Genomic DNA, 72,089 nt, shown 5'->3' with positions numbered 1-72,089 from the left:
ATGTTTTTCTGTGTAATTTTATTATTGATAAAAACCTTAATCCTAAAATCCTAAAGTCCTCGTTGTCCTTGGTTATAATATATAATGAATAATAATTAGCGCGTTGTGCTTGGTTGCACCTCTGCTCACTATAGCAGCCACAGCAGTCACTGTTACCAACTTCATTTTGATTTTGCTGCACTGTTGCTCCATATAACCTACTAAGTATTTTGCGTTGCCATGTTGCAAATCTGGAGTGCAGAAAAATTTTTACCGCACTAGAGCGGAAAAGTGATTCTTTGCGTTCTGTAATCAGTGCAGCAATGGCCACTTTTCAACGTAACTGTAGGAAAAAATAATTTCTTGCTTGATGGTATATACTTGGGTATTAAATAAACGAGAATGAACAGTTAATATTACATCAATAAACCTATATTAGCTACCCTCTATGAAATAATAGAAGTCATTGACAAGACAAAGGATCGGCGATGTTGTTCTCATATCTTTCTCCACTGTCATTATAGCTTGGACCTCATTATAGTGTTGTGTATCAAGTTCAGATGATACTTTATCATATTGTGGTGATACTGTATCATATTCTGATGATACTGTATCACATTGTGGTGATACTGTATCAATATGGTGATAACAAAGAATAATATTTTAATGGCTTTTATCACTGACGTAAATTCCGCATTGCCTGAATTATATCATTTAAATAAGTAAGTAAGTATTGACGCCGTTAATGAGCCTTACAACTGTCATACTTCAGCCGGGATCGACAGTTAAATAAGCCCATCCCATCCAAACACTAATGGTGATGAGCGGGTTTGAACCCGGGATCTCTAGGTTGCTACGCAAGCACTGTATATACTAGACTACAGATCACTCCACTCCAGCTTATAGTGCCGGTTAAATTTTAACCGTGATTAATTTCACGATAACAAATCAGGAAAGCAGTTCATCAAGAAGACCTTCTATGATTGGTTCTTGTGAAATTCTTATGAAGATCTTGAATCTTGGATTAAAATTGGTTAAAATTTAACCGGCTTTTGTACAACTGGCACACAGTGTGTCTAATATGGGTTTTCATTCATACTCTTCGAATGAATAATTCGACCCAATTACATAATATTGGGAAACAAAATCAATACTTTATAGCTTTTATTTTGTAAATATAACATAAAAATAACCCACTGAACACTATCATTAGTAATTAAAATAAGAAAGCTTCTATTTTCCTGTTCAAGTTTTATAACCTCAAAATTGGTAATTGCACAAAATTGAAATCAAATACTCTTATCCTGTTAGGCTAGGTCTGATTCATGAGTTTACTCTACTACGTTTATTCTAATACAAATAGTAATGAATCATTTCTATGTGTAATTAATTTGAAAACAAAATATAAAAGTGTAGTTTTATAACTTTATTATCATGTTCATATTTTTATAAACGTTTCAACCGTCAAATTTTCATAGCTTTTTGAAATGGGTGTATCCCAAGACTGGTTTCAAGTTTATTTAGAGAGGAATTCATGTTCTTGAGATGCTTAAAATATTTTAAATAAGGAAATGTATTATTTAATGGATAATAAAATAGCAAATTTAGATAATTTTAACAAACTAACCGTAAAGGGAATCCCTTCTACTGATCCGACTGCAAAACATCTATCCCCTGCATTACAAGCTCCACTTAGGATTTGGTGACAATTCATCGCTGAAAATTCACTTTTAACTCTTCCAAATCACTAAGTACATTTTCTAGTTACAATAGATGTGTTAAATACATTTTGAACGCCGATAATAACTGTACACTTTCGATGTAATCTTCCATGAAACATTTTTACAGCCCTAAATGGGATGCCATTTTGCTTCAATATTTTTCGTCTGCTGACTTCAAATCTTCTGACAAGAGTGAACGTCTATCGAGAGAAAATTTAGATCATGCTCAGAACGCATCCTTGTTCAGTATGCACTTTGGGGCGCTATGGTGAGGTCCACGTTACAATGGCAGTGGAGAAAGATAGGAGAGAAACGTTGCCGATCCTCTGCCTTGTCAATGCCTTCTATGGACGGCAGCTGATTCAGGTTTATCAATGTGATATCAACTGTTTATTCTCGTTTGAAATAATTAATTATATTTTATTAAGCAAGAAATTATACTTTTTAATAAATAAAATCTGAATTTTCAGACTCCTACAGTCCCAACTGATTCTCATGGAGTTACAGTTCATGTGCTAAAGTGTGTTGGGGATTGGATTGCTCTTCCCCTGTCTCACGAGTCAAATGTCTGTATGCGTCTTGGCTGTTTTCCTGATGTTCTGAAATTATCCCACACGATTTCTGTTTTCATAAAGGGTGACCCTGAGTCTATGAACCACTTCAGACATATATCAATCATTCCTTTATCAATCATTGCCAGACAGACTTTGTCAAAATATGAAACATTTAATAACTCTGATCCAATTAATAACACAAATAACTAGAGATGGCTGTGATAGGTCGTTTCATGTGGCTCTGTAGATGGACTGCAATACTAACTTCCCATACTCCAGCACACAAACAAATCGGCAGTCTGTTAAAAAAGCATGTAGGATCAATATCGCATCAATGAAGGATCAACTTGTGTTCCACTTCAAGAAAAATCACATTTTCTCTGATGCACAACATGGCTTAAGAAGTGGAAGGTCTACGTTTACAGCTGTCTCAGAGATGATTGATTATATTGTTAAAGCCTTTGAGGAGAGAGATTTTGTACACCTGGTCATTGCTGATCTGAGCAAGGCATTTGATTGCGTGCCTCATGGAAGGTGTCCTCCTTGAGATGCTTGCTGGGTATGGACTTGTTGGTGAGGGGTGCCACAAGGATCAGTGATTGGACCCCTCCTTTTTCTGATCAATGACCTTGGTTTGCTGGGAGAGAACACCAGTGTTGGCGCAGAGGGTGGCTGCAGATATTTTTGGACTAGCAAAACAGTGGTTCAACAATAATAAGCTTAGTCTAAATGAAGACAAGACACAAGAGACTACCTGTAGCCTCAGTACAAACCATCTCATCAATCGCACTGAGGTCAAGCTACTAGGATTTACACTGGATTCAAGACTCACCTGGGGTAGCCACACCAACAAGCTTTGTCTGAAGCTATCTAGGGTAATATTTCTACTCAGACGTCTAAAGCCTCTTATTTCAAGGAAGCATCTTGTTCAAGTCTACTTTGCCTTGTTCCACAGCCATATTATCTACAGACTGCAGATGTGGGGACATGCACCCGGATGTAATGATGTGCTTCTTCAACAGAAAAAGGCATTAAAAATGTTGGACTCAGCCGGATACCTTGATCACTGTCAGCCGATCTTCATCAGACTGGGTATCTATACGGTGTTCAACCAGTATATTCTGCTCTCCTTGCTACACATAAGAAGTCATTATCACTCAATGACAAGAAGAGCCAATAAGCATTCGTGTAATACCAGAGGGAAAGCAAAAATTGATATACCCTTCTGCAGATTGAACAAGAAAAGATACTGTTTCCCTGTACTGGCACAGAAGATCTTCAACGCGCTGCCAGACATGGTGAGGGATCTGGATGACAGAAGTTTTGGTAGAAGGATTAGAGCCTGGCTGCGTGGGATGCCATTTTACTCTGTGGCTGAATACTTTGAGGCCGACAAGTCTTTAATTTGATTCAAGTGAATCCAACCAACCATCTCGATCTATTTTTAAGCTTTAAACACGTTAATGTTTGACAAGTTTTGTAAAAATTTTTACAATCAATGACGACCAAATTAGGTCTGAATATAAAATGACACTGTCCATCCAGGAAGCTGGTCAATGACGAAGGACAGAAGTATGAAGTATGAGGTGCTTGTGACCCTCAGGTCCTACTTGATTGAAAGGAAGCTGAATGTATCCATTGTAAGTGCTCTCTTACAGCCTATGCAAGTTGATCCTGTGAAGGATGCTGGAAAAAATACTTTCAAACAGACTGTGAAGGAGCGAATGGTAAAGTGGCCCATTTATTTGCTGATGGAACTGGAGGATGAGCCTTTATTCCTTAACAATGTCAATGGCCTCACCAGAATCTTAGGGAACGTGCTCCTCGTGTTCCTTGACACAGTCTGTCTGGTCATCCCAGCTAACGACAAAGGATTCAAGTATCAAGCAAGTAAGTATCATGGTGTTCCACAGGGATTGATGATGGGCTCACCACTCTTCCTGGTCATGATCAATGATCTTGGACCAGTGCTGATATTTGTGGATGACACCACAATATACTCTAGAGGGCGGACAGTTGAACAAGCTGGCTTGCAGACTCAGCAACTTTTGATGATGCCATGCAGTGGTTTGAGAGAAATAGACTCGGCTTGAATGAGGGGATAACCCAGCAATCAGTCTATGGACTTTGTAGCTTTGCTAACTCTGCAGTGGTAAAACTCCTGAGATTTGTCATTAACTACAAATAATTGTCTTGGGGCAGCTGTTTTTATTTTACTTTCCTTTGCGTGTCCAAGTGGGCTTTACTTTAGTGATCCCTTTTATGGACCTAATCAAATTAATACTAAAATTTCATGGGCAGGCAACATTGATGGAGTTTGCACCAGGCTGGCATGGGTAATCCACTTTTGCTGCATTGACTCAGAGCCCTCTCCAGCAGAAAAGTCTGATGATGGTATACTTTGCCCTTTTCCATTCGCATCTGCTGTATGGACTCTTGCTGTGGGGACATGCAGCAAGTTGCAAGAGTGTGCTGATGCTTCAGAAGAAAGCTTTTCGAGTGATCACCTCAGCAGAGAATTGTAAGCACTGTGGGCCTATCTTTATTGAACTGGGCATCCTCATGGTCTTCAAACAGTACATACTTTCTATTCTGCTGCATGTATAAGGACACCGAGGGAAGTCATGTTCTGAGGGTTTTCGATAAAAATAGATAACTTGTGATCTGAAGATAATAATATTGCTTCATGAATAATTTATTTGTGGATAAATATTCAGATCATATGCATATGATTGGGAAAAAACAATTTGCACACACAATTGACATTAAAAATATAATTCCAACGAGTTCTAATTGAACTATTATCATACAGCCAGCTCAAAGCTGTATGATAATAATAATAGTAATGAGTTTCTGTTCATGGCGTGGTCATAGGTATGGCCACAAGTGAACAAGTCAAGAACATAAAAAACTGTCATAAGACAGGTCAAGAACAAAAATACATGTCAAAACACAAAAAGCAGCAGCAGAAGAAGCAGCATGACTAATGCAAGAAGTATCTACTTACAGTCTGAGGATCACAATCATAGAACTCCCTCAGAGAATAAAAGGGGTTCTCCTGAAGAAAAGCCCTCAGTCTCCTCTTCAAGACCGTCTCTGACAGAGTCCTGGCTGAAACTGGCAGATTGTTCAAAATTCTAGCTAGCTGGTAGATGAGGTTGCTCTGGGTCCTCTCCAATCTACAATATGGCAGGTCCAGCCTCAGCCTGCCTCTGGTGCCATGATCATGCACATCACCCCTGGTAGGCAAAGTACAGACACTGTGGAATGCCTTTATAGCTGACCTGTAAATGTAAAGATTGAATACAGTGAGAATCTTTTCACTCCCAAAAAGAGGCTTACAATGTGCTAAAAATTCTGCCCCACAAAGAATCCGGATGGCCTTCTTCTGCACCAGCAGTATATCTTTTACCTCAGAGGCACCACCCCACAAGGTGATGCCATACGCCATCACACTTTGAAAGAAGGCGAAGTAACACATGCGGAGATGGGCCTCTGGTACACATCTTCTCAGGTTCCTGAGCAAAAATAGCACCCTGCTCAACCTGCCACAAACTACCTGAATGTGCCCGCCCCAGGAAAGCTTACGGTCCAGAGTGAAGCCACTCTGCATAAGCCCATTAGAACTCATAGCAATTATATTTTCCCTGTCATGTGCAAATTCAGCATTATCAGGAGTTTCAACATCTTTTTTGAAAAAGACAACTGGAACGTTTGTTAACTATAGTGAGGTCCACGTTATAAAGACAGTGAATAAAGATAGAAGAATAGCATATGCATTAATTAATCATATTTCTACACCGTCAAAAACATAATTGTCACCGTTGTGGACCTAGAAAAGGATAGTACCACCGGCTTTGTCGAATGATAGACAAGGATAGCAGAACCAAAGTTGATCAAATACTGTCATTATAACGTGGACCTCACTATATGCATGCACATTACGATTGGAATTCCTTCGTAGAGACGGTGAAGCTTACAGCTTTACCCGCTAGAGTGAAGCATTAGACGAACCTGCTGATCAGGTGACGACTTTTTCGAATTATTTGAATAACTCATCGATAATATGAATAATAATTATATTATTATTAGTGAACTTATCAATTTATTCAGTTTTAATCCCATATTCTATTGCACTTTGTCTTTGTTTCGCTTGAGCAGCACAATCTTCTAGGTGCACTCTACTGTTCTACTCTCAACAGCACAATCATCCAAGCACTCTATTGTTTTACTCGCTCACTAAGTAAAAGTTCCACGCTGGAAGATGTTTGTTCCCATTTCAGCTCCGTATTTAATACACTTTAGATAATATATTTATAATAAGAGATGTATGTCTATCAATACCAAAATCAAAAAACATTATAACGCAGTAATCAAGCCAACAATGTTGTATGCCAGCGAGACCCTAACACTTAGCAGAAAAACAGATACTGAAAATTTAAAAAAAGAAGAAAGGAAGATAATTAGAAAAATACTTGACCAAGAAAGACCGAAGATGGTTATAGACTACAGAAAAAACAGCCAAAGTGAAGAATACTTAACATAGAAGAGACATCAGAAAAGGCGCCTTAAATTTATGTCACATAATGAGGCTTCAGATCACAGAATTACAAAACGAATAGAACATAGTAGCAACCCTAGTAATGGGGTGCATGGATGAAAAAACGCAAGGGGACTTATACTTGCTAACATTAACAATGATGAAATATACAAAAGGAACAGTTTCAGAGAAAAGGTTCAAAAATGGGAAGTTAAACCAGAGATGACTGTGCAAGAGTGGGAACAAAATGGAGTGAAGCAAGGAAAGCGGAGTTCTAATGAAAATGAAAAACTGGTGGATTGATAAACAGAACAGAAAAAACAAAAAATGAAACAAATTTTGCTCAGCGTCTTCAACTGGGAGCTTCACAGTAAGAAAATGTAAAAATAATAATAATATCAAATTAAAGACAAGGTTGTAATATAAAAAAAACCCTAATTGATGAGTACACAAAAATACTTAAATCATCAACACCACTGAGATGGTGTTTAATTATAGACAAAGTCGTAGAACTCATCAATGAGTACAACAAATAAAAAATAAATTAATAAAGGTAAAAAATAAAAGTATTATAGTTCTAAACATCATTAAATCTTCAAATGACAAACTCAAAAGCCATTTCTTTACTTTCACTTTGAATTGTGTCAAAGAATTGATTCTCCTTATGTCAGTAGGGAGCAAGTTGTAATATTTGCATCCTAAAAATACAAAACTCTTTTTATACCTGGTACAATAAGGCCTTGGTGTTGCTAGCAACTCTTGTTCTTTGCCGTGTTACCACTTCACCCATTGGATGAGTTTCAGGCGCAATCCCCATATTTCGGTTCCCACTCATTTTAAAGAACAACGACAGCACCTTGAACACATACATGCTTCTCAAGGGCAGAACTTGCAAGATTTTGAAATAAGGGAACGAGTGAATCCTTCTTTTAACACCACAAATGATGCGTATTAGCTTTCTGTAGAATTACAACTGGATTATAGTGACAAGCATATGTTGACATCCAGCAAGATAATCCATAATCTAGTTTTGAGTGAAAAAATGCAAAATACAATTGACGGAGAATATATCTAGGTAAGAATTGTTGAAGATTATAAAATTCCTAATTAAAAAAAGAAGTCTACATTTCAAATTTGTTATGTGATTTGTCCAAATTAATCTGTCATCCAAAGTCATACCAAGATACTTCAAGGAATTTGCTTGATAAATACTATTACATTTACATGACTCTGCTTGACAATCTATCTCGTGATACTTTAAAGGGACTGAGAATTCAAAAACCGTTGATAGGAGAAAAATTAATGAAGTTAGTTTTAGAAGCATTTAACACTATTTTGTTCCCATCAAACCAGAGTCTCAAATTGCTCAAGTCTGACTGTAACATCATTTGTAATTCATTTATACTATTAGCTGAATAGGCCAGTGCAGTATCGTCAGCAAATGATGTTACAGATCCATGAAAATTCAATGAGAATAAGTCATTTATATATACTAAAAATAAGAGAGGCCCCAGGACTGAACCCTGAGGACTCCACAATTGCTGTTTACAACCAATTCACTATTAATACCATTTATACTAACACATTGGCTCCTATTCTCTAAATAAGATTTAAACCACTTTAAGGGGATTCCACGAACCCCAGACATGAACAACTTATTTATCAATATATCATGATCAACAGTGTCAAAAGCTTTTTTAATATCAAGGAAGAGCCCTGAAACTTTCATCTTACCACGAGTATTCAAACTATTATAAATATTTGTCATAAAGTGATTCAGCGCAATTCAGTACTCAAACCCTGTTGAAAGCCGAATTGGCCACTGTAGAAGAATTTGTTAACATTGAAAAAATCTACAATTCTCTTCTTTACTAGTTTCTCTAGTATTTTAGAAAAAACTGAAAGCAAAGATACTGGCCTGTAATTGGCAATATCAGTTTTTGAACCTTTTTTATAGATAGGCACAACTTTGGCTATTTTCAAGGCATCAGGGAATACTCCACAAGAAATACTACTATTGAAAATGTCACAAAGAACGGGAATAATTGATGTAGACACTATTTTTAATAACCTACCACTAAATCCATCCATGCCTGGAGACTTGCCATTCTTTAAACTCTGAATTAACTTATCAATTTCATCAAAATGAAAAGGCTCAAGGAATATTGAATTGTAATAATTTTTTATTTTAAATTTATTCCTTAACAGTTGCTTATTTTCATCAGATAAAGGTTTCACCGAAGAAGTTACTTCAACCGCTGCTTTAGCAAAATAATTATTGAACTCCTTAGCTACAGTCTGATCTTCTCTAACAATTGTACCTCCTATCTGTAAACTAATTGTTTGTTTTCTTGACGCTTGACCACACAATTTATTGATTTCTTTCCATTGTTGCTGGATAGGTAAGACATTGAGATGAGAAAAATACCTATGTTTTTGTTCATTTATCCACACAACTAACTTTTTCTTAAATTTCAAATAATCTGATTTTAATTTATTGTCATTTGGATTTCTGGACATTTTTTTGTAAAGCTTATCACGATTTTTTATAGCAGCACACAACCCTTCAGTCATCCAAGGTTTCAATTTCTTATCATGGCTGGTTAAATTTACAAGAATAGTGTACTTTGACTGTTTTAAGTAATTATTCAAAACACCAATAAATGTATTGAATTTAAAGTTAACATCATTAGAAAAATAAACCGAACTCCAGTCATGATGCATTAATAAGCTGTTTAATTTATCATAATCTATTATTGATTTCTCCGTTGAAGACAATCTGAAATTTTCACAACTACTTTTAGATAAGGAAACGGCTACAGCTCTGTGATCAGTAATCTGAGATTCAATTACTGCACTTGATACAGCTCTTTTATTTAAGGCTGATCTAAAAAATATATGATCCAAACAAGATGAACTATCATTCAATAAGCGAGTATCCATGTCTATAAGACACTCATACCCATTGCTAAACAACATTTCTAAGTATTTTAAAGTTTTAATATCACCAATTCTGCTTATATCAATATTAATGTCACCTATTATAAAACAATTTGCAGCTTGGTAGCCCTCCAACAATTCATTAAGACTATCAAGAAAATTCTCTATTTGTACACCATGCCATCTGTAAATACCAAGAATACTAAAACAATAGTTAAACATGCGACATTCAAGTAATACAGAATCAGCACCGATGATATTTGCTGTAATTTCAGAGCACGTTATACCCGCTTCAGTTGCAACAAATATTATAATACCAGAAGCTCTTGTGAAATCAGCACCAGCATGATATCTATCATACCCTTCAATGTTATACATAGCTGCATCATTTTCAGATTGAGTCCATGTTTCAGATAAAACTATAATATCCGGTCTTTTATTCCAACAATTCAAGTATGTGATAAAGGAGTCAAAATTACGGTTCATACTACGAATATTTTGGTGTATTATAGTAAGATTATTATTACCAGTAAGAAAACAATTGTTAACATCATCTACACTCTCAAAAAACTTCACATTAGCCCCCATGAAAGAATGATAAGATTGACATACAATTTAGTAAGTTGTGACAGAAAAACAATAATTTTTTTATTCCCACATGCAACATTCACACTACATTCATACCTCATAATAAATGATATTTTAGACGAAATGCAGAAACAGATTGGGTACATCTACAATAGGTACTGAATCTGAATAATAATGCACAAAGCAGGAGACTCCTCAAAGAAACTTTTAAAAAAAATCACATATAATGTGAAACACCAATATTGCCTTTATCACATGATTCACCGTTCATAAATTAATGTTAACGTTTTCAATTTAATCAATTAAACAAAATCAATAATAATAGAATTGAAATGAATTAATTCATCAACGTATTGTAAAAACGTCTTAGTTTATGATAAAATAGAATGAAATATATTGAAAATTAACTGCAATCAACTTAATTATTCTTGTTCCACTCACATAGCATTCAAAACGTGTATCAGTTAATAAGCAAATTGGCATAATAATCAAATATCAAGCAAGCAAAATTATTGAAATCATAATAAGAATAGAAAAAAAATAAAATAGAATAAATAATATAAAAAACATTAGACGGCAATTTGCACTCTCTACATGCCCACATAGCCTAGTATGACAAAAATAGATCAATCAATCAAAATTTATCTTTTAGTAACTAACTTATTGAAGTCCTCAATTCTTGAAATGTGTACACTTTTGGAAAGATCATCAGCTTTGACGAATACATTGCCATTTTTGAACCACACATATTTCAAATGACCTTGTTTCTGAAGATAATGATATTGCTTCATGAATAATTTATTTGTGGGTAAATATTCAGATCATATGCATATGATTGGGAAAAAACAATTTGCACACACAATTGACATTAGAAATATAATTCCAACGAGTTCTAATTGAACTATTATCATACAGCCAGCTCAAAGCTGTATGATAATAATAATACTAATGAGTTTCTGTTCATGGCGTGGTCATAGGTATGGCCACAAGTGAACAAGTCAAGAACATAAAAAACTGTCATAAGACAGGTCAAGAACAAAAATACATGTCAAAACACAAAAAGCAGCAGCAGAAGCAGCAAGACTAATGCAAGAAGTATCTACTTACAGTCTGAGGATCACAATCATAGAACTCCCTCAGAGAATAAAAGGGGTTCTCCTGAAGAAAAGCCCCCAGTCTCCTCTTCAAGACCGTCTCTGACAGAGTCCTGACTGAAACTAGCAGCTTGTTCAAAATTCTAGCTAGCTGGTAGATGAGGTTGCTCTGGGTCCTCTCCAATCTACAATATGGCAGGTCCAGCCTCAGCCTGCCTCTGGTGCCATGATCATGCACATCACCCCTGGTAGGCAAAGTACAGACACTGTGGAATGCCTTTATAGCTGACCTGTAAATGTAAAGATTGAATACAGTGAGAATCTTTTCACTCCCAAAAAGAGGCTTACAATGTGCTAAAAATTCTGCCCCACAAAGAATCCGGATGGCCTTCTTCTGCACCAGCAGTATATCTTTTACCTCAGAGGCACCACCCAACAAGGTGATGCCATACGCCATCACACTTTGAAAGAAGGCGAAGTAACACATGCGGAGATGGGCCTCTGGTACACATCTTCTCAGGTTCCTGAGCAAAAATAGCACCCTGCTCAACCTGCCACAGACTACCTGAATGTGCCCGCCCCAGGAAAGCTTACGGTCCAGAGTGAAGCCACTCTGCATAAGCCCATTAGAACTCATAGCAATTATATTTTCCCTGTCATGTGCAAATTCAGCATTATCAGGAGTTTCAACATCTTTTTTGAAAAAGACAACTGGAACGTTTGTTAACTATAGTGAGGTCCACGTTATAATGACAGTGAATAAAGATAGAAGAATAGCATATGCATTAATTAATCATATTTCTACACCGTCAAAAACATAATTGGCACCGTTGTGGACCTAGAAAAGGATAGTACTACCGGCTTTGTCAAATGATAGACAAGGATAGCAGAACCAAAGTTGATCAAATACTGTCATTATAACGTGGACCTCACTATATGCATGCACATTACGATTGGAATTCCTTCGTAGAGACGGTGAAGCTTACAGCTTTACCCGCTAGAGTGAAGCATAAGACGAACCTGCTGATCAGGTGACGACTTTTTCGAATTATTTGAATAACTCATCGATAATATGAATAATAATTATATTATTATTAGTGAACTTATCAATTTATTCAGTTCCAATCCCATATTCTATTACACTTTGTCTTTGTTTCGCTTGAGCAGCACAATCTTCTAGGTGCACTCTACTGTTCTACTCTCAACAGCACAATCATCCAAGCACTCTATTGTTTTACTCGCTCACTAAGTAAAAGTTCCACGCTGGAAGATGTTTGCTCCCATTTCAGCTCCGTATTTAATACACTTTAGATAATGTATTTTGTGCAAAAATGTATCAAATTTGTGTTTATCGGCTAATTCAAAGTCTATTCCAAGTGCTCAGACTATACAAAAAGTGTTCGGTAACATAATTGGCACGTAAACACAGTTTGTTTACCACACCTCCCTCAACACCATTAGTGCATTATTTTTGAAGTATATATTTCTCCATATATTATAGAGGTCATTGATTTGTTTTGATCGGCTTATTGAGAACATCAATTACAGTGTAACACGGTTCAAAACTTCACAGTGTTTGTGTTTACAAAACTTTTTGTCTAATTTGAATGCTTTGAAAGCATATGGTAAACTGAAATATGTCAGTAGACCTGAGCTTCATGGATTTACTTTTTGATAAGGAGGATCCTGTCATAGGATTTGATAAGGACATAAAAAATGAAGATTTGAAACCTTTCTACATGGATGACAAAGCTTTAAATGTGAGTAACCCTTATTTTCTTGTAAACCTCTGTTTTATCTTATGTTCACGTGGGTGCATATATCCATAAGCACCTAGTAATCAACCGTTATGTTCCGGCAATTACCTAATACTGCACCTATATGCCATGACTCATGTTTAACGGTAGTTAAGGTGAATACTCTCATTGTATTTAAACTAAATTGGGTGCTTCCCAGCTTTAAACTTGCTTTAATTATTGTAAACACTTCTGATGACGTAAGTCTAGTCATTCCATATTGCCGGTTGATAACCTCTTTTATTTTACATCTTAAAATGTATTATCAAATGATCTCAAACTAGAATTTAATGTATTTTATTTATTTTGAAAGTGTTTCTTGTAGTAATTAAAGCATTAAACGTTAATGACCTACTTAAATATGGATGATACAGTAACTCAATATGTTGCCATACAGTCACATGGCACTTTCACCTTTCACTGGGTGAAAGGTTTTACTATAGTGATGTCCACGTTACTAGTAGTTCTGTGAACAGTAGACCTCACGCAGTATTCTCATCCACAAGTACCTGATTGAAACTATAGAACTTATGGAAATACAGCAATAGACTGGCTTCTTCACACATCTGTGTAATTTATTGTCAGCTGATTTATGATAAATAATAATTCTATAGTATGATTTTTACTCTAATATTGGCGTATGAAGGAGGCTCCTTTTTCCTTTTATACTATCCTTGAAATGCAAAATTTCCAAAAACCTTGTATATACGTCGACGCGCAATTAAAAAAGGAACATACCTGTCAAATTTCATGAAAATCTATTACAGCGTTTTGCCGTAAATGCGCAACATATACACATTTAAACTTTAAGAGAAATGCCAAACCGTCGACTTGAATCTTGAACCTCACTTCGCTCGGTCAATAATGCCGGGATGACTTGCCGTAGAATCTATCCTTTCTTTTCTTCTTCCTCTTTTCCTATTGTATTCTTCTTGTTAACCTCCTCCTTCTTCTTCTTCTTCTTCTTCTTCACCACCTCCTCCTTTTTCTCTTCTTCTTACTCCTCCTTCTTCTTCTTCACCTCCTTCTTCCTCCTCCTCGTTTCAGAAATCCTATTTTCTTGCTCCAGCTGTTTAAAGTCTAGACTTAGCTAAATCCCGAGCTCGGAAACCGGCCCAAGATTGGATAGAGTAGGAATCATTTTAAACTTTATACCATTTTCTCTTTATTACTTTCCTTGCCCTATTACCATAGGTAAGGAAATTATTGCTTTCCGAAAAAAAATTAAGGTACTCCCAATTTCCAAATTTCTATACGTTTCAAGGTCCCCTGAGTCAAAAAAAGGGGGTTTTGGGTATTGGTCTGTATGTGTGTGTGTATGTGTATATGAGTGTATGTGCGTCTGTGTACACGATATCTTATCGCCCAATTAATAACGGAATGACTTGAAAATTGAACTCCAGGTCCTTACACTATGAGGATCAGACACGAACAATTTCAATCAAATGCAATTCATGATGGCGGCTAAAATGTCGAAAATGTTGTCAAATACAGGGTTTTTCGCGATTTTCTCAAAAACGGTTCCAACGATTTTGTTCAAATTTATACCCTAGATAGCTATTTATAAGCCCTATCAACTGCCACAAGTCCCATATTTGTAAAAATTTCAGGAACTCCGCCCCATATATGCAAAGTTTGATTTTAGATTCCCAATTATTAGGCTTCAAATACAATTTAAACAACAAAAAATATAGTGGAAAAATTGAGCATGAAAATCTCTACAATCAGTGTTTAGTAACATTTTTACCTAAAATTGAAAATAATCTCGAAATTCGAGAAAATGTGTTTATTCAATTGCAAACTGTTGATTCTATTAAATCATTCACTATGAAGAGATACCAGACCTCGTGTGTCTCCAGGGTTATTGTCCTGTCACCAGCTGGCGTCGGGTGATCAATAATTTCCATAACGGCAAGGAAAGTTGTGTGAGTGCGCCACACCAGATTTTTTTTGTATTCAATTTTCTAGTTTTTCAATATAGCTCGGAAACCGTCCCTTAGATTGAATCAACAATTTTTAATTCGATTTGTAGTAATGTCATGGAATAAACCTTGATTCGATTTAAGTTTGTGTTTGTAATTTGTAAATTTATTTTTCCTACAGTTACGTTGAAAAGTGGCCATTGCTGCACTGATTACAGAACGCAAAGAATCACTTTTCCGCTCTAGTGCGGGAAAAATTTTTCTGCACTCCAGATTTGCAACATGGCAACGCAAAATACTTAGTAGGTTATATGGAGCAACAGTGCAGCAAAATGAAAATGAAGTTGGTAACAGTGACTGCTGTGGCTGCTATAGTGAGCAGAGGTGCAACCAAGCACAACGCGCTAATTATTATTCATTATATATTACAACCAAGGACAACGAGGACTTTAGGATTTTAGGATTAAGGTTTTTATCAATAATAAAATTACACAGAAAAACATTTGATGGATTTCAGGCAATTTTACCCATAATTACCCACTTTTCATATTCAATGGTAACTGTAGGAAAAACTTAATGTGAAATACGTGCGCAAAGTTCCTCTGCTGCACTCAACAAACCATTCCGCCCTCGCCTACGGCTCGGGCGTAAACGTTTCTTTCGGTGCAGCAAACTGGAAAGTTGTGTGAGTGCGCAAAAATGCACTAGTTGCACAAATAACTATTTCTGATTCTAGGATGATGACTGGGTTTGCAACGCCGACAGTTTCCTCGACTCAATATTCCAGATTGAGTCGTTTCCCCACAGTAATGACTCGACGGATAGCAGTGGTCAACCGCCCTTTGAGCCATTTGACCTGTTAGCACCTGATGACGTCACGGAGACCGCAGAACACGGAACGCAGAACGCCACGGCAGCCGATGACAGTTCTTGCTCTGACAGCGGTTAGTTAAATTATTAATTAATTTAGAATTAGTTTATTTTCTTAATACTGTACCTAGTTGCAGATGATAACGTATCATCACATGTCAACACAATAATATGATACAGTATCATCATCAATAATACAATATCAACATTGATACAGTATCGCCAAAAATGATGAAGTATCAACACAATATGATACAGTATTCATACAACCGATTGTTCTTACTTATGTTTTGATGTTTACATGAGTTTGTGGATTTGAGTGAAATTTTCAATATTTTTTTTGCAATTGTGAAGGAAGAGTTTTGTTTGGATTCGTATTTGGAAATTGATCAATCTAATAAATTCAAAATTGTTGTAGATACATTTTTTGGACTCAAAATTGTGTACGAATTATCATTTAAGTTACGTAAGTAGCATAACCTTTAGACTGTGTATTCCAAATTAAGGTTTGAAGCAGTTTTGGGCAAATGCCTGTTGTTTTTACCTGAATTGTATTATTGCATATGAATAAATAAATAAATAATAAATAAATAAATACTTCAAATTTCTTCCCCGATTACTGTCGACTACTGTCTATTATTAGTGTGTTGTTGGGAGTGTAAGAAGGGCACAGTATGAGAGACTACCAGCGTCACATAGCTTCACCAAAAACAACTACTAGGACTATCGGCTTCAGTTAACACTCACATTTGCAACATAGACACCCTATACACTGTCTATTATTAGTGTGTTGTTGGGAGTGTAAGAGTGTAAGAAGGGCACAGTATGAGAGACTACCAGCGTCACATAGCTTCACCAAAAACAACTACTAGGACTATCGGCTTCAGTTAACACTCACATTTGCAACATAGACACCCTATACACTGTCTATTATTAGTGTGTTGTTGGGAGTGTAAGAGTGTAAGAAGGGCACAGTATGAGAGACTACCAGCGTCACATAGCTTCACCAAAAACAACTACTAGGACTATCGGCTTCAGTTAACACTCACATTTGCAACATAACGGTATTTTACCACGGCATTTAACCATAAATGATACAGTATCAAAACAATAAGATACAGTATCAACACAATATGATACAGTATCAACACAATATGATACAGTATTCATACAAACGATAGCTCTTACTTCCCTACTGGCTTCTCTTATCTTTTTCTTGCTCTCCTTCTGTCTTCTTCTCCACCCATCTTCTTTAGTTTTCTCCTTCTCTCTCTCACACACACCCCTTCGCTCTCTCTCTCTCTCTTTCTCTCTTATTTTACTTTTAATTATTATTATCTTACTTTATTAATTTTCTGCTTTTTTCTCTTAAATATTCATATTAATTAATACTTTTACAATATTTCCATTTATAAATAAATCCTTAGTTGAATTAATGAAATTAACGTTTTGGTAGAGAGTTAGTGGGAAGGATATTTTGAATATTCTTTCCGAAGAATGGACATTGATATGTCCAAAGCTCCGCCAATTTATGTAGATGCATAACAATATTGTCTATAGTTATCACAAATTGCTTTTTCATATCATATGCAGTTCAATAATAATTTTCTTAGTCTATATTATGTAAATTCATCTATAATTTTGCTGTATTGTAAGCTATTGTATATAAGTATATAAACCAGTATATATTGTTGTAATCTACATGAATAAAGTACTCAATCATTCAATCTCTCTCTCTCTTTCACTCTCTTATTTTCTTCTTTCTCTCCCTCTCTGTCTCTCTCCATCACCCTCTCTCTGTCTGTCTCTCACTCTTTTCTTCTTTTCCTTCCTCTCCTGTCTTCTTTTTTCGTCTTCTTCTTTTTCTTGCTACTTCTTCTTCGTCTTCTTCTTTTTCTTGGTTCTTGTTTTATTTATTTATACATTGATAAATGAAATGAAATGAAATGAAATTATCTTATTAATGAAAAAAAATTATAAATACAATATAATTGTCAACTATGGATGATTGGGGTTGGAGCAACAGGCTTGAAGCCCAAAACTGTCCCTTTCCCAAATTTAAATAGAAATTGTCCACAAAAATAGGTTATGTTTACACTCCATGATGTTTGTCCTATTTTGAGTCCAAAATATAATTATATAAACTACCCAGGAATTTAGAATTTAGAAAAGTTGAAAACCAAATTAAATAAGAATACTTCACTAAAATCAACACTGGTAACTCAAAAAAACTGTATTAATAATTGAAAATTTTAAAACTAGAAAGGAAATTCAAATTTACTTCTAAAATAACATGTCTATATTATATTCATGTCTTCATCTTCTTCTCATTATGTAGATGCCTGACAATATGATTATTATCTATAGTTATTATATTACAAATTGCTTTTTCATATCATATACAGTTCAATAATTATTTTCTTAGTCTATATTATGTAAATTCATCTATAATTTTGCTGTATTGTAAGCTATTGTATATAAGTGTATAAGTCAGTGTATATTGTTATCTACATAAATAAAGTACTCAATCAATCAATCAATCTCAATCTTCATTTTTTTCTATTTATCCGCTTATTACGCTTACATTCTATTAGTAAATAATTTGAATTTTGTGTTTAATTTGTTAAATTTTGTTTCTATTTTATAGGTTTGTCGAGTGACCACCAAAGTCTATCACCACAACCATCCAGTGAATTCGACGAGGAAGTTCGTCCCTCGAGTGAATTCGACGAGGAAGTCCGAGGTGCTTCGAGTGAACTCGACGAGGATGTGGTGGAAATCAAAGAGGAAATTATTGACCTGGACGATGAGGAGGAAATCAAAACGGAACCGGAAGATGATGAAGTACCGGAAGTAGAGGACCAGGAACCGGAAGTAGCAGAACCGGAAGTGAATGTGATCGCCGACAAACCGGAAGTGGCGGCTGTGCTTAAAAAAGTGCAGAATCAGCAGAAAGTTGTTGGCTGCAAGCCGTTGGTACATCGTGTTATGCCAGGTAATTATATATTATAATTTATTTTAAACTTTATAAAATAAAAACTCAGTGCAAATTTCTAGTGAGGAATCATGAAGAATTGAATACATAACCTATAAACTTGACTGTTTATGGGAAACGACATTGGGTAATTGACCGAGCGAAGTGAGGTCTAAGATTCAAGTCGACGGTTTGGCATTTCTCTTAATGTTTATATGTTGCGCATTTACGGCGAAACGCGGTAGGCTTAATAGATTTTCATGAAATTTGAGAGGTATGTTCCTTTTTTAATTGCGCGTCGACGTATATACAACGTTTTTGAAAATTTTGCATTTCAAGGATAATATGAAAGGACATTATTCATCATAAATCAGCTGACAAGTGATTACACAGATGTGTGGAGAAGCCAGTCTATTGCTGTATTTCCATAAGGTCTATAGTTTCAATCAGGTACTTGTGGATGAGAATAGTGCGTGAGGTCTACTGTTCACAGAACTACTAGTATATTATATTTTTTTCAAACTTTATAAAATAAAAACTCAGAAAGTTGAAGTGCAAATGCTAGAGAGAAATCATGAAGAACTGAATACATAACCTACAACATATAAACATTTAAACATTAGGAGAAATGCCAAACCGTCGACTTGAATCTTAGACCTCAATTCGCTCGGTCAATTAATCAGTTGAGCGTAGCAAAGATCTCACTTCTGCGTCACTAGAGCCCAGAGTAGTTTTTTGTCTGTTTGTATGTTCGACAATAACTTTAGAGAGAATTGATCAATAAGCTTCAAATAACGAGCACAAATTCTTCGAACCTTTTTACAGGTCAAGTTCGTAGGACTACAAAATTGACTCACTTCTTCGTCCTTTTTCAGGATATAAAAATAGCATTGAAAGTGAATGAGAAAGAAAATTGTTGTGATTTAGTCAGCTGAAGAATTCATTGCATGAAATTACTATCTTAACATTTTAGCTGATAGCGCTATCTCTTTCTTGCTTTGCTCTGTTGCCACATCGTTCCTCAACTATGTAGAATTAATAATTAATTAAAAAAATATTTCACCTTAATTATGAAAATTCAACATTGAAAAATATAATTTCTTGCTTGATAAAATATAATTGATTATTGTAGACGAGAATGAACAGTTAATATTACATCAATAAACCTGTATCAGCTATAGAAGGCTTTGACAAGACAGAGATTCGGCAACGTTATTCTCTTAAAATCTTTCTTTACTTCTATTATAACGTGGACCTCAATATAGTATAATATACATTTTAGAGACAGAATTGATTAATATCAACAAGGATCAGAAAATAATGGGTCATATGAATAAAACCAGAGCAAATGCTCATGAGCAAAAGCATTGAGCATAAGGTTTTGCTCATGAGCAAAAGGTAGAAGCAAAAGCACTTGCTCATTTTGATTTGAATAAGCTTTACCTTATACTCTTACCTTATGCTCCTGAACTCTGGAGCAAATGCTCATGTATTTTAGAGATTTTTCATCAGCTGATTCGCTTTTGTAGCCTTAATTTGTATTTATAGCTCACGGAAGCGCTAAATATGCAAACAGGGGGCAACGCTTGTGTTTGCGTCGTCTGCTCTGTTTTCTATTTTTTATGAATACAGTTTTAGGTTAGTTGAGTTTAGAATTTTGAAATAATAGCGTGAAAAAATGTCATCTCTATAACAATCTTCAGCATATTCTTATAATATCAATAGCCTTCTTATAATCGTCTACACTCTCATATTCTTAAATGCCTATTTTCTATTTTGTGATGACTATCTTTATAACAGGTAGCTTTTGTATTTATTCTTTTGTAGGAATAATGGTGATATATATCATGGTTGAATCTAAAAAGAGTTTTGTAGTTCTACACTATTGGTTGTGATAGTATCTGGTATAGTTTCCTCTTCCTCTTAGTTGAGCCTTTTTACTATGAGCAAAAGGTGATAAGCTACTCTAGACTAGACTCACTTTTTGGAAGCATTTGCTTCAAAAGTTGAGCAAATGCTCTAGTTTATTCATACAATTTTGAACAAAAGCTTTTACTTTTGAGCAAATGCTCAAACTATTTTTTTGATGAGCATGAGCAAAAGGTTTTGCTTCATTTTGCTCACGTTTATTCATAGAAAATGAAGCAAATGCTGCATATTTTATAAGTATGAGCAAATGCTCAACTTTATTCATATGGGCCAATATCAGAGCAGATTGTCAAGTTTTGAAGTAGACCATCGCGGAGCACGGGTTACCTGCTAAGATATACCGGGATGACTTGAACCACAGCTATCTAATGTAGAAGGCGGTGGAAATTGAAAAAAATGAATAAATTTTATTTTATTTTCGATCAACATTACAGTAGACATTATAATATAACTAGCCGTCAGGCTCGCTTCGCTCGCCATATCCGTCTAGCCAGGGGGCTCCGCCCCCTGGACCCCCGACTGGATCGTCCAAGAATGAGATCAGCAGGCTCGCTTCGCTCGCCTGCATTTTTCATTTGAGCATTTTTATCATATGTTAGAACAATCCAGTCGGGGGTCCAGACTAAACGTCTGGCTAAACGGATATGGCGAGCGAAGCGAGCCTGACGGCTAGTAATATAATATTCCCAGGATTGAAGTAGCAGTGCCCTATCAATTTTTCCGCGATAAATGCATTTAAATCTTCAACTTGGTGCCAACCTAACAAAGTCAACTCAACTTAATGCCAACCTGACAAAATTATTAATTTAGTTGCCAGTTAACAACTGTTTCGAAGAGGTACTCTAGATTATAGTTCTATAGTAACATATGATATGGAAATTTCAATTATAATAAGAGATTGGGAGAAGAAGAATATACATGCTAAACGACGAACTTTAAACCCTTAAAAACAACCCTTAGAGTTAAAATATTGCCAAAAGATTTCTTAGTGCGCCTCTAAAGGGCCAACTGAACATACCTACCAAATTTGAACGTTTTTGGTCCGGTAGATTTTTAGTTATGCGAGTGAGTGAGTGAGTGCCATTTTGCTTTTATATATATATATAGATTTAGGGCCGGTTTCCGAGGTCGGGATTCAGCCTAGTTCTAGACTTTAAACAGCTGGAGTCAGAAAATTGGTTTTTCGAAACGGGGCGCAGTCGCAGTCCACGTTTGAATTGGATTTCGAAAAACTGGAAAATTGAACACAAAATAAAGAGAATATAGTGTAAAGTTTGAGCTATTTCGGATTATTTAGGAATGTTTCATTTCGTCGAGGAAAGACGTTTCCAATTATAGAAATGAGAAAATTAAGATTATCATAATAACTGCAGCGAACAAATCTTTATTTTCACATTTCTATAATAATTGGAAACGTTCTTCCTTGACGAAATGAAACATTCCTAAATAATCCAAAATAGCTGAAACTTTACACTATTTTCTCTTTATTTTATGTTGAATTTTCCAGTTTTTCGAAATCCAATTCAAACGTGGACTGCGACTGCGCCCCGTTTCGAAAAACAAATTTTCTGACGCCAGCTGTTTAAAGTCTAGAAATAGGCTGAATCCCGAGCTCGGAGACCGGCGGCCCTTAGTTAAACATCACAGTGTAAATTATAATATTGACATTAAAAAAAGACAACTTTAATGCTTAAATGAAAGTCTCTCTCCAATTGAAATTATTTGAACGTCAACAATTTTTCCAAGATGATTTTCCTCTGTAAAAATTGTGCCAATGACGTTAATAAGTTCATAAAAATTCAGCACGAGCAAAATTTTCTGCCGATTCGAATATTTTCATTCTAAAATAAAAATCGGTGAAAAGCAGATTGGGGTTATCGGTAGTGCTGTGCTCGTACAATTATTTTACTATTGCATGCGGTTTTGAAAGTAGTATAATTTTTTGTCTAGTTTGCATTTTATTTATTACATTCCTTAATCACAACATCAAATTAATGATTGGGCGAGAATCAACAGGATAAACCCAAAACTGTTCCTCTCCCTAATTTTGATAAAAATAGTCCAAATGGGGTTATCAAAACACTTTTATAAAGATCACAAAAATTTACAGTCCAAATATACATTATACTAAAAATTTTGTATCTCGGTTGATCAGAAAGATGAAAGAAATTATTATTACACTTGAAAATGCATTAATAAATTGAAAAATATTAAAAAACTTGATAAATTTGAAGCCAGAAAAATCACAAAAACATTCACTATCAGCATATGATATTTTAAAGGTTAATTTCCATAGTGGGTTCCACGTTATAATGGCAGTATTTGGTTGACATTGGTGTTGCTATCCTTGTCTATCATTCCGCAAAGCAGATGGCGATATCCTTTTCTATCTCTGCACTGTTGCCAAAGTTTGGAAGTTTTGTATCAAAGTATGGTGTTATGTATCAAGCTCCGATGATACTGTATCATTTTGTGGTGATCTTTGTGTCATCTTCCTATATAGAGGTCCACGTTATAATGGGAGTGTTTGTCTATCATTCGACAAGGCAGATAGTGTTATCCTTTTCTACCTCCATAACGTTCCCACATCGATTTGAAACAATGTAGAAATATAATTAATTAACAAAATATTTTATCTCAATTATAAAAATTCATCGATATATCTTTGAAAAATATAGTTTTTTGACAAATAAAATACAATCGATTATATAATAAATATACTGAATGAAAAAGACTAAGAAATTGTCAAAAAAACACTGATTTATTGATAATTAGAAAGACCGGTTTCGGTTATTACACCATTGTCAATCTCTGATAAACTTTTTATCAGAAAATCTGATAAACGGTTTATCAGAGATTGACAATGGTGTAATAACCGAAACCGGTCTTTCTAATTATCAATAAATCAGTGGTTTTTTGACAATTTCTTAGTCTTTTTCATTCAATATGAATAATTACCACAATATCAACTTCTCAACTACACAAAAAGTACCAATAAATATACCTTAGATTTTCTGATAAACAGTTTATCAGAGATTGACAATGGTGTAATAACCGAAACCGGTCTTTCTAATTATCAATAAATCAGTGGTTTTTTGACAATTTCTTTGTCTTTTTCATTCAATATGAATAATTACCACAATATCAACTTCTCAACTACACAAAAAGTACCAATAAATATACCTTAGATTTTCTGATAACAGTTTATCAGAGATTGACAATGGTGTAATAACCGAAACCGGTCTTTCTAATTATCAATAAATCAGTGGTTTTTTGACAATTTCTTTGTCTTTTTCATTCAATATGAATAATTACCACAATATCAACTTCTCAACTACACAAAAAGTAATAAATATACCTTTATTTGCACAAACATACAAGTTAGATGACATCTAGATACTTATAATAATATGAGGCTATTAACGTTTAGAATGACAGCTAATTATTTTTAAACGAGAATGAACAGTTGATATTACATCAATAGACCTGTATCAGCTACCGTCTATAGAAGGCATTGACAAGACAGAGGTTCGGCAACGTTGTTCTCCTATCTTTCTCCACTGCCATTATAACGTGGACCTCACTATAGTAGATACTTATATTGAAACAATATAGAAAATAGCAGAACAACGTTGCCGATCCTCTGTCTTGTCAATGCCTTCTATAGACGGTAGCTGATACAGGTCTATTGATGTAATATTAACTGTTCATTCTCGTTTAAAATAATTATTATATTTTTCAATAATTTCATAATGAATCTTCATAATTAAGATGAGATATTTTGTTAATTAATTATCCATTCTACATTGTTGAGAGAAGATCTGGCATCAGAGCAAAGCGAGAAAGAGATAGCGCAATCCAATTTGTTGAATGATAGACAAGGATATCAACACCAATGTTGATCAGGTGCTGACGTTACAACATCAAAATCTCACTGTATGATCTTGTTTCTATTTATAAAAGTACTAGCCGTCAGGCTCGCTTCGCTCGCCATATCCGTCTAGCCAGGGGGCTCCGCCCCCTGGACCCCCGACTGGATCGGCCAAGAATGAGATCAGCAGGTGAGCTTCGCTCGCCTGCATTTTTCATTTGAGCATTTTTATCATATGTTAGAACAATCCAGTCGGGGGTACAGACTAAACGTCTGGCTAAACGGATATGGCGAGCGAAGCGAGCCTGGCGGCTAGTAAAATAATATTCCCAGGATTGAAGTAGCAGTGCCCAATCAATTTTTCCGCGATAAATGCATTTAAATCTTCAACTTGGTGCCAACCTAACAAAGTCAACTCAACTTAATGCCAACCTGACAAAATTATCAATTTAGTTGCCAGTTAACAACTGTTTCGAAGAGGTACTCCATCTAGATTATAGTTCTATAGTAACATATGATATGGAAATTTCAATTATAATTAAGAGATTGGGAGAAGAAGAATATACATGCTAAAAGACGAACTTTAAACCCTTAGAGTTAAAATATTGCCAAAAGGTTTCTTAGTGCGCCTCTAAAGGGCCAACTGAACATACCTACCAAATTTGAACGTTTTTGGTCCGGTAGATTTTTAGTTCTGCGAGTGAGTGAGTGAGTGAGTGAGTCAGTCAGTCAGTGAGTGCCATTTCGCTTTTATAATATATATATATATATATATATATATATATATATATATATATATATATATATATATATATAAAATATATATATATTTTATATATATATATATATAAAATATATATATAAATATATATAAATATATATATATATAATATATATAAATATATATATTATATATGGGGTGAATTACAGCATTTAATTGTTTTTGTCTAATAATCTATATATATATATATATATAGATTATTAGACAAAAACAAATTAAATGCTGTAATTCACCCCAGGTATGTTCAACCTACCAAATTTGAACGTTTTTGGTCCGGTAGATTTTTAGTTATGCGAGTGAGTGAGTCAGTCAGTGAGTGCCATTTCGCTTTTATATATATAGATTTCTATAAAATTTCAACACACTGTTCGTGAAGAAAACGGTTAAGGTCATCAATATTAGACTTTTTATTATCTAAAATACTCAGTTATTATTTTTTTCATATAAGTCTGTGTTGTAATTAACGTGATAATAATATTACATTGTTTGAGTGACGGCTTTATAAGATAATTACATCGAAGAAGAAGAAGAAGGAGTAGTATGATAATTTTCCAAGGTCGTGTCTATTTTTTGCTCCACTTTCTTTCTATCATCTTTATTATATTCATTTTTTTTCAATAATCATTACACAAAGTGTTTGAATTATTTATTATTTCGGTTATTTTGTCAATTTATCGTCTGTCTGACATTTTCGTAAGTTAATAATATTTTCCTATACTACTGCTACTCAATCATTACCACGTCTTCTTCTGTCGCGACTCTTTATCTCCTTCTTTTTCTTGTCCTGTCATCTTTTCTTCTTCTTCTTCTCTTCTTCTTCTTCTTCTTCTTCTTCTTCTTCTTCTTCTTCTTCTTCTTCTTCTTCTTATCCTTCTTCTTCTCCTGTCTTTCTTTTCCTCCACATGTCTTCTCTTCTTTTTATTTTTATTTCTTCCTCTTCTACATCTCATGTCTTCTCTTCTTTTTCTACTTCTTCTTCTTCTACATCTCATGTCTTTTCTTCTTCTTCTTCTTCTCCTTATGTCTTCTCTTCTTCTTTTTATTTTCCTGTCTCCTCTTCATCTCTCCTTCTTTTTCTTCATCGTCTTCTTCTTCTCCTCATGTCTTCTCTTCTTCTTATTTTTATTTCTTCCTCTTCTACATGTCATGTCTTCTCTTCTTTTTCTTCTTCTTCTTCTTCTTCTTCTACATCTCATGTATTCTCTTCTTCTTCTTCTGTTTTCTCATTATATCCTTCTTCTTCTTCGTCTTCTCCATTCATCTCTTCTTCTTCTTCTTCTTTGTATTTGTGCTTTTCTCCTTCTTCATCATCATCTTCTTCGTTCAGGAGAACAAGTAGTGAAAGAAGAAAGAAGAATGAGAAGATGACAGTAGAGGAAGAAGAAAAAGATAGAAGGAGAAGTGTATGTTGAAGAAGAAGAAGAAGACGAAGAAGAAAAAGAAGGAGTGATGAAGAGAAGACAGGAAAATAGAAAGAAGAAGAAGAAGAAGAAGAAGAAGAGAAGACATGAGGAGAAGAAGAAGATGATGATGAAAAAGATCACATGAGAAAATAAAGAAGAAGAGATGCCAGGTGAAGGCGAAGGAGATGAAAAGAAGACAGAAGAGAGATTTTAATTCAAGTCCTTTACTCAGAAAGCAATTATCAACTCCAGAGTCTAACGAGTTTTCTAAAATTCAGTGTTAGTTCTGTCCTGAATTAGAAAAATAATTCTAAGTTGTTTCAGTACTCTGTAAGAAGAAGAAGAAGAAGAAGAAGAAGAAGAAGAAGAAGAAGAAGAAGAAGAAAAGTCATGAGAAAAAGAAGACGTTTTCCATCCTTGTTGCTCTCATTGAATACTCCATCCAAGTTGTGTTTTTGAGCTGATAATAATTATTATCAATTATTTCTGGTTGATTAATTATTACTTGTCAAGTTCAGTAACGTACATTGACCCAAACCAGATAAGAGATTAATTTTATTTTTATAGAATTACTACGTCGTTCCGGAGTTTATCTTGTATACGTCTGTGATGATTAATTATATGACTATTTCGAAAATGTGTCCAATAAATAAATAAGTGTGTGTGTTTTGGAAAATGAATGACATTACATGTTTATTAGAATCCAATTTTATATTATGATTATGTTATCCTAGATTGCATTTCATATCTATAATATTATAATAAAGGGAAGTACTGGCTTATACACGTAGGGGACAGGAAATTTACGAATGACGCATCATCACGTCTCAACTACTCAACTGATTTACTTGAAATATTGCATATAGATTCTAAATTTACTGAGGATAATTATAGGCCTATGATCTATATATAAAAGCGAAATGGCACTCACTCACTGACTGACTGACTCACTGACTCACTCACTCGCATAACTAAAAATCTACCGGACCAAAAACATTCAAATTTGGTAGGTATGTTCAGTTGGCCCTTTAGAGGCGCACTAAGAAATCTTTTGGCAATATTTTAACTCTAAGGGTTGTTTTTAAGGGTTTAAAGTTCGTCTTTTAGCATGTATATTCTTCTTCCCCCAATCTCTTAATTATAATTGAAATTTCCATATCATATGTTACTATAGAACTATAATCTTGATAGAGTACCTCTTCGAAACAGTTGTTATCAGTCTGGCAACTAAATTAGTAATTTTGTCAGGTTGGGATTAAGTTGAGTTGATTTTGTTAGGTTGGCACCAAGTTGAAGATTTAAATGCATTTATTGCGGAAAAATTGATTGGGCACTGCTACTTCAATCCTGGGAATATTATATTACTAGCCGACAGGCTCACTTCGCTCGCCATATCCGTTAAGCCAGACGTTTAGTCTGGACCCCCGACTGGATTGTCCGTCTGCTAATCTCATTCTTGGACGACCCAGTCGGGGGTCCAGGGGGCGGAGCCCCCTGGCTAGACGGATACGGCGAGCGAAGCGAGCCTGACGGCTAGTCTATTATATAATAAAGGAGTGAACTGGCTTCTACACGTAGGGGATAGGAAATTCACGAATGACGCATCATCACGTCTCAACTACTCAACAGATTAACTTGACATTTTGCATATAGATTCACCGAGGATAGTTATAGGCCTATTTTCAATTCTTCAAGATTTCAGTAGGTCTAGTTTTTTTGAGACGTGATGATGCGTCATTCGTAAATTTCCTATCCCCTATGTGTAAGAGCCAGTTCTTTCCTTTATTATAATATTATAGATACCAAGCTGTTCAGCTCTGTAAAAGTCACCCCCCCCCCCACTCGGAACGCTTGTCGGTGTCATATGATATGTGATCAAAGATTGAAAAAATGAGCCTTCTATTATTATTAACTAGCCGTCAGGCTCGCTTTGCTCGCCATATCCGTCTAGCCAGGGGGCTCCGCCCCCTGGACCCCCGACTGGATCGTCCAAGAATGAGATCAGCAGAATATGGCGAGCGAAGCGAGCCTGACGGCTAGTAATATAATATTCCCAGGAATAGCTCTGATTGAAGTAGCAGTGCTCGATCCATTTTTCCGCGATAAATGCATTTCAATCTTCAACTTGGTGCCAACCTAACAAAGTCAACTCAACTCAATGCCAACCTGACAAAATTATTAATTTAGTTACCAGTTAACAACTGTTTCGGAGAGGTACTCTCTCTTAAGTATCTATATATATAAAAGCGAAATGGCACTCACTCACTGACTGACTGACTCACTCACTCACTCACTCACTCACTCGCATAACTAAAAATCTACCGGACCAAAAACGTTCAAATTTGGTAGGTATGTTCAGTTGGCCCTTTAGAGGCGCACTAAGAAATCTTTTGGCGATATTTTAACTCTAAGGGTGGTTTTTAAGGGTTTAAATTTCGTCTTTTAGCATGTATATTCTTCTTCTCCCAATCTCTTAATTATAATTGAAATTTCCATCATATGTTACTATAGAACTATAATCTAGATAGAATACCTCTTCGAAACAGTTGTTAACTGGCAACTAAATTAATAATTTTGTCAGGTTGGCATTAAGTTGAGTTGACTTTGTTAGGTTGGCACCAAGTTGAAGATTTAAATGCATTTATCGCGGAAAAATTGATTGGGCACTGCTACTTCAATCCTGGGAATATTATATTACTAGCCGTCAGGCTCGCTTCGCTCGCCATATCCGTTTAGCCAGACGTTTAGTCTGGACCCCCGACTGATATTGTCCTAACATATGATAAAAATGCTCAAATGAAAAATGCAGGCGAGCGAAGCGAGCCGGCTGATCTCATTCTTGGACGATCCAGTCGGGGGTCTAGACGGATATGGCGAGCGAAGCGAGCCTGACGGCTAGTAGTTCTATATTAACATACGGTATGGACATTTTTCAATTATAACTAAGAGAATAAGAAGAATATACATGCTAAAAGACGAACTTTAAACCCTTGAAAACCACCATTAGAGTTAAAATATTGCCAAAAGATTTATTAGTGCGCCTCTAAAGGGCCAACTGAACATACCTACCAAATTTGAAAGTTTTTGGTCCGATAGATTTTTAGTTCTGCGAGTGAGTGAGTCAGTCAGTCAGTCAGTGAGTGAGTGCCATTTCGCTTTTATATATATAGATAGACACGGCTTCTCCAGACATCTGTGTAATGCATGCAATGAAAACCTTGTGTATACATGGACGCGCAGTTGAAATAGTTATTTGTGCAACTAGTGCGCAAAGTGACAGTTTGCTGCACCGAAAGAAACGTTTACGCCCGAGCCGTAGGCGAGTAAGGAATGGTTTCTTGAGTGCAGCAGAGGAACTTTGCGCACGTATTTCACATTAAGTTTTTCCTACAGTTACCATTGAATATGAAAAGTGGGTAATTATGGGTAAAATTGCCTGAAATGCATCAAATGTTTTTCTGTGTAATTTTATTATTGATAAAAACCTTAATCCTAAAATCCTAAAGTCCTCGTTGTCCTTGGTTATAATATATAATGAATAATAATTAGCGCGTTGTGCTTGGTTGCACCTCTTCTCACTATAGCAGCCACAGCAGTCACTGTTACCAACTTCATTTTGATTTTGCTGCACTGTTGCTCCATATAACCTACCAAGTATTTTGCGTTGCCATGTTGCAAATCTGGAGTGCAGAAAAATTTTTCCCGCACTAGAGCGGAAAAGTGATTCTTTGCGTTCTGTAATCAGTGCAGCAATGGCCACTTTTCAACGTAACTGTAGGAAATAGTTATTTGTATATCTAGAGTGAAAAGTACGACTTTTTCTCCTGAGGGAAAAGTTTGAAGCCCGAGGCGAAGCCGAGGGCAACAATTTTCCTGAGGGAGAAAAAGTATTTTTCACTCGTGATGTACACAACATTTTTCCTCCATCTACATTTTTTTATAGAAACTGCAAATAAAATCATTTTAATAACTTACGTATTGGTGACAATGTTCCTAACAACATAACCTAAAATCTAGAACCTAAACAGCGGCCGTCTGATTGGCACTGCCGATTGCGCTATCTAGCAAAAGTTGTCACAATTATATCAGCTGGGTATCTACCAAAAATGGCTGACTCCATATCACGCGGTTCAGATTTGAATTGCAGGTCAAAAATATTTGTTGGCTGGTATTTTGAATAGAATAAGATATTTTAAAAATTGTATAAATTTTTATCGTCTACTAATATTAAGAAGTAATATCATACAAACATATATTTCATGAGTTGATCAAATTTCTGGTTGTGGTATTGAATTCAGTTGACTCAATGACAGACACCTCTTTATGCTTTCTCATCTGAGCTTAGACCTTCTAACCTATTATAATGTAAGTTTTTAAAATAGAGATGCTTCCCATGTTATTTAAATGGAGTCACTTTTACTCCCTAGGGAGTTTTTCTGTTTTTTACTACCGAGAGCGAAAAAGTGACACTTTAGTATTATGTTTCAGGGAGTAAAGTAAGTACTTTAGCCAGTAGGTGGAGGAAAAAGTAATATTTGCGGCCAAATCTTATAGAATTCTATCAACTCGTTTGGCCGTAAATGCGTTTCATACAGACAGACAATTTACATTCAGACAATAGAAAAACCGAGTTAAAACATAGACCTCGTTCGGTCAATTAAGTGCTTCAATTTTTATTTCCTACAGTTACGTTGAAAAGTGGCCATTGCTGCACTGATTACAGAACGCAAAGAATCACTTTTCCGCTCTAGTGCGGGAAAAATTTTTCTGCACTCCAAAATTTGCAACATGGCAACGCAAAATACTTAGTAGGTTATATGGAGCAACAGTGCAGCAAAATCAAAATGAAGTTGGTAACAGTGACTGCTGTGGCTGCTATAGTGAGCAGAGGTGCAACCAAGCACAACGCGCTAATTATTATTCATTATATATTATAACCAAGGCGTAAACGTTTCTTTCGGTGCAGCAAAGTGTCACTTTGCGCACTAGTTGCACAAATAACTATTGTGTACCCTATTTTGTTTGTATTGATATGGTGGTAACACTTTTGTGTCGTGTATACAGTATGCGCCCGAAATAACGACACCAGCTACCAGGCTTGGAAGGAGGTGGCCAGATATCAGCAGCTACCAGGGGCACAAATCTCTAAACCAGGAGGAGTCGTGTCAGCTTTGAAACCTCAACACCGGCCAATCGGAGTTACCAACCCAAGCAGTCGTCACGTGTTGAGAGTCACGCCCATCAGCACTGCTGCCAACCCTCGCTCCATACTCATTCCGACTGTCAACTTGAAAACAGGTTAGCCTACAACACAACTGAAGCTGTTACAGTATTATTTTAACAATGATGATTTCTTTCAATTCTTCCTTTTTCTCTTCCACTTCTAATTCTTCCTCTTATCCTTGTATCCTTCTTCTTCTTGTAAGGGTTGTGTGGCAGAGAGGACCAGGAGTCCCAACTCCGCCCTAATAAAGGCAAATAATCAATCAATCAATTTACTTCTCCTCCTCCTTCTCATGTCTCCTTCTTCTTCATCTCTAAATCCTTTTCTCTCCTCCTCATTTGTATCATCCATTTCCTTCTTATTCTTCTTCTCTTCTTCATCTACTCCTTCATCTTCTCTTCTTCTTCTTCTAAGGGTTGTGTGGCAGAGAGGACCAGGAGTCCTAACTCCGCCCTAATAAAGGCAAATAATCAATCAATTAATTTCCTTTGTCTCATGACTTCTTCTTCTTCATCTCTAAATCCTTTTTCTCTGCTCATTTGTATCCTCAATTTCCTTCTTATTCTTCTCTACTCCTTCATCTTCTCTTCTTCTTCTTCTTCTCCACTCCTCCTCCTTGACATGTAGAAATTTGAATGGACATAACCTATGATATTTGGACAATTTAAAACTAAATTAGGAAATTGAAGAAGTTTTAGGCAATAGCCTGTTTTTTCTTTTCCGATTCTTGTATTTTTTGCTAACCTTATAAATGAATAAATGTCTTGTCTTCTTCTTAATCATCACTAAATCATTCTTTTCATTCTTCCTTCACTCTTTCATATTTTTCTTCTTCAAGTGTCATTAACGGTCAAGTGTTGTGGTTCGATTCCCGGGCTGACAAATAATTTTTTAATAGTAGCGATCATCGAATTTCCATTTAGGTGTTTACCCTGTTGTCAATATTTGCAGTAGCAGAAGTCTTCGGGGTGATTTACAGCATTTAATTTGGATTTTCGTTCAGCAATAATAATGATAATTAATTCATTAGCATTTGAATAATATTGCAATATCTCAGTAATTTCCATCAAAAAAATGTGATGAAATATGAGGTATTGCTGTAATGTTTTAACATGAAACGGTGAAGTTTGGACCTTGAGTTGTACAATCTTTTAAAAAGGGTATCTTAAGCTGCGTTTACACCAAAGCGATTAACAAAATATTTATTTTTCTGTCCTTATACCGGGTGCTTCAAAAAAATGTATACACACTTTGAACTTTCAAATAGTATATTTCGCACCTAGGGCCGAAAATGAGACTTTTCTGGCTCGAAATAGGTTTTCAAGTCCGAGGACTAGAAAAGATTGAGAGCCAGAAACACATTTTTGCCCATGGTGAGAACGTTATTTTTCGCCACACAGAAAAATAAACAATATAAATATTAGAAGAATTTATTGTTTATTAGGCACTTCCGAAAGCAAAGGAAGGTCATAGCTCTAGCAAATCTGAGGTAATCTGAATATCAGGAAATTGTCGAAGTATTTTTATTTTTTAATTCTGATTTGTCTAAATAACCTAAAAGATTATGTTCAATTATGTAGGTTGAGTTTATACTTTTTATTCTTCCAATTGACAATAAGATGATTTTATTATAAATGTTTTGATTCTTGAATAATAAACCAAATAATGAAACATTTTTTGATCAGCTGTTTTAGCACTGAAATTTGGCCAATCTGAATGTCAACGTCAACAATGCTTGTTGTCGTTGACTTCGGAAGTTTAGGTTAGAAGTTCTATCCTACTCTGAAAATCGAATTTGAATTTTATAATATATATCTATTCATCCAAATAAATTGATATTATCTTATTGCAGAATACTTATTCAACTCTAGAAGCATAACTGATTCCATTCATGAACCATTTTGTAACACGTTCACATCAAATCAGAATCAGCTGATTTCAAGGTTATTTTACAGCCCTAGGGCCGAAAACTTTTACCGGCCTGGTCAGAAAACAGTCACTTTCGGCCTCCATATGACGCACGTAAACCAGCTCATTACATCCAAGTGGGGCGAAAAAAAATGTATACACACTTTGAACTTTCAAAATTTATTTACCGTTCTACAAAGTTAAATTTCAGGAAAATAGAAAGCTGAAAGTCCAATGTAAATGAAACATAAATAACAAATGTTAATACTGTTCAAATTGGTGACCTGCAGCATCAATACAATAATTCTGAGTACGAGTCACCAGTCACCACTGATTCTGTACATCGTATCAAAACGTCCAATGAGATTTCTCTACACACTGCTTGTATCTCATTCCAAAGAATGTCTAGGTTACGTGGTTTACGTTTGTACACCTCATCTTTTACTGTGCCCCACAAGAAGAAATCCAGTGGTGTAAGGTCTGGAGAGCGTGCTGGAAACTCGATTGGCCCCCTGCGTCCTATCCACTGGCCTGGCAAATTTTGATCCAGGTAAGCTCGTACGTCCCTGTGATAGTGCGGCGGAGCACCATCTTGTTGAAAAAATTGCATGGTTGCCTGTAAAGTCGGTATACGGGCGAAAGTTTTACGTGACAACGACTTTGAGTGGTAAAATAATTTTAATGTGAATATTCATTCGTATAGTAGGAAGAAGGATGAAATTATAACTCACAATGAGAGTGAGTGAGAGGCACGCGTCCCTTCCACTCGGGCATGGTTAGCCCGCGCCCACCTAAGAGCGAGAGAGACAACCATTGACTTGACATTTTGAATTAGTGGCGCAGTCGCAGGAGATTGCTTGCGGCGCCTGCGCAGGTTGACTGCTCCGTTTCACTCTCTCTCCAGGTGAATGCCTTCGGGTTGCTGCTGCGTTGCTCGCCACTGCTCCTATTCGTGCTCTTTCCAGACGACCGTGAACCGAAACGAACGCTCTCACTCGCTCTCATTGTGAGCGCATAACGTGGGAACGTAACGCAGTTTCTTGAAGTGTCTCCCGGCAAACCAATTTATAAGACGTTGTCACGTCAAAATAAAAATCATCAATGCACGAATGGCAGGAAATGTGGAATCAGCAAGCATTGTTAGGTAATTAATACCAGTTACAGTGCCTTCAAATCGAAAAGGTCCAATGAGTCCCCTTGAAGACAGACCGCACCACACATTTACACCAGGCAAATTTACAGCTTTTTCAATTTTGTAATGTGAGGATTTTCTTCACCCCAGTAAACACAATTGTGCCTATTGTCAGTTGCATTAAGTTTGAATTGGGCTTCATTCGACCAAATGATGCTACCCATAAATCCTGGTTAAATCCTAGCAAAATTATAGATGAATTTACATGATATAGACTAAGAAAATAATTATTGAACTGTATATGATATGAAAAAGCAATTTGTAATATCACCATCTCATGAATCCATTCACAAAATTGCAACCTTCGATCTGGATTGTCGTCATTTAGCTGTTGCACCAGCCTTGGAATGTAAACACGATACTTGCCTCTCTTCAGAATGCGTAGCACGCTGCTATAGTGAGGTCCACGTTATAATCACAGTATTTTTTCAACTTTGGTTTTGCTATCCTTGTCTATCATTCGACAAAGCCGGTGATACTACCCTTTTCTAGGTCCACAACGATGCCAATGATGTTTTCCTACAGTTACGTTGAAAAGTGGCCATTGCTGCACTGTTTACAGAACGCAAAGAATCACTTTTCCGCTCTAGTGCGAGAAAAATTTTTCTGCACTCCAGATTTGCAACATGGCAACACAAAATACTTAGTAGGTTATATGGAGCAACAGTGCAGCAAAATCAAAATGAAGTTGGTAACAGTGACTGCTGTGGCTGCTATAGTGAGCAGAGGTGCAACCAAGCACAACGCGCTAATTATTATTCATTATATATTATAACCAAGGACAACGAGCACTTTAGGATTTTAGGATTAAGGTTTTTATCAATAATAAAATTACACAGAAAAACATTTGATGCATTTCAGGCAATTTTACCCATAATTACCCACTTTTCATATTCAATGGTAACTGTAGGAAAAACTTAATGTGAAATACGTGCGCAAAGTTCCTCTGCTACACTCAAGAAACCATTCCGCCCTCGCCTACGGCTCGGGGGTAAACGTTTCTTTCGGTGCAGCAAACTGTCACTTTGCGCACTAGTTGCACAAATAACTATTTTGACGGTGTAGAAATATAATTAATTGATGCTGAGAATCGGCATCGCTATTCTCCTATCTTTATCCACTGCCACTTACATCACTTTCACGTGCCCCTTGCCTTGAAGATTTGTTAGGAGACCGTTGAAACAGTTCCAAGACTGCCGTTGATGACTGATCACTTGTAGCTGTTGGAGGCCTACCTGAATGACCTTTATGCACATCACACACTGTTCCATGAACTTGCAATTTGTCCCATATGCGTGTAATTGTTAATTTTTTTATTTATTTATTTTCATCCACTGACCACCTGATAAAGGGGTATAAGGATATGTCAATTTTTCATTAGTCAAACATAAAATGTTATCATCTACCTACGTAAACCTCCATTTTGAGGTTTATAATAATTGTTAATCTTGAAGGTGGCTCTGTATCATACTCCCTTCTCCACTGTCTTTGAACTTCATTTACATTCTCTAACTTCCAGTACCACTTAACCTGCTTACGTTCTTCAAAACTCAAACGTACGTCCGCCATGTTGATATTACAAATTCCAACTAACAATCTATATATATATATAAAAGCGAAATGGCACTGACTCACTCACTCACTCACTCACTCACTCACTCGCATAACTAAAAATCTACCGGACCAAAAAAACATTCATTTGGTAGGTATGTTCAGTTGGCCCTTTAGAGGCGCACTAAGAAATCTTTTGGCAATATTTTAACTCTAAGGGTTGTTTTTAAAGGTTTAAAGTTCGTCTTTTAGCATGTATATTCTTCTTCTCCCAATCTCTTAATTATAATTGAAATTTCCATATCATATGTTACTATAGAACTATAATCTAGATAGAGTACCTCTTCGAAACAGTTGTTAACTGGCAACTAAATTAATATTTTGTCAGGTTGGCATTAAGTTGAGTTGACTTTGTTAGGTTGGCACCAAGTTGAAGATTTAAATGCATTTATCGCGGAAAAATTGATTGGGCACTGCTACTTCAATCCTGGGAATATTATATTACTAGCCGTCAGGCTCGCTTCGCTCGCCATATCCGTTTAGCCAGACGTTTAGTCTGGACCCCCGACTGGATTGTTCTAAATATGATAAAATGCTCAAATGAAAATGCAGGCGAGCGAAGCGAGCCTGCTGATCTCATTCCTGGACGATCCAGTCGGGGGTCCAGGGGGCGGAGCCCCCTGGCTAAACGGATATGGCGAGCGAAGCGAGCCTGACGGCTAGTATAACATAGAGGGACGATTTTGCTGCCACCTGGCCAAGAAATATAACATTAGCCTTGTAGAACGGTAAAACTACGATTGTTTAAAGTGTGTATACATTTTTTTGAAGCATACGGTAGATTCTATTAGATTGAACGGAACTTGACAGACACATATGTTCATCATTTTGGTATACTATGTTTCAATCTAATAGAATCTATAAGGACGGAAAAATAAATATTTTGTTAATAGCTTTGGTGTAAACGCAGCTTAAGATACCCTTTTTAAAAGATTGTACAACTCAAGGTCCAAACTTCACCGTTTCATGTTAAAACATTACAGTAATACCTCATATTTCATCACATTTTTTGATGGAAATTTCTGAGATATTGCAATTATTCAAATGCTAATGAATTAATTATTATTATTATTGCTGAACGAAAATCCAAATTAAATGCTGTAAATCACCCCGAAGACTTCTGCTACTGCAAATATTGACAACAGGGTAAACAGCTAGATGGAAATTCGATGAGCGCTACTATTCAAAAATTATTTGTCAGCCCGGGAATCGAACCCAGTAACTCCTAATGCAATTCCAATGAATTCCTTTCTGTAGACTGGCTGGCCGCTATGGCTTCGTATAAAATGAGCGCGGCTATCCAGAGATTGTCAGTTTGGTGTAAGGGTGAGCATTCCTGACCGGCAATTAGGAGGTACTGGGTTCGATTCCCGGGCTGGCAAATAATTTTTGTAAAGTAGCACTCATCGTATTTCCATGTATCTGTTCACCCTGTTGTCAATATTTGCAGTAGCAGAAGTCTTCGGGGTGATTTTCAGCATTTAATTTAGATTTTCGTTTAATAATTATTATTTACACCTTTATTCAATATTATCTGTACCTTTTATAAAGTGTAATACATTATCGTAATGTATCTGCATAAAGAAAATACAGCATAAGAAGAAAGGCCATGGAATATTGAATGTAAAAGACTAAGAAATTGTCAAAAACCACTGATTTATTGATAATAAGAAAGACCGATTTCGTTTATTACACCATTGGTTTTTGACAATTTCTTAGTCTTTTTCATTCAATATGAATAATTACCACAATATCAACTTCTCAACTACACAAAAAGCCATGGAAAGGTCATTTATGTTGCAAATTTCTTCTCCGACTACTGTCTATTATTAGTGTGTTGTTGTGAGTGTAAGAGTGTAAGAAGGGCACAGTATGAGAGACTACCAGCGTCACATAGCTTCACCAAAAACAACTACTAGGACTATCGGCTTCAGTTAACACTCACATTTGCAACATAGACACCCTATACACTGTCTATTATTAGTGTGTTGGGAGTGTAAGAGTGTAAGAAGGGCACAGTATGAGAGACTACCAGCGTCACATAGCTTCACCAAAAACATACTAGGACTATCGGCTTCAGTTAAAACTCACATTTGCAACATAGACACCCTATACCTGTCTATTATTAGTGTGTTGTTGGGAGTGTAAGAGTGTAAGAAGGCACAGTAGAGAGACTACCAGCGTCACATAGCTTCACCAAAAACAACTGCTAGGACTATTGGCTTCAGTTAACACTCACATTTGCAACATAGACACCCTATACACTGTCTATTATTAGTGTGTGTTGGGAGTGTAAGAGTGTAAGAAGGGCACAGTATGAGAGACTACCAGCGTCACATAGCTTCACCAAAAACAACTACTAGGACTATCGGCTTCAGTTAACTCACATTTGCAACATAGACACCCTATACACTGTCTATTATTAGTGTGTTGTGGGAGTGTAAGAGTGTAAGAAGGGCACAGTATGAGAGACTACCAGCGTCACATAGCTTCACCAAAAACAACTACTAGGACTATCGGCTTCAGTTAACACTACATTTGCAACATAGACACCCTATACACTGTCTATTATTAGTGTGTGTTGGGAGTGTAAGAGTGTAAGAAGGGCACAGTATGAGAGACTACCAGCGTCACATAGCTTCACCAAAAACAACTACTAGGACTATCGGCTTCAGTTAACACTCACATTTGCAACATAGACACCCTATACACTGTCTATTATTAGTGTGTTGTTGGGAGTGTAAGAGTGTAAGAAGGGCACAGTATGGAGACTACCAGCGTCACATAGCTTCACCAAAAACAACTACTAGGACTATCGGCTTCAGTTAACACTCACATTGCAACATAGACACCCTATACACTGTCTATTATTAGTGTGTTGTTGGGAGTGTAAGAGTGTAAGAAGGCACAGTATGAGAGACTACCAGCGTCACATAGCTTCACCAAAAACAACTACTAGGACTATCGGCTTCAGTTAACACTCACATTTGCAACATAGACACCCTATACACTGTCTATTTTAGTGTGTTGTTGGGAGTGTAAGAGTGTAAGAAGGGCACAGTATGAGAGACTACCAGCGTCACATAGCTTCACCAAAAACAACTACTAGGACTATCGGCTTCAGTTAACCTCACATTGCAACATAGACAACCTATACACTGTCTATTATTAGTGTGTTGTTGGGAGTGTAAGAGTGTAAGAAGGGCACAGTATGAGAGACTACCAGCGTCACATAGCTTCACCAAAAACAACTACTAGGACTATCGGCTTCAGTTAACCTCACTTTTGCAACATAGACAACCTATACACTGTCTATTATTAGTGTGTTGTTGGGAGTGTAAGAGTGTAAGAAGGGCACAGTATGAGAGACTACCAGCGTCACATAGCTTCACCAAAAACAACTACTAGGACTATCGGCTTCAGTTAACACTCACATTTGCAACATAGACACCCTATACACTGTCTATTATTAGTGTGTTGTTGGGAGTGTAAGAGTGTAAGAAAGGCACAGTATGAGAGACTACCAGCGTCACATAGCTTCACCAAAAACAACTGCTAGGACTATTGGCTTCAGTTAACACTCACATTTGCAACATAGACACCCTATACACTGTCTATTATTAGTGTGTTGTTGGGAGTGTAAGAGTGTAAGAAGGGCACAGTATGAGAGACTACCAGCGTCACATAGCTCACCAAAAACAACTACTAGACTATCGGCTTCAGTTAACACTCACATTTGCAACATAGACACCCTATACACTGTCTATTATTAGTGTGTTGTTGGGAGTGTAAGAGTGTAAGAAGGGCACATTATGAGAGACTACCAGCGTCACATAGCTTCACCAAAAACAACTACTAGGACTATCGGCTTCAGTTAACACTCACATTTGCAACATAACGGTCCAACACCTTGGCATATCAACATAAATTTTACAGTATAACTAACATTATGATACAGTATCATCTCAACTTGATACACAACACCATAATTTGATACAAAACTTACAACCTTTGAATTAATTCTACAAACCATGGCATATCACCATTTCGTTCAATAATGATTAATAAACAATAATTGATGATAGTTGGTGAGTTTTGAGGAGATAAGCCTGCTCTCGGGGCCAAGTTTCTTTTCTAATTTTTTTTATCTGATGCCGTTATTATTCATGATCTAGCTGGCCCGGCGAACTTCGTACCGCCAAATAGTTAATGCATCTCATGACAAACTTCAGCTGGATGCACACCTCAGGAGACGCGATGCGGCATTTTGCCTCCAGGTGCTTTGAATGGAAGCACTCACACTGAATCGGGCATGCCGTAGAACGGTGTGATAAAGCAATCTTCATAAGATCAACACTTTGTATCACCAAGCCGCGCCTCCTCAGGTGTGCTTAGCCTTAGCTTAATTTATTTATTTATTTATTAGATAGAGCGAACAATACAATAGTCGGAAAAGAAAAAACAGGCTATTGCCCATAACTTCATCAATTTCCTGATTTTGTCACAAATCGTCCAAATATTATGTAGGTTATGTTCACTTCAATTTCAACACCAAATCTTCAATCTGAAACTATGAATCAGAATAAAACAAAGAATTTCAAATTTAGATGTTTCTTAGCACTACAGCCCTGGGTGGGCCTTGGCTTCCTCCGTCACTCGCCTCCACTCGTTCCGGTCATTCGCCATCCTTCTCCATCCACGAATCCCCATTCTATTCAGATCTCCTTCGACATCCTGCAGCCACCTTCTCCTGGGTCTCCCTCTTCTTCTTACTTGGAAAATTTCACCCTCAAGCAGTTGTCTCTGGAGTCTGTTCTGCTCCATTCTCCAGACGTGTCCCAGCCAGCTGATTCTTCGTGATTTGATGAAACGAACTATGTCCTGGTTTTGGAGAATATTGTTTATCTCTCTGTTGCTTCTTATTCTCCATGTTTCATCTTGCCGAACTGGTCCAAAAATTCTTCGGATGATTTTCCTTTCAAAGACTCTAAGTGCGGATATATCGGCGACAGTGAATGTCCATGCTTCGCTGCCATATGTAACTACTGGCCTGATTACTGTTTTATAGAGTTTTATTTTAGTGTCACGTGTTATCAGCTTGGACTTAATTATTTTAAAATTTGCAAATATGCTCTATTACCACTGATTATTCGTTTGTTTATTCCTTCAGACATTTTTTTCTACATTCAGCTCTGTGCCTAGGTAAACGAAACTGCTCACATTTTCAAACAAGAACTGTCCTATCCTAACTGGTTCGTTCTTCTTCTTCGGGCCTGCACACTTGACATTAGCATATACTTGTCTTAGATTCGTTCACCTTAAGTCCTAGTGGCTTTCCTTCCTGCTCTATCTTTAAAAACGTCTCCTTAAGTGTAGCCAGATTCCGGGTCACCAACAAGATATCGTCAGCATAGGCATGAATTGCTTTGATTTATATATTATTGTGCCTTGGGTCATCTCCCGCATGACCTTTTCTCAAATTTAGATAGATTGATAATAAAACTTCCGTTAAAACAAAAACCAAGCTTCAAATATTCACAAAATATAGAATGATGCATCACTATATTTTTATGAATATTATCCAACAATCAGTATTTACATTCTAAACTCCGAGGACAGCACAATTATTTGAAACAAAGCAATGTCTCTAGAGCATGTAAGTCTTTAACCTGAGGCCGCACTGCTGGATGGTTACACACACAACAGTCATTTTGTTTTTAGTCGGGTCGGTTAGAATAAAATACATGGGCGGTTATGGAGCAGCACACACTCTTGTCTACTATCCACCGACGGCTGTTGGATGACGCAATGATTATAACAGCTGATTTTTATTTCTGTGTGTGACCAGCTTAAAAATCTTCTCCCATTAGGATTGCATGTAAACTTTGAAGGACCATAGGAAAGAGTCCTGGAGCTGAATTATAAATTTGATAGGCCATAAACCTGGTCCTGAACATAACGAAAACAACCAAAAAATCATCAAATTCAGTGCGCACATAAAAAGTTATTGAATGTCAAAATTTGAGACTCAATTTTTACTTTCCTTGCCCTATTACCATAGGTAAGGAAAGTATTGCTTTCAGAAAAAAATTAAGGTACTCCAATTTATAAATTTCTATACGTTTCAAGGTCCCCTGAGTCCAAAAAACTGGTTTTTGGGTATTGTCTGTATGTGTGTGTGTGTGTGTGTGTGTGTGTGTGTGTGTGTGTGTATGATATGCGTCTGTGTACACGATATCTCATCTCCCAATTAATGGAATGACTTGAAATTTGGAACTTAAGGTCCTTTCACTATAAGGATCCGACACGAACAATTTCGATCAAATGCAATTCAAGATGGCGGCTAAAATGGCGAAAATGTTGTCAAAAACAGGGTTTTTCGTGATTTTCTCGGAAACGGCTTCAACGATTTTGATCAAATTCATACCTAAAATAGTCATCGATAAGCTCTATCAACTGCCACAAGTCCCATATCTGTAAAAATTTCAGGAGCTGCGCCCCATCAATGCAGATAGATTCCCAATTATCAGGCTTCCGATACAATTGGAACAAAAATACGGGCGAAAGTTTTACGTGATGACTTTGAGTGGTAAAATAATTTTAATGTGAATTCATTCGTATAGTAGGAAGAAGGATGAAATATAACTCACAATGAGAGTGAGTGAGAGGCACGCGTCCCTTCCACTCGGGCATGGTTAGCCCGCGCCCACCTAAGAGCGAGAGAGACAACCATTGACTTGACATTTTGAATTAGTGGCGCAGTCGCAGGAGATTGCTTGCGGCGCCTGCGCAGGTTGACTGCTCCGTTTCACTCTCTCTCCAGGTGAATGCTTCGGGTTGCTGGGCTTGCTGCTGCGAGCGTTGCTCGCCACTGCTCCTATTTGTGCTCTTTCCAGACGACCGTGAACCGAAACGAACGCTCTCACTCGCTCTCATTGTGAGCGCATAACGTGGGAACGTAACGCAGTTTCTTGAAGTGTCACCCGGCAAACCAATTTATAAGACGTTGTCACGTCAAAATCAAGTGGAGTAGATTGAGCATGAAAATCTCTACAATTAATGTTCAGTAACATTTTCACCTAAAATTGAAAATAAGCTTTAAATTCGAGAAAATGTGATAATTCAATTGCAAATTATTGTTGATTCTATTAAATCATTCACTATGAAGAGGTAGCAGACCTCATGTGTGTCTCCAGCGTTATTGCCCTGTCACCAGCTGGCTCAAATCGTTGAATAGTAGACTTGAGATGCGCGGGAACACTAGCGTCAGGTGATCAATTTTCAAGGAAAGTTGTGTGAGTGCGCCACACCAGATTTTTATTCATAAATGTTACTAATTTTTGTTGTTACTGAAGTTTATTTATTACTTTTTGTTGTGTGTTTTAGGAAGCCAAACCTGCTCGCAGGGCCAAGTGCGTACAATCAAGATAGTGAATGGGATCAAGGGTAGAAATGCAGCAGCTACCATAAGGGGCTACAAAACAGATTGCAGCTCCCCCTGACGGCCAGACTGGTAACTAGTCGAAATGATGACGTCACAACATATCCACGGCTACAGTTGACTGGTGAGTGTGAATAATACTTTTTCCTACAGTAACGTTGAAAAGTGGCCATTGCTGCACTGATTACAGAACGCAAAGAATCACTCTTCCGCTCTAGTGCGGGAAAAATATTTCTGCACTCCAGATTTGCAACATGGCAACGCAAAATACTTAGTAGGTTATATGGAGCAACAGTGCAGCAAAATCAAAATGAAGTTGGTAACAGTGACTGCTGTGGCTGCTATAGTGAGCAGAGGTGCAACCAAGCACAACGCGCTAATTATTATTCATTATATATTATAACCAACGACAACATTTTTTTTCAATTTGACAATAAATTAAGGTTTTTATTAATAATAAAATTACACAGAAAAACATTTGATGCATTTCAGGCAATTTTACCCATAATTACCCACTTTTTATATTCAATGGTAACTGTAGGAAAAACTTAATGTGAAATACGTGCGCAAAGTTCCTCTGCTGCACTCAAGAAACCATTCCGCCCTCGCCTACGGCTCGGGCGTAAACGTTTCTTTCGGTGCAGCAAACTGTCACTTTGCGCACTAGTTGCACAAATAACTATAAGGGCCGTTTGCACAGTGTAAGTTTAAGCTAAAGCTTAAACCAAATCTGGATTTTTTTTGGTTTACACTAAAATTCCGTTTGCATAGTATTAGTTTAATCTCTGTATTGAGTTTAAACTCTGGGAAAGTTTAAACCTCCAAAGCAGGAGGTTTAAACCAAATAATTTGGATTAACTTGACATCTGTAAAGATTTGATGGGGAAACAGCTTATAGTAAATTATTTTTCGACGGTTGTTTTTAATGCTTCTGTAGACGATAATTATTATTGATTTAGGTTAGGCCTATAGTGAATCATTATTTGAATGTAAAAATAATTATAATGGAGGAATTGATAGAAGTTTTTAATGCGATTGATAAAAATGACTGCGAAGAAATTTTGAAACTGAGAAAAATTGGGCAAAAAACAAATAATTTAAATTTATGGGATTTATTGATTGAACTAGCCGTCAGGCTCGCTTCGCTCGCCATATCCGTCTAGCCAGGGGGCTCCGCCCCCTGGACCCCCGACTGGATCGTCCAAGAAGGAGATCAGCAGGCTCGCTTCGCTCGCCTGCATTTTTATCATATGTTAGGACAATCCAGTCGGGTGTCCAGACTAAACGGCTGGCTAAACGGATATGGCGAGCGAAGCGAGCCTAACTGCTAGTAATATAACATCCCCAGGATTGAAGTAGCAGTGCCCAATCAATTTTTCCGCGATAAATGCATTTAAATTTTCAACTTGGTGCCAACCTAACAAAGTCAACTCAACTTAATGCCAACCTGACAAAATTATAAATTTAGTTGCCAGTTAACAACTGTTTCGAAGAGGTACTCTATCTAGATTATAGTTCTATAGTAACATATGATATGGAAATTTCAATTATAATTAAGAGATTGGGAGAAGAAGAATATACATGCTAAAAGACGAATTTTAAACCCTTAAAAACAACCTTTAGAGTTAAAATATTGCCAAAAGATATCTTAGTGCGCCTCTAAAGGGCCAACTGAACATACCTACCAAATTTGAACGTTTTTGGTCCGGTAGATTTTTAGTTATGCGAGTGAGTGAGTCAGTCAGTCAGTCAGTGAGTCAGTGCCATTTCGCTTTTATATTGATTGAATAAACCACTTGTTAGAAAATAAGACTATTTTTAACAGTTGTCTTCGATTGGAAAACATGTTTTTAATAACACATAAATGAGATATTGCTTTCGAGAGATTTCTAATAAACGAGGAAGACCATAGTAGATTCAAGCGTAACAAAATAACTTTTTTATCTTACATTCTAAAATATATTTTCTGGTGACAACTAAACATAATTTTTTAAAGAATTTCTTGATCGCTTTTCACTTTTAGAACCGTACAGCTTACAACTCTGTGGATTTTGAACAAGAACAAGAAAATACTAAAATAGTAGCTACATAACCTCAAATTACTGATGGTTTGTAAACAAATAACAAATTTCCTGTAAAAATCAGGACATTCTATTACCAACTTAACGCTAAACTAGTTCAACTTAAACTGGATTAGTAAATGCACTGAGTAAACCGATTCAAGTTTGAACTTTCGGATTAACTTAATCGAGTTTAGCAATCTATACTGTGCAAACGGCCCTAAACAGTTGATGCTACATCAGATATACCCGTATCAGCTATCATCTATAGAAGGCATTGACAAGACAGAGGTTCGGCAACGTTGCTCTCCTATCTTTCTCCACTGCCATTATAACGTGGAACTTACTTTAATAGAATGTGAGCGTAATAAGCGAATAAGTAGAATGAAAAGAAGGTTGAGAAGAAGATGGAAACATTAATTGACCGAGCGAATTGAGGTCTGAGATTCAAGTCGACGGTTTGGCATTTCTCTTAATGTTTATATGTTGCGTATTTACGGCGAAACGCGGTAATAGATTTTCATGAAATTTGACAGGTATGTTCCTTTTTTGAATGCGCGTCAACGTATATACTGCTAAACTCGATTAAGTTAATCGAGTTTAAGTTGATCTGAAGGTTTAAACTTGAATCGGTTTTCTCTGTGCATTTACTAATCCAGTTTAAGTTAAACTAGTTTAGCGTTAAGTTGGTAATAGAATGTCATTGTTTATAATATCAGGAAGGCTGATTTTTACAGGAAATTTGTTTTTGTTTACAAACCATCAGTAAATTGAGGTTATGTAGCTACTATTTTAGTATTTTCATGTTCTTGTTCAAAATCCACAGAACTGTAAGCTGTACGGTTATAAAAGCGATCAAGAAATTCTTAAATAACTTATGTTTAGTTGGCACCTGAAAATATAATTATTTTAGAATGTAAGATAAAAAAGTTATTTTGTTACGCTTGAATCTACTACGGTCTTCCTCGTTTATTAGGAATCTCTCAAAAGCAATATCTCATTTATGTGTTATTAAAAACATGTTTTCTAATCGAAGAAATTCTTAAATAACTTATGTTTAGTTGGCACCTGAAAATATAATTATTTTAGAATGTAAGATAAAAAAGTTATTTTGTTACGCTTGAATCTACTACGGTCTTCCTCGTTTATTAGGAATCTCTTGAAAGCAATATATCTCAGTTATGTGTTATTAAAAACATGTTTTCCAATCGAAGACCGCTGTTAAAAATTGTCTTAATTCTAATCTTAATGTTTATTAGGAATCTCTCGAAAGCAATATATCTCAGTTATGTGTTATTAAAAACATGTTTTCTAATCGAAGACCGCTGTTAAAAATTGTCTTAATTCTAATCTTAATGTTTATTAGGAATCTCTCGAAAGCAATATATCTCAGTTATGTGTTATTAAAAACATGTTTTCTAATCGAAGACCGCTGTTAAAAATTGTCTTAATTCTAATCTTAATGTTTATTAGGAATCTCTCGAAAGCAATATATCTCAGTTATGTGTTATTAAAAACATGTTCTCTAATCGAAGACCGCTGTTAAAAATTGTCTTAATTCTAATCTTAATGTTTATTAGGAATCTCTCGAAAGCAATATATCTCAGTTATGTGTTATTAAAAACATGTTTTCCAATCGAAGACCGCTGTTAAAAATTGTCTTAATTCTAATCTTAATGTTTATTAGGAATCTCTCGAAAGCAATATATCTCAGTTATGTGTTATTAAAAACATGTTCTCTAATCGAAGACCGCTGTTAAAAATTGTCTTAATTCTAATCTTAATGTTTATTAGGAATCTCTCGAAAGCAATATATCTCAGTTATGTGTTATTAAAAACATGTTTTCTAATCGAAGACCGCTGTTAAAAATTGTCTTAATTCCTATCAAGTGGTTTACTCAATCAAAATACTTCGAGTTAATCCAAATTATTTGGTTTAAACCTCCTACTTTGGAGGCTTAAACTTTCCCAGAGTTTAAACTGATACTGTGCAAACGGAATTTTAGTTTAAACCAAAAAAATCCAGATTTGGTTTAAGCTTTAGGTTAAATGTACACTGTGCAAACGACCCTTAATGTTTAAATGTTTATATGTTGCGAATTTACGGCGAAACGCGGTAATAGATTTTCATGAAATTTGACAGGTATGTTCCTTTTTTAATTGCGCGTCGACGTATATACAAGGTTTTTGGAAATTTTGCATTTCAAGGATAATATAAAAGGAAAAAGGAGCCTCCTTCATACGCCAATATTAGAGTAAAAATCAGACTATAGAATAATTATTCATCATAAATCAGCTGACAAGTGATTACACAGATGTGTGGAGAAGCCAGTCTATTGCTGTATTTCCATAAGGTCTATAGTTTCAATCAGGTACTTGTGGATGAGAATACTGCGTGAGGTCTACTGTTCACAGAACTACTAGTATAAAAGGAAAAAGGAGCCTCCTTCATACGCCAATATTGGAGTAAAAATCAGACTATAGAATAATTATTCATCATAAATCAGCTGACAAGTGATTACACAGATGTGTGGAGAAGCCAGTCTATTGCTGTATTTCCATAAGGTCTATAGTTTCAATCAGGTACTTGTGGATGAGAATACTGAGGTCTACTGTTCACAGAACTACTAGTATAAAAGGAAAAAGGAGCCTCCTTCATACGCCAATATTAGAGTAAAAATCAGACTATAGAATTATTCATCATAAATCAGCTGACAAGTGATTACACAGATGTGTGGAGAAGCCAGTCTATTGCTGTATTTCCATAAGGTCTATAGTTTCAATCAGGTACTTGTGGATGAGAATACTGCGTGAGGTCTACTGTTCACAGAACAAAGAAGAAGAAGAAGAAGAAGAAGAAGAAGAAGAAGAAGAAGAAGAAGAAGAAGAAGAAGAAGAAGAAGAGAAGAAGAAGAAGAAGAAGAAGAAGAAGAAGAGAAGAAGAAGAAGAAGAAGAAGAAGAAGAAGAAGAAGAGAAGAAGAAGAAGAAGAAGAAGAAGAAGAAGAAGAAGAAGAGAAGAAGAAGAAGAAGAAGAAGAAGAAGAAGAAGAAGAGAAGAAGAAGAAGAAGAAGAAGAAGAAGAAGAAGAAGAAGAAGAAGAAGAGAAGAAGAAGAAGAAGAAGAAGAAGAAGAAGACAGAAGAAAGAAAAAGAAGAAGAAAGGAGAAGAAAAGAGATTGATTGATTGATTGATTGAGTACTTTATTTATGTAGATTACAATATATACTGGCTTATACACTTATATACAATAGCTTACAATACAGCAAAATTATAGATGAATTTACATAATATAGACTAGGAAAATAACTATAGAACTGTATTGTTATTAAAAACATGTTTTCCAATCGAAGACCGCTGTTAAAAATTGTCTTAATTCTAATCTTAATGTTTATTAGGAATCTCTCGAAAGCAATATATCTCAGTTATGTGTTATTAAAAACATGTTCTCTAATCGAAGACCGCTGTTAAAAATTGTCTTAATTCTAATCTTATGTTTATTAGGAATCTCTCGAAAGCAATATATCTCAGTTATGTGTTATTAAAAACATGTTCTCTAATCGAAGACCGCTGTTAAAAATTGTCTTAATTCCTATCAAGTGGTTTACTCAATCAAAATACTTCGAGTTAATCCAAATTATTTGGTTTAAACCTCCTACTTTGGAGGTTTAAACTTTCCCAGAGTTTAAACTGATACTGTGCAAACGGAATTTTAGTTTAAACCAAAAAAAATCCAGATTTGGTTTCAGCTTTAGCTTAAACTTACACTGTGCAAACGGCCCTCAATGTTTAAATGTTTATATGTTGCGCATTTACGGCGAAACGCGGTAATAGATTTTCATGAAATTTGACAGGTATGTTCCTTTTTTAATTGCGCGTCGACGTATATACAAGGTTTTTGGAAATTTTGCATTTCAAGGATAATATAAAAGGAAAAAGGAGCCTCCTTCATACGCCAATATCAGAGTAAAAATCAGACTATAGAATAATTATTCATCATAAATCAGCTGACAAGTGATTACACAGATGTGTGGAGAAGCCAGTCTATTGCTGTATTTCCATAAGGTCTATAGTTTCAATCAGGTACTTGTGGATGAGAATACTGAGGTCTACTGTTCACAGAACTACTAGTATAAAAGGAAAAAGGAGCCTCCTTCATACGCCAATATTAGAGTAAAAATCAGACTATAGAATTATTCATCATAAATCAGCTGACAAGTGATTACACAGATGTGTGGAGAGCCAGTCTATTGCTGTATTTCCATAAGGTCTATAGTTTCAATCAGGTACTTGTGGATGAGAATACTGCGTGAGGTCTACTGTTCACAGAACTACTAGTATAAAAGGAAAAAGGAGCCTCCTTCATACGCCAATATTAGAGTAAAAATCAGACTATAGAATTATTCATCATAAATCAGCTGACAAGTGATTACACAGATGTGTGGAGAAGCCAGTCTATTGCTGTATTTCCATAAGGTCTATAGTTTCAATCAGGTACTTGTGGATGAGAATACTGCGTGAGGTCTACTGTTCACAGAACTACTAGAATAAAACAAGAACTAAGAAAAAGAAGAAGAAGGAGGAGGAGAAGAAGATGGAGAAGAAGACAGAAGAAGAAGAAGAAGAAGAAGAAGGAGAAGAAGAAGAAGAAGAAGGAGGAGGAGAAAAAGGAGAAGGAGAAGAAGAAGATGATGATGAAGAAGAAGAAGAAGAACGAGACGAAAAAGACAAGAGAAGAAGAACAAGAAACGAGGAGAAGATAGGAGGAGAAGGGAAAGAAGGAGAAGAAAGAAGAAGACAGAAGAAAGAAAAAGAATAAGACAGGAGGAGGAGAAGACAGAAGAAAGAAAAAGAAGAAGAAGAAAGAGAAGAAAAGAGAGAGATTGATTGATTGAGTACTTTATTTATGTAGATTACAATATATACTGGCTTATACACTTATATACAATAGCTTACAATACAGCAAAATTATAGATGAATTTACATAATATAGACTAAGAAAATAACTATTGAACTGTATATGATATGAAAAAGCAATTTGTAATATAATAACTATAGATAATAATCATATTGTTATGCATCAACATAAATTGGCGGAGCTTTGGACATATCAATGTCCATTCTTCGGAAAGAATATTCAATATATCCTCCCCACTAACTCTCTACCAAAGAGAGAGAGACAGACAGTCAGAGTGAGAGAGGGTGGAGATGGAGAGAAAGAAAGAAAATAAGAGAGTGAGAGAGAGCGATGAGAAGGAAGAGAATTGGCATCGCTGTTCTCTTATCTTTCTCCACTGCCAACGTGGACCACACTATAGTTTAGCGATCTAGTGTTAGGCGGAATTTAACTGTCTAGCTGCTCACCCTGTTGTCAATATTTGCAGTAGCAGAAGTCTTCGGGGTGAATCACAGCATTTAATTTGGATTTTCGTTCAATGATAATCCTATTATATTAAGCGAGCAATTTCTGTATACACTATCTGTTTATATTTTTATATCTAGTTATCTGGTTATTTATGTTCAACGGCTCTAACGATTTTTACGAAATCTGGAACATAGTAGGTTTATGATATAAAAATTCGATTGCACTAGGTCTCATCCCTGGGAAAACTCGCTGAAGGACATGAAAAGGTTAATTATTATTCATCCTTGGAAAAACAGATGATAATTTCGTCGTCTGTCAAAACAGAAGATGTGTATGTGGGAGAGAAACAGAATTATTTCCAGCTGTGTAATCAATCAGCGAGAAATATTATCTAGAAATTTTAATCGACTTGATCAAAATAATCTGATTTGTTGACATGACATGATAATCATTCTAAACTAGAGTATATCATAATTTTTAAAGTTGATCATTTTTGACAATTTTAAGTGATTAGTGAGTGTTATTTTGTTATTCAATTTGGTTTGTAATTAATCGGAATTAGAGCTTCTTGTTTTGAAATGTTTGGACTGAAAATTGAACCTGAATCCAAGTGTATGGAACGTAACTACTTTTTGGACTATTTATAGTGTATAAATCAAAATTCGGGGAAGAAACAGTTTTGGGCTGTGCCTGTTAGTCCTTCCCCAATCATTTTCAAGAGTTGTGTTTCTGTTTATCAATAAATAAATAACGAGCGAATCTCGGTGCCCCGATATCATTCATTCATTAATTGACCAAAGCGAAGCTGAGGTCTTAGTTTCGACTCGATTGGCTTTTGTCTGTTTGTTTGTTTGTTTGTTTGTTTGTACCGCAGTTACAGTCGCAGTTATTGTCCGATTTGGATGAAATTTGGTATGCAAGTTCTTTGAAACAAGGCGCAGAAACGTATGTGTAACGATTTTTGATAAGACCTCCGGTTTTAATATAAAATTGTGCCGCTCTAAAATGTGCTGTATTGAATGAATGGTATCGTTGGAATGCTATCGATAGAGGACAAGAGTTGTCAGCGGTGAACCTTGAAACGTCTGAGCCGCTCCAAATCATACTGTATTTATTAATTGAAGAAAGATTCTCTCTTGATTGCACCATTTCTTCCCTTTTAAACACGATATTTCCCTGTTTGATAGATGAATAGTTTCTAGACCTACCGAACCGGCCGGAGACATCACAGCTTAGTTAGTTAGCTCTTGTTTTCGTTTTAGTATGAGATCGGAAACCGACTTGTGAGCATAAACATTCTGCATAGGCATAACAAGCCGCCATAACATTAAATCCACTTTTTATGAAAAACAATATTAGCAACCTCCTGTCATTGTCACCAACAAACCCATGTTATTTAGAATCATTTCCGTCTCACTATCGTCTGTGAGACGATTCATCGTCTAAATTGCCTACTGCATATTCCATTTTTCTGTCAGTTGACCGATTTCTTATTTAATTGTTGGCAAATTTGTAATATTGTAAATATGGGGACGATATGAAGGTACCTCCTTGATAAGTCTGGTGTCCCTGGAAACAATGTCTTTAGCACTTTCAATGGAGAAAATAATAGATGACATGGATAAATCTTCACAATATACTGTACTTTCTCAATGGCCCTTCTCATTAGTTTGAAACTTGTAGACTATTCATGAGCGAGGTCTACTGTTCGCAGAACTACTAGTTTATAAATAAATAACGAGCGAAGCTCGGTACCCCGATATTCATTCATCTATATATATATATAAGCGAAATGGCACTCACTCACTGACTGACTCACTCACTCACTCGCATAACTAAAAATCTACCGGACCAAAAACGTTCAAATTTGGTAGGTATGTTCAGTTGGCCCTTTAGAGGCGCACCAAGAAATCTTTGGCAATATTTTAACTCTAAGGGTTGTTTTTAAGGGTTTAAAGTTCGTCTTTTAGCATGTATATTCTTCTTCTCCCAATCTCTTAATTATAATTGAAATTTCCATATCATATGTTACTATAGAACTATAATCTAGATAGAGTACCTCTTCGAAACAGTTGTTAACTGGCAACTAAATTAATGATTTTGTCAGGTCGGCATTAAGTTGAGTTGACTCTGTTAGGTTGGCACCAAGTTGAAGATTTAAATGCATTTATCGCGGAAAAATTGATTGGGCACTGCTACTTCAATCCTGGGAATATTATATTACTAGCCGTCAGACTCGCTTCGCTCGCCATATCCGTTTAGCCAGACGTTTAGTCTGGACCCCCGACTGGATTGTTCTAACATATGATAAAAATGCTAAAATGAAAAATGCAGATCTCATTCTTGGACGATCCAGTCGGGGGTCCAGGGGGCGGAGCCCCCTGGCTAGACGGACATGGCGAGCGAAGCGAGCCTGACGGCTAGTTAATTAATATTTGAACAAATGCAACTTCGAAAATATTGTACTTTTGAAATGATACTGTTTTGCTGCAATATTTTACAATTTTGTTGTGTTTTGTGTTGTCAGCTGAAGAGAAACGCCTGATGATAAAAGAGGGAATTTCTCTGCCTTCGCACTATCCACTGACCAAACAGGAGGAGCGGGAATTGAAGCGAATCCGGCGCAAAATCAGAAATAAAATATCCGCCCAGGATTCGAGAAAACGCAAGAAGGAGTATGTCGACGGCCTCGAAGACAGGTAAGGGTATCACATTATAATGGCACTGTACGATTGACAATACTGTTGCTGTCCTTTTCTATCATACAACAAAACAGATAGCACTATCTCTCTCGCGCTTTGCAATGTTGTCTATTTGCCAGAATATTTTATATTTACTTTTGACAGTGACTGTACAAAACTGAACAAAAAATTCTCAGCCGCCATTTTTTTTTTCTTCATTGTATCAAAATACTTGAGTACACAAGTCATATAATTGATTTAAAATGTATTTTTGAAACGATGAAATAATTTTTCAACATTACCGTATGAGAAACACAAATTAAAATACCTGAAATGACATTTTAAAAGTTGATAACCAACCATCCTAGACTTCATCCATGCTTAAGTTGGGCTAAACGTGTAGGTTAGACGTACTCTTACTGGTATAAATAATATTGAAAGGTTATTTCAGAATTATTTACATTATAATTACTTTTTTTGGATAGGATTTCTATTTTTCTATCATCTTTAAAAGAAATTGGAGTAGAATACCTTCATCCATGACTTCAAGACTTCATCCATGCTTCAGTTAGCCTACCCGTATAGGTTAGACCTATAATAAAACATTGAAAAGTTATTTCAAAATTAATCCATTGAAATTACTTATTTTTAAAAAGGATTTCTATTTTTCAATTTTTTTTTAAGAAATTTGAATAGAATTCCTACCAAAAAACTCAATTTCTGTTGTTTTAAAATTCAGATCCGTGTATCACAGCTTTTTAAATTAGCCGCCATTTCAGGTTTGTATAAAAATAAAAATCTGCTCTCAGTTATGGAAGCAAATTTTTGAATCAAATTATGAAAAAATATATTTTCTTGATTAATTTGACATTAAATTGATTATTTTATCAAGGAAATGATAATTATTATTGGATTAAATTTAATGGGATGAATTGAGTAACAGCTGTGTACAGTCAGTGGCAAAATAGAGAGAATTGGCAACGTTTTTCTCCTATCTTTCTTCACTGCCATTATAACGTGGACCTGACCATAATATAGTGTGGCCCCAAATTTGGCTACATTCTTGTTCCTCTACTCATATATTAGGGTTGTGAGGCAGAGAGGACCAGCAGTCCCAACTCCGCCCTAATAAAGACAATCAATCAATCATAATTGTTATACCTCTCAAAATATGAATATTATAAATGTCCTAAATTTCCGGAAACATGTTGTGTGCTATAATGAGGTCCACATTATAATGGCAGTGGATAAAGATAGAAGAACAGCAATGCCGATTCTCTGCATTAATCTATATATATAAAAGCGAAATGGCCCTCACTAACTGACTGACTAACTCACTCACTCACTCATTCACTCACTCGCATAACTAAAAATCTACCGGACCAAAAACGTTCAAATTTGGTAGGTATGTTCAGTTGGCCCTTTAGAGGCGCACTAAGAAATCTTTTGGCAATATTTTAACTCTAATGGTTGTTTTTAAGGGTTTAAAGTTCGTCTTTTAGCATGTATATTCTTATTCTCCCAATCTCTAAATTATAATTGAAATTTCCATATCATATGTTACTATAGAACTATAATCTAGATAGAGTACCTCTTCGAAACAGTTGTTAACTGGCAACTAAATTGATAATTTTGTCAGGTTGGCATTAACTTGAGTTGACTTTGTTAGGTTGGCATCAAGTTGAAGATTTAAATGCATTTATCGCGGAAAAATTGATTGGGCACTGCTACTTCAATCCTGGAAATATTATATTACAAGCCGTCAGGCTCGCTTCGCTCGCCATATCCGTTTAGCCAGACGTTTAGTCTGGACCCCCGACTGGATTGTCCTAACATATGATAAAAATGCTCAAATGAAAAATGCAGATCTCATTCTTGGACGATCCAGTCGGGGGTCCAGGGGGCGGAGCCCCCTGGCTAGAATTTAATACTTGAGAAAGATGATTCACACAAGTAGGTAGAGCTGAGCATGGCTTTCAACCTCAATGCAACTTGAAAAATAATTGGATATTTCTCTTTGGGGACTTGAGGCCAAATATTCCAGTTGTAGAAAGTGATCTGAGAGACAAGATCATTTTAAAAATCCACAAATTCCATTTCAACTGAAGCATGATCTCCACCAAAATGTTTTACAACACAAGCTGCAAAATCTTCTGCATCAATCTCCACAAAAGGAGAGTTGACGAATTGTACCATATTCGATATGCTTTTAAAATCTTGAAATCGTTGATCAAACTGTTGTCTCAAGTCTGAATTGTAATGTATTCTTGGTTATTGCTGAGGTGCTGTGGAGGATTTTTCTCGTCATTGATTTTCTTCAGACTGGAAAAGTGTTTATATTCAAACTGGACGACATTCTTTTCCCACATCTCAAGCTCCTTGGAAAATTATTTTACAGTTCAAATCATTCCACCGATGTCCTTATCTTTCCCTCGAAGCTCCAAATTTAAATCTTTCAACTTCTCAGTTATATCTGTGAGAAATGCAAAATTTGTAACCATGTTTCTCAATTAATGGTTGACAACCCAAGCATTTCTGTGAGTTACCTAAAACTACCCCACGAGCTACCGGTAGCTCGAGATGGCGACCACTGGTATAGGGCGTTTATGTCGCAACTTTTACTGTTATCCCAAGACGATTACTGTCGATTATTGTTGATTTTTACTGATTTGACCGGGTAAGAGTGTATGAACGGCACAATATGAGAGACTACCAGCGTCATAAAGCTTCACAGGAAATAACTACGTGGGCTATCGGCTTGAGATAACAGTAAAAGTTGCGACATAAACGCCCTATACCATGGGATATCTACTTATTGTTTCTCTATGCTGTTAGTGCTTCCCCAATCATTTTAGAGAATTGTGTTCTGTTTATCAATAGTTTATAAATAAATAACGAGCTATGCTCGGTGCCCCGATATTATTAATTATGTTTTCCTACAGTTACGTTGAAAAGTGGCCATTGCTGCACTGATTACAGAACGCAAAGAATCACTTTTCCGCTCTAGTGCGGGAAAAATTTTTCTGCACTCCAGATTTGCAACATGAAACCGCAAAATACTTAGTAGGTTATATGGAGCAACAGTGCAGCAAAATCAAAATGAAGTTGGTAACAGTGACTGCTGTGGCTGCTATAGTGAGCAGAGGTGCAACCAAGCACAACGCGCTAATTATTATTCATTATATATTATAACCAACGTCAACGAGGACTTTAGGATTTTAGGATTAAGGTTTTTATCAATAATAAAATTACACAGAAAAACATTTGATGCATTTCAGGCAATTTTACCCATAATTACCCACTTTTCATATTCAATGGAAAATGTATATATAATCAATATGATAATTGATATATAAGTAGTTGATAAGTGATGGGAAATATATTGATACCTAATTTAGAGTGGTAATGGATGTATTGACTTGTAATATTGCTTTGTGTGCTTGTTGTTGCAGGCTCATTTTTGCCTGTATTTACTAGAGTTACCAAACATGACGTTGTCTATAATGTATAAACATTCTGTGACAATAAAGATATTTATTTATTTATAGATTCTTAATTAACCGAGGATGTTTATAGACCTATTAGGTACTAGTTCGTCAAGTTTACAGTTTGTTATACCGGGTGTTTCAAAAAGAATGAATCAATTTTAAACAGTTATATTTATATTAAAAAATTGCATAGTTGCCTGTAAAGTTGGTATACGGGCGAAAGTTTTACGTGACAACGACTTTGAGTGGTAAAATAATTTTAATGTGAATATTCATTCCTATAGTAGGAAGAAGGATGAAATAATAGTAACAATTTAAAACATTTATTTATACAAAGAATTATATTTAAAACATTAATTTATACAAAGAATCTCGCACTGAATTTCATATTAACAAAATTTTATTTTTACCTTCATACATCCTCAACAAAATCACTCTGTCTCTCTCGCTCTTAGGCGGGCTAACTGTGTCGATTCAATTTTTTACATAGCAAGTCGCGCTCATTTTTTCAAGTTAAACAAATTATTATTGGCTGAGAAACGATTTATACTACTTTTGTGATTGAAAACTACCACAACATTGTGATTACTACAACATAACCTATTCACTTATACCTATTATACTTACACTTATACTTATTCACATAACCTATTCATCAAGTAGTGGCGCAGTCACAGGAGATTGCTCCGTTTCACTCTCTCTCCAGGTGAATGCCTTCGGGTTGCTGCTGCGTTGCTCGCCACTGCTCCTATTCGTGCTCTTACCAGACGACCGTGAACCGAAACGAACGCTCTCACTCGCTCTCATTGTGAGCGCATAACGTGGGAACGTAACGCAGTTTCTTGAAGTGTCACCCGGCAAACCAATTTATAAGACGTTGTCACGTCAAAAATAGTGAACTCAAACCAATTTTACATCAAATTTCTCACAGAAGATGTTCGCAAGATGTCTGTCTTCTCGGATTGTAGTTACTGCATCAGTTATCAAGTGCTAAGGGAGGAACATAAACACGATCTTTAACGTTGTTTCTCCCTTAGCACTTGATATTGAGGAGCTAAAAACCAGGGTAACTGATGCAGTAGCTACAGTCGAAGAAGACATCTTGCGAGCAGTCTGGGATGAATTTGGCTACCGTCTTGATGTCGTCCGAGCCTCAAAAGGAGGGCACATAGAACACTTATAATACATCATCATAAACTTGATACTTCTGTGAGTAATTTTATGTAAAATTGAATGAAAAAGAATAAGAAATTGTCAAAAAACCACTGATTTATTGATAATTAGAAAGACCGGTTTCGGTTATTCACCATTGCCAATCTCTGATAAACTAAAACTAAATACAAGAGCAGCAGAATTATACTAGTAGGCGCGTACTGCAATTGGTCGAGGGCATGAACGCCTGCCATTGGCTAGCTAGACAGTCTCCTCCCCCTGAACGGTGTGACAAAATGGCGGCTTAAGCAACAGAATCGCCATGATAATAAAATTTACTTTTAGTACAAAATAAGAACCAAGAAAACAAGTGTGAGAGATAATAAAACAAATATTTAAATGGAAAAACTATTGACTAATGAATGCTTACAACTTAAAATAAGAACCAAGAAAACAAGTGTGAAAGATAATAAAACAAATATGTAAATGAAAAAACTATTGACTTACATTGTAAGCATTCATTAGTCAATAGTTTTTCCTTATGCTATTGTTTCTCTATGCTGTTAGTCCTTCCCCAATCATTTTAGAGAATTGTGTTCTGTTTATCAATAGTTTATAAATAAATAACGAGCTATGCTCGGTGCCCCGATATTATTAATTAATTTATTTATTCCATTTTCAGAGTGAAACAATGCACCGAAGAGAACGAGACACTGATGAAACGCTTGAAAAGTCTCCAGTCGCAGAACCAAACTCTTTCCACCCAGTTGAAGCGATTACAGGCCGCTTTGCTGGCCAAATGCAATGCAAGCACGGCGACAACCAGCAATGCCAATGCACCTGCTAACACAGCTACGGGAGCAGCCAATACACATGCACAACCTGCCACTTGTCTTATGGTGTGTACTCTATCTATTTCCTTTTCTATAGCGAGGTCCACGTTATAATGGCAGTGAAGAAAGATTGATTGTTTGAGTACTTTATTTATGTAGATTACAATATATACTGGCTTATACACTTATATACAATAGCTTACAATACAGCAAAATTATAGATAAATTTACATAATATAGACTAAGAAAATAATTATTGAACTGTATATGATATGAAAAAGCAGTTTGTAATATAATAACTATAGATATAATCATATGTTATGCATCTACCAAATTGGCGGAGCTTTGGACGTATCAATGTCCATTCTTTGGGAAGAATATTAAAAATATCCTCCCCACTAACTCTCTACCAAAGATTGATTGATTGATTGATTGAGTACTTTATTTGTAGATTACAATATATACTGGCTTATACACTTATATACAATAGCTTACAATACAGCAAAATTATAGATGAATTTACATATATAGACTAAGAAAATAATTATTGAACTGTATATGATTTGAAAAAGCAATTTGTAATATAATAACTATAGATAATAATCATATTTTTATGCATCTACATAAATTGGCGGAGCTTGGACATATCAATGTCCATTCTTCGGAAAGAATATTAAAAATATCCTCCCCACTAACTCTCTACCAAAGATAAGAGATAAGGAAGAAAAATCTTTATTATATTAAAGCCGCATGAAACAAATGATAGCAGGCTGGCTGGCTGGCACCTTATCTTATCGATAGTAATAGTTACTATTACTCGCTATCTATCAATTCGAACTATGCCTCAGTCATAGTGAGGTCCACGTTATAATGGCAGTGAAGAAAGATAGGTAGGAGAATAACGTTGCCAAGTCTCTCCATTTTGCCACTGACTGTACACAGCTGTTACTCAATTCATCCCATTAAATTTGATCTAATAATAATTATCATTTCCTCAATAATCAATTAAATGTCAAATTAATCAAGAATAGCTATTTATGTATTAAGAGCGTAATGCGCGGCGACTTTATCGCTCGCGCAAAACAGATAATTTTGCAAGAGCGATAAAGAAGCATTTCGCGCGAATTTCATACAAACTGAACAAACCTTTTAAATCACTTATATCTGGCGGAGTTTATAATAATTCGTCTACACTGATATCCATCATGGCTGTAGAATCGTTACAATTACCGACTTTTTAGGTTAAGATCTGACCGAGAGTGGTTTGTCTTTTGGCGAGCTGCTTATCATCAGCTGATTAGCGAGCGTAAAGAAACTCTTCTGCACATGCGCGAATGATTAGCGAGCGTAAAGAAAATCTACTGCGCATGAGCAGATGGTTAGGTGATGGTAAAGTAGATTCTCCTCAGAAATAAGCTGTTTTCGAGGAGAATTGAGTATGTAAATTCTTTCTTTACGCGCAGTTGTAGAAAAAATATATTTTTTTCATAATTTGATTCAAAAATTTGCTTTCATACCTGAGATCAGATTATTATTTTTATACAAACCTGAAATGGCGGTTAATTTAAAAAGCTGTGATATACCAATCTAAATCTCAAAACAGAAATTAAGTTATTTGGTAGGTAGGTCTACTCCAATTTCCTTTAAAGATGATAGAAAAATAGAAATCCTATCCAAAAAAAAGTAATTTTAATGTAAGTAATTCTGAAATAACCCTTCAATATTATTTATACCAGTAAGAGTACGTCTAACCTACACGTTTAGCCTAACTTAAGCATGGATGGAGTCTAGGATGGTTGGTTATCAACATTTAAAATGTCATTTCAGGTATTTTAATTTGTGTTTCTCATACGGTAATATCTAATAATAATTATCATTTCCTCAATAATCAATTAAATGTCAAATTAATCAAGAATAGCTATTTATGTATTAAGAGCGTAATGCGCGGCGACTTTATCGCTCGCGCAAAACAGATAATTTTGCAAGAGCGATAAAGAAGCATTTCGCGCGAATTTCATACAAACTGAACAAACCTTTTAAATCACTTATATCTGGCGGAGTTTATAATAATTCGTCTACACTGATATCCATCATGGCTGTAGAATCGGTACAATTACCGACTTTTTAGGTTAAGATCTGACCGAGAGTGGTTTGTCTTTTGGCGAGCTGCTTATCATCAGCTGATTAGCGAGCGTAAAGAAACTCTTCTGCACATGCGCGAATGATTAGCGAGCGTAAAGAAAATCTACTGCGCATGAGCAGATGGTTAGATGATGGTAAAGTAGATTCTCCTCAGAAATAAGCTGTTTTCGAGGAGAATTGAGTATGTAAATTCTTTCTTTACGCGCAGTTGTAGAAAAAATATATTTTTTTCATAATTTGATTCAAAAATTTGCTTTCATACCTGAGATCAGATTATTATTTTTATACAAACCTGAAATGGCGGTTAATTTAAAAAGCTGTGATATACCAATCTAAATCTCAAAACAGAAATTAAGTTATTTGGTAGGTATTCTACTCCAATTTCTTTAAAGATGATAGAAAAATAGAAATCCTATCCAAAAAAAAGTAATTTTAATGTAAGTAATTCTGAAATAACCCTTCAATATTATTTATACCAGTAAGAGTACGTCTAACCTACACGTTTAGCCTAACTTAAGCATGGATGGAGTCTAGGATGGTTGGTTATCAACATTTAAAATGTCATTTCAGGTATTTTAATTTGTGTTTCTCATACGGTAATATCTAAAAATTATTTTATTGTTTCAAAAATACATTTTAAATCAATTATACGACTTGTGTACTCAAGTATTTTGATAGAATGAAGAAAAAATGGCGGCTGAGAATTGTTTGTCTACTTTTGTACAGTCACTGTCAAAAGTAAAAATAAAATATTCTGGCAAACTGACAACATTGCAAAGCGAGAGAGAGATAGAGCTATATGTTTTGTTGTATGATAGAAATGGACAGCAACAGTATTGTCAATCGCACACTGCCATTATAACGTGGACCTCACTATAGTTCAGTCAACGAAGGGTTAAGTTAGGTTAGGTTGCAACATAACGGTCCTTTACCATGGCTTGAGCTATCTTTTCTCTATAGTATCACCATAAATGATACAGTATCATCTCAACTTGATACACAACACCATTATTTGATACATAACTTCCAAACTTTGAATGAATTCCACAAACCATGGCTTATCTTCTTATGCTATCTTTTCTCCATGGTATCACCACAATATGATATAGTATCAACACAAAATGATGCAGTATCAACACAAAATGATGCAGTATCAACACAATATGATGCAGTTTTCAAGTTCAAATTTATTTTTGTCAATCAAACATTTTTTTATTGATTCATGCAATAAGTACATCATCAAAATGATAGGGAGAAGAAAAATAAGGCAACCTTGTGCTATTCCTCTCCCAAATTTAGATGAGGTTACATATACAATCACAATGAAATATATTCATAAAACTTATTTCACCTTTTCGCGAATCCTCTAGCTCTTGTTATGGTTGAATCATCTTCACATTTACGCTTTTGATTTCAACAAATGTAGGCTTCTACCAAAATGATCCCGGTGTCCCTCTGGAAATAGTTATTTGTGCAACTAGTGCGCAAAGTGTCAGTTTGCTGCACCGAAAGAAACGTTTACGCCCGAGCCGTAGGCGAGGGCGGAATGGTTTCTTGAGTGCAGCAGAGGAACTTTGCGCACGTATTTCACATTAAGTTTTTCCTACAGTTACCATTGAATATGAAAAGTGGGTAATTATGGGTAAAATTGCCTGAAATGCATCAAATGTTTTTCTGTGTAATTTTATTATTGATAAAAACCTTAATCCTAAATCCTAAAGTCCTCGTTGTCCTTGGTTATAATATATAATGAATAATAATTAGCGCGTTGTGCTTGGTTGCACCTCTGCTCACTATAGCAGCCACAGCAGTCACTGTTACCAACTTCATTTTGATTTTGCTGCACTGTTGCTCCATATAACCTACTAAGTATTTTGCGTTGCCATGTTGCAAATCTGGAGTGCAGAAAAAAATTTTCCCGCACTAGAGCGGAAAAGTGATTCTTTGCGTTCTGTAATCAGTGCAGCAATGTCCACTTTTCAACGTAACTGTAGGAAAAGTAAAAAACTCATTAAAAGCTTGTATTTTTCATTACTATCAGGAAACCCGTGCTCTGCAAGGGTCCATTTTAAAACTTGACAAACTATAAAGTTGACGAATTGAAAATAACCATCCTCGGTTAATTAAGAATCTATATGCAAAATTCCATGTCAATCGGTTGAGTAGTTGAGACGTGATGATGCGTCGTCATTCGTGAATTTCCTGTCCCCTACGTGTATAAGCCAGTTCCTTTATTATAGTATAGATGAAATAAGGTAGATATTATTTTATTAATGAATGCATATTTGTGATCTATATATATAAAAGCGAAATGGCACTCACTCACTCACTCACTCGCATAACTAAAAATCTACCGGACCAAAAACGTTCAAATTGGTAGGTATGTTCAGTTGGCCCTTTAGAGGCGCACTAAGAAATCTTTTGGCAATATTTTAACTCTAAGGGTTGTTTTTAAGGGTTTAAAGTTCGTATTTTAGCATGTATATTCTTTTTCTTCCAATCTCTTAATTATAATTGAAATTTCATATCATATGTTACTATAGAACTATAATCTAGATAGAGTACCTCTTCGAAACAGTTGTTAACTGGCAACTAAATTACTATAGAACTATAATCTAGATAGAGTACCTCTTCGAAACAGTTGTTAACTGGCAACTAAATTAATAATTTTGTCAGGTTGGCATTAAGTTGAGTTGACTTTGTTAGGTTGGCACCAAGTTGAAGATTTAAATGCATTTATCGCGGAAAAATTGATTGGGCACTGCTACTTCAATCCTGGGAATATTATATTACTAGCCGTCAGGCTCGCTTCGCTCGCCACATCCGTTTAGCCAGACGTTTAGTCTGGACCCCCGACTGGATTGTCCTAACATGATAAAAATTCAGGCGAGCGAAGCGAGCCTGCTAATCTCATTCTTGGACGATCCAGTCGGGGGTCCAGGGGGTGGAGCCCCCTGGCTAGACGGATATGGCGAGCGAAGCGAGCCTGACGGCTAGTGTCATAATATTACGATGATATTATGCAACCTGTATCTTGTTAATGTATATTGTTATCTTCGATACGTTGTTTGGCTTAATGTTGTGGTGATGTTTTGTCAGGTACTGATGTTGTCATCTATACTATAATAATGGAAAGAACTGGCTTATAGATGTGGGGGATAGCAAAATTATGTTCGACGCATAGTAACGTCTCAACTACTCAACCGATTCACTTGGAATTTTGCAAACAGATTCTTAATTAACCGAGGATGGTTACAGGCATATTTTAAACCCTTCAAGATTTCATTACGTCAAGTTTATAGTTTGACAAGTTTTTATATAAACCCTTGCGAAGCACGAGTTGGAAATAAATTCGTTCTTCAACTTCCTTCCTGCTATTTAGTTGTTCGGTCGGACAATATTTGCAGGAGCCCAAGTCCCTAGTTCTATTCATATATAACTTTCATTTGATATCTATACTATAACTAGCCGTCAGGCTCGCATCGCTCGCCATATCCGTCTAGCCAGGGGGCTCCGCCCCCTGGACCCCCGACTGGATTGTCCAAGGATGATATCAGCAGGCTCGCTTCGCTCGCCTGCATTTTTCATTATTTGAGCATTTTTATCATATGCTGGACGATCCAGTCGGGGATCCAGACTAAACGTCTGGCTAAACGGATATGGCGAGCGAAGCGAGCCTGACTGCTAGTAACATAATATTCCCAGGATTGAAGTAGCAGTGCCCAATCAATTTTTCCGCGATAAATGCATTTAAATCTTCAACTTGGTGCCAACCTAACAAAGTCAACTCAACTTAATGCCAACCTGACAAAATTATTAATTTAGTTGCCAGTTAACAACTGTTTCGAAGAGGTACTCTATCTAGATTATAGTTCTATAGTAACATATGATATGGAAATTTCAATTATAATTAAGAGATTGGAGAAGAAGAATATACATGCTAAAAGACGAACTTTAAACCCTTAAAAACAACCCTTAGAGTTAAAATATTGCCAAAAGATTTCTTAGTGCGCCTCTAAAGGGCCAACTGAACATACCTACCAAATTTGAACGTTTTTGGTCCGGTAGATTTTTAGTTATGCGAGTGAGTGAGTCAGTCAGTCAGTGAGTGAGTGCCATTTCGCTTTTATATATATATATAGATAAAAGAGTCTCTGATATAAATGTTGTCCAATGTATATTGTTATCTTTGATACGTTTTTTGGCTAATGTTGTTGTCATGTTTTGTCAGGTACTGATGTTGTCACTGGCCCTTGTGATGGCGCCAAATCTCAGACAACAACAGCATACAATGTTGTCACGAGATGTCGTTAATGTGGACGACAACGCATCCTCTTTGCATGGTGAGTTCAACATTATTCATTTATTAATCTTATAATTCATCTGTTGAATTATAGAGTTTTTGTTACAATGCTTTTTCTTCTAGTCCTTCTTCTCTTGTCTTCTTCTACTTTTCTCCTGTCTCTTCCTACTTCTTCTCCTATCTGCTACTTTTTATTCCGTCTTCTACTTTTTATCCTGTCTTCTACGTCTTAAGACTGTGCAAAGGCTAGAAATAAACTTTTCCTACAGTTACGTTGAAAAGTGGCCATTGCTGCACTGATTACAGAACGCAAAGAATCACTTTTCCGCTCTAGTGCGGCAAAAATTTTTCTGCACTCCAGATTTGCAACATGGCAACGCAAAATACTTAGTAGGTTATATGGAGCAACAGTGCAGCAAAATCAAAATGAAGTTGGTAACAGTGACTGCTGTGGCTGCTATAGTGAGCAACCAAGCACAACGCGCTAATTATTATTCATTATATATTATAACCAAGGACAACGAGGACTTTAGGATTTTAGGATTAAGGTTTTTATCAATAATAAATTTACAGAAAAACATTTGATGCATTTCAGGCAATTTTACCCATAATTACCCACTTTTCATATTCAATGGTAACTGTAGGAAAAACTTAATGTGAAATACGTGCGCAAAGTTCCTCTGCTGCACTCAAGAAACCATTCCGCCCTCGCCTACGGCTCGGGCGTAAACGTTTCTTTCGGTGCAGCAAACTGTCACTTTGCGCACTAGTTGCACAAATAATTATTCCATTGGTGATATAGATAATATTGTTATGCATCTACATAAATTGGCGGAGCTTTGGACAGTTTGATGGCAGATGAACAATTTGAAATTTGAAATTGATAAATCGAGAAAGAACAAACAAAATCCAGAGACGTGTATAGTAGAGAAGAAGTATATTAATGAAAAGAAGTGGAAAAGGACAGGAGAAGAAGTAGAAGAAGACAAAAGTAGAAAAAACAGGATAAGAAGTAGAAGACAGGATAAATAGAAGAAGACAGAGAAGAAGTAGGAGGAGACAGTAGAAGAAGACAGGATACAAAGTAGGAGACATGAGAAATAGACGAAGACAAGGAAAAGAAGTAGAAGAAGACAATTAAGGCTGTGCAAAGGCTAGAAATAAACTTTCTACTGGTGATATTTTTCAAAGTTTTTCGATGAAGCTATCAAAATGAAAAAGTTTTCTCAGGAAAACATTTTTTTTTTCGATCATTACTTAAGATATGAGCGCCTAAAGTTTAAATATATTCGGGACAGAACATTTCAAAGTCATTAAGAAATGAATCCATGAGATTTAGAGGATTAATTCTTCATGGTATTGTTGATTAAATAAAACAAAAATCTTTCAATAATGTCAATTTTTTTAAGAAAGTTGTTCAATTTACCAAAAATGACCAAAAATAACTCAACTAAAAGTTATTTTTGGTAATTTCTAGCCTTTGCACAGCCTTAATTGTCTTCTTCTACTTCTTTTCCTTGTCTTCGTCTATTTCTCATGTCTCCTACTTAGTATTCTGTCTTCTTCTACTTCCCCTGTCTTCTACTTCTTCTCTTGTTTCCTCCTACTTCTTCTCTGTCTTCTTCTATTTATCCTGTCTTCTACTCCTTATCCTGTTTTTTTCTACTTCTTCTGTCTTCTTCTACTTCTTCTCTTGTCTCCTCCTACTTCTTCTCTGTCTTCTTCTACTTTTCTCCTGTCTCTTCCTACTTCTTCTCCTATCTGCTACTTTTTATTCCGTCTTCTACTTTTTATCCTGTCTTCTACGTCTTAAGACTGTGCAAAGGCTAGAAATAAACTTTTCCTACAGTTACGTTGAAAAGTGGCCATTGCTGCACTGATTACAGAACGCAAAGAATCACTTTTCCGCTCTAGTGCGGCAAAAATTTTTCTGCACTCCAGATTTGCAACATGGCAACGCAAAATACTTAGTAGGTTATATGGAGCAACAGTGCAGCAAAATCAAAATGAAGTTGGTAACAGTGACTGCTGTGGCTGCTATAGTGAGCAACCAAGCACAACGCGCTAATTATTATTCATTATATATTATAACCAAGGACAACGAGGACTTTAGGATTTTAGGATTAAGGTTTTTATCAATAATAAATTTACAGAAAAACATTTGATGCATTTCAGGCAATTTTACCCATAATTACCCACTTTTCATATTCAATGGTAACTGTAGGAAAAACTTAATGTGAAATACGTGCGCAAAGTTCCTCTGCTGCACTCAAGAAACCATTCCGCCCTCGCCTACGGCTCGGGCGTAAACGTTTCTTTCGGTGCAGCAAACTGTCACTTTGCGCACTAGTTGCACAAATAACTATTCCACTGGTGATATAGATAATATTGTTACGCATCTACATAAATTGGCGGAGCTTTGGACAGTTTGATGGCAGATGAACAATTTGAAATTTGAAATTGATAAATCGAGAAAGAACAAACAAAATCCAGAGACGTGTATAGTAGAGAAGAAGTATATTAATGAAAAGAAGTGGAAAAGGACAGGAGAAGAAGTAGAAGAAGACAAAAGTAGAAAAAACAGGATAAGAAGTAGAAGACAGGATAAATAGAAGAAGACAGAGAAGAAGTAGGAGGAGACAGTAGAAGAAGACAGGATACAAGTAGGAGACATGAGAAATAGACGAAGACAAGGAAAAGAAGTAGAAGAAGACAATTAAGGCTGTGCAAAGGCTAGAAATAAACTTTCTACTGGTGATATTTTTCAAAGTTTTTCGATGAAGCTATCAAAATGAAAAAGTTTTCTCAGGAAAACATTTTTTTTTTCGATCATTACTTAAGATATGAGCGCCTAAAGTTTAAATATATTCGGGACAGAACATTTCAAAATCATTAAGAAATGAATCCATGAGATTTAGAGGATTAATTCTTCATGGTATTGTTGATTAAATAAAACAAAAATCTTTCAATAATGTCAATTTTTAAGAAAGTTGTTCAATTTACCAAAAATGACCAAAAATAACTCAACTAAAAGTTATTTTTGGTAATTTTTAGTAAATTGAATAACATTCTCAAAAATTGATATTTTCAGATAATTTTTGTTTTATTCAATCAAACAATACCATGAAGATTTCATGGATTTCTAAATTTCATGGATTTATCTCTTACCGAATTTGAAATGTTCTGTCCCAAAACTTTAAACTTTAGGCGCTCATATCTCGATAGCTTCATCGAAAAACTTTGAAAAATATCACCAGTAGAAAGTTTATTTCTAGCCTTTGCACAGCCTTAATTGTCTTCTTCTACTTCTTTTCCTTGTCTTCGTCTATTTCTCATGTCTCCTACTTAGTATTCTGTCTTCTTCTACTTCCCCTGTCTTCTACTTCTTCTCTTGTCTCCTCCTACTTCTTCTCTGTCTTCTACTCCTTATCCTGTTTTTTTCTACTTCTTCTGTCTTCTTCTACTTCTTCTCCTGTCTTTTTCCACTTCTTTTCATTAATTAGACTTCTTCTCTACTATACACGTCTGTGGATTTTGTTTGTTCTTTCTCGATTTATCAATTTCAAATTTCAAATTGTTCATCTGCCATCAAACTGTCCAAAGCTCCACCAATTTATGTAGATGCATAACAATATTATCTATAGTTATTCCAAATTGCTTTTTTCAAATCATCATACAGTTTTATAATTATTTTGTTAGTCTATATTATGTAAATTCATCTATAATTTAGCTGTATTGTAAGCTATTGTATATAAGTGTATAAGCCAGTATATTGTAATCTACATAAATAAAGTACTCAATCAATCAATATTGTATTATTTACTTTTCAGGTGGCTCCCGTTCACTACTCTACACAAAGCAGCCGTCAGACGAAATGCCATCAGCTGACGCAAGCGCTATCATGTCTGACCTTGAAGAGCTGATCAAGTTCAACACCAACAATCAGCTGATTGGTAGCGGCAACAAAAATCAGCTGATGGGTGGTAACCAGCTGATTGGCAGCGGTGATGAACTGATTGGTGGCATCAAACAGCTGATTGGTACCAACAAACAGCTGATCGGTGGTAGCAGTGATCATGACTACACTATGCTATCATCATCATCATCATCTTCATTTCTGTCATCAGCCAATCGCAAGCGAGCTCCGCCTCTCCACTATGTAGTTCCGCCCCTAGATGATGATGATAGGCCGCCAAGGCCGAAGAGAGCAAGAGGTGGGGATGAGTTGGTAGAAGGGTGGGGGAAAAGTGGAGGGGAGCTGAGTGCTGCTATTGGTAGTGGGCGTGGCCTAGGTGTAGAAGGGAGGGAGAAGAGTGCTGCTGTCGGTAGTGGGCGTGGCCTAGGTGTAGAAGGGAGGGGGAAAAGTGGAGGGGATTGGAGCGTTGCAATGGAGACGGATGGAGGGGAGGTTGCCATGGTAACGCCCATAAATAAGTCCAGGAACAATGAGGTGATTGTCAGAATTCGGGATGGAGCGGTCTTTTGATGTCAGTAGAAGGCTTAGGGCCTACTGAATTTATAGTGAGGTGCACGTTATAAAATTGCAGTATTCGATTGACATTGGTGTTGCTATCCTTGTCTATCATTCAACAAAGCAGATAGCACTATCCTTTTCCTACAGTTACGTTGAAAAGTGGCCATTGCTGCACTGATTACAGAACGCAAAGAATCACTTTTCCGCTCTAGTGCGGGAAAAATTTTTCTGCACTCCAGATTTGCAACATGGCAACGCAAAATACTTAGTAGGTTATATGGAGCAACAGTGCAGCAAAATCAAAATGAAGTTGGTAACAGTGACTGCTGTGGCTGCTATAGTGAGCAGAGGTGCAACCAAGCACAACGCGCTAATTATTATTCATTATATATTATAACCAACGACAACGAGGACTTTAGGATTTTAGGATTAAGGTTTTTATCAATAATAAAATTACACAGAAAAACATTTGATGGATTTCAGGCAATTTTACCCATAATTACCCACTTTTCATATTCAATGGTAACTGTAGGAAAAACTTAATGTGAAATACGTGCGCAAAGTTCCTCTGCTGCACTCAAGAAACCATTCCGCCCTCGCCTACGGCTCGGGCGTAAACGTTTCTTTCGGTGCAGCAAACTGTCACTTTGCGCACTAGTTGCACAAATAACTATTTCCACATCCACAACTTTCCCAGATTGTTGTTTAAGGTTCAACTCACACTTAGGCGAATCAGGTCGAGAGGAGACTCGACTCTAGTGGAGAGCATGTGTTTTGAAATGGTGACGTCGCGGAGACTAGAATCGACTGGTCTGAGTGTCACCATTTGGAAACACATGCTCTCCACTAGAGTCCAGTCTTTTCTCGACCTGAGTCACATAAGTGTGAGTTGAGCGACTCAGGTCGAGAAGAGACTCGACTCTAGTGGAGAGCATGTGTTTTGAAATGGTGACGACGCGGAGACTAGAATCGAGTCTCCTCTCGACCTGAGTCGCGTAAGTGTGAGTTGAGCCTAACTATGTAGAAATATAATCACTCCATCTCAATTATTATGAAAATGTAATATTTAACCATGGGTAAATTTTTCTACTAATAGAATATAATTGATTATTCTAAACAAGAATGAACATTTGATATTACATGAGATGTGCCAGTATCAGCTATCCTCTATAGAAGGCAGTGGCAAGGCAGAGAATCGACAACGCTGTTCTACCATCTTTCTCCACTGACATTATAACGTGGACCTCACTATAGAC

At 36.0% G+C, this 72,089-nt stretch overlaps 2 protein-coding genes across 3 annotated transcripts in view; one reads left to right on the top strand and one right to left on the bottom strand.

Annotated features, from left to right (window-relative positions):
* The window catches only part of LOC111063758 (dmX-like protein 2), a 478,861-nt gene extending 476,987 nt beyond the window's left edge, over positions 1-1,874 (bottom strand). Inside the window, exon 1 of the mRNA XM_039435348.1 lies at positions 1,607-1,874. Coding sequence (XP_039291282.1) covers positions 1,607-1,693 — 87 coding nt within the window. The 5' untranslated portion in view covers positions 1,694-1,874. The remainder of the gene's footprint in view (positions 1-1,606) is intronic.
* Positions 1,875-12,651: 10,777 nt separating this feature from the next.
* LOC111060959 (probable basic-leucine zipper transcription factor J) lies at positions 12,652-70,945 on the top strand. 2 transcript variants are annotated; one of them, XM_039435954.1, is made up of 9 exons: positions 12,652-13,176; positions 15,871-16,078; positions 18,652-18,999; positions 32,027-32,260; positions 44,284-44,462; positions 54,288-54,459; positions 59,764-59,980; positions 66,288-66,399; positions 70,190-70,945. In XM_039435954.1, exons 1-5 carry the CDS (start codon positions 13,054-13,056, stop codon positions 44,397-44,399), a joined length of 1,029 nt encoding a protein of 342 aa, XP_039291888.1. In that variant the 5' UTR covers positions 12,652-13,053; the 3' UTR covers positions 44,400-44,462; positions 54,288-54,459; positions 59,764-59,980; positions 66,288-66,399; positions 70,190-70,945. The 2 variants fall into 2 exon arrangements, with proteins under 2 accessions (XP_039291888.1, XP_039291887.1); XM_039435953.1 differs by lacking the exons at positions 12,652-13,176; positions 15,871-16,078 and having other exon boundaries at positions 18,923-18,999; positions 70,190-70,936.
* Positions 70,946-72,089: the final 1,144 nt, after the last annotated feature.

The sequence above is a fragment of the Nilaparvata lugens genome, chromosome 9 (genome assembly GCF_014356525.2).
Source record: "Nilaparvata lugens isolate BPH chromosome 9, ASM1435652v1, whole genome shotgun sequence".
Lineage (NCBI taxonomy): Eukaryota > Metazoa > Arthropoda > Insecta > Hemiptera > Delphacidae > Nilaparvata > Nilaparvata lugens.
Note: the sequence above shows the minus strand (reverse complement) of the source record. Positions and strands in the feature narration are given on the sequence as shown.

Coding starts and splice junctions, on each gene's coding strand:
- LOC111060959 (XM_039435953.1), top strand. CDS start 54,305: ATGATAAAAGAGGGAATTTCTCTGCCTTCGCACTATCCACTGACCAAA. Junction 54,460..59,763: donor GTCGACGGCCTCGAAGACAG/GTAAGGGTATCA, acceptor TTCCATTTTCAG/AGTGAAACAATGCACCGAAG. Junction 66,400..70,189: donor CAACGCATCCTCTTTGCATG/GTGAGTTCAACA, acceptor TTTACTTTTCAG/GTGGCTCCCGTTCACTACTC.